The sequence below is a fragment of the Chiloscyllium punctatum genome, chromosome 12, assembly GCF_047496795.1.
Source record: "Chiloscyllium punctatum isolate Juve2018m chromosome 12, sChiPun1.3, whole genome shotgun sequence".
NCBI lineage: Eukaryota > Metazoa > Chordata > Chondrichthyes > Orectolobiformes > Hemiscylliidae > Chiloscyllium > Chiloscyllium punctatum.
In genome coordinates, this window is record NC_092750.1 from 45,013,322 (window position 1) to 45,085,410 (window position 72,089).

Here is a 72,089-nt window from a genome sequence, read left to right on the forward strand (position 1 = left end):
ACATCCTACCTGATCACTAATCCAGCCACCTGTACCCTCTCACTCACCTGGCATTCTATCACCCAACCACCTGATACCCTAACTTATCAGTTACCTTACACACTTACCTTCTCTCCATAGCTGTCAAAGGGGCTTTAGTGTCTTTAAACCATAGGATATGCCAACTACTGCTGAAAATGGGCCTGTTTTCAGCACTCCTCTGCTGCTTGTGTTATTTCCTGCAATAGATTGTGATGCTCAGTTGTGAGGTTCCTGGCTCAGACATGCCTTTGAAAACTCATACAAAAGTAAGTGAGCAACTTTAGTCTGAACTGAATTGGAAATAAAGATTCCACTGCAGTTTGGAAGATTCAGGCCAATGGCTTTAATGTTGTGAATTATTCCAAAGCACTTCACAGAAACACATCAAACACACTGAGTTGCAGCCGTGACTCAATTGGCAGCACACTTACCTCTGAGTTAGAAAGTTACTGTTTCAAACCCTACTTCTGGGTTTGAATGTAAAGCTCAGGATTGACATTCCAGTGTAGTACTGAGGGAATGCTGCACTGTCAGAGAAGCTCCCTTTCAGCTGGGATGTTAAACAGAGGCCCCACTTGCCTTCTTGAGTTGATAAGGCAATATTTATCCCAAAATCAACCCAAAATTAAAGGTCATTATTCTGGTATAAAACGTAAGTCCCTGAAAGGTTTATTAGACATCATGAGGTAAGCTCTGTCAATCAAGTTATGAGAGGAGCTTGCTCGTGCCCGATTTCTAAGAACAGTGTTGCAGTGTCAGTTGTTCTAGTGCTAAGTCTATACAGCGAATAATAATGTGCATTTACTCTTAAATTGAGTCTCATGTCCCATAAAAGGTGATTCTGTATCTCTAGCGTGATGCAACTAGCTATTTAATGTTGTTTACCAAATGTGCACCTAACATCTGGTTTAGATTTTGGCACCCTTTCCCAGTCTCCCTTCCTCTCCCCTCACCCTTTCATGGTCCCCTACCTCTCCTCTCACCCTTTCCCAGTCTCCCTTCCTCTCCCCTCACCCTTTCACAGTTCCCTACCTCTCCTCTCACCCTTTCCCAGTCTCCCTACCTCTCCCTTCACCCTTTCCTGGTCTCCCTACCTCCCGCACCCCCCATCCTTCCCCACTTGTTACAAATAATGCAGACTAATAGCACTAAGAATAATCTACCCATGACATCTCAGATGGTTATGGAGAACATGACCAATCACCATTATAGTTTATTAGTCGTGCTGGCATTTAAAACTAAACCAACTTTTACATTGCTATTTGTGTGTGCTGTGTGCATTTCCTATATTACAACAATGTCTATACCTCAGATATACTTCATTGACTACAAAGCACTTTTGAGATATCCAGTGGTCATGAAGAGTGTCATAAAGTCTACTTTAAAAAAAATAGTTTGACACAGACACATAAGCAAATCTATGAATATGTAACAAAGCAGGGGATACATTTAAAGGAGAGTTTTAAAAGAAGAAAAAGAGCAGTGGAGACATTTTCAGGAGGAAATTTCAGAGCTATAGCCCAGGGGATTGTTGTCAGTGTTAGATTGTTTCAAATTGGGGATACGCAAGAAAATGGAATTAGTGGAGGGCACATGTTTGAAATGGTTGTAGTGTTGACAATGTATAGAAATGGAAACTGGCAGTAAGAAAACACAGGTAAGCATTTTAAAATTAATGCATTTCTGAATTGGCAACCAACATAGGTTAGTAAAGCCACTGACCAAGAAGCCATAGATTTTTACAAGGGACAGGGAAAAATGAAACTCAACCACAGACTTGACATTAATCTTTGAATGGTCACTTGAGACTCATGTTGTTGAAATACTCCCAACAATCATTTAAATTGCAGATGGTGTACAACCAGTGTGATTGAGAACAAAAGAAAGTATTACCTTCCAAATAAATGTGTAAATGTTTTCTTTAGCCTAATTGGTAATTAAATATGTGACTGGGATGTGAATTCATTGAGGATCAGCCTCCAAAAACATATGACTTGATAAAATTCTCTGAAAAACCGTCCTTCAGAGAAGAGTCCAATTGAAAAAGGGGAGGAAGAAAAAATTGAATGCAGAAATAAAAACAGAAAGTGCTGGAGAAATTCTGTGGATCTGACAGCATCTGTGGAAAGAGAAATAGAGTTAATGTTTTGAATTTGATATAATACTTCTTTGGAATGGACCTATTAAACCTCTGGCTTTTAGACTCTCTAGAGAACAAAGAGATAGGATCACCATATCACTGATTTAAAATCAATTTTCATTGCACTTGCACTTCACCACTTTCTCAATTACCAAATATATATTTTTGCAAAACAATACTACGAGCAAGATAGTGCAATATATTTTACAGCTCCATGATTACCAATATTCTCACCCATTGATAAAATCCAGCCCAATTAAAATTAAACAAAATATATGATCATATTTCACTTATTTCTGTGTTTTACATATTATACAGGCAATGGAAACATATCCAATTTTACAGTTTTTTGATCATTCAGTAATTTCAAATATCCATCAGGATTTATTATTGTGGGTAATGCAAGTCCCACTTTGCAAGCATTCTTGAGTGAAATCTGCATAAAAAGTAATGTTTTTTCAATGTATTCCACTTAAATTAGATGTTGTGCTGTTTGAACTGGAAATGGAATAGGGATTATAAAGAACCAGTCTATGCTAAACAGTTTATGTGCAAATTTGACTGACTGAATTGCCTCGAAAAGTCAAACCTGGGGTAATTTTGAAATGTAATTAAAGTCTCAAAATTAATTGAAAAAGTTAGAAACTATTGCATTTAATTTCAAAAGAAAATATTTGCTTCAATTGTTATTTTAGTATGTATTATTGTGAATGAGTTATAAAATAATAAAAGATGCAATAGCATACAGGCAGAAAATATTTGTTCAGAGCTATTACTGTCCAAACAATATTTAAGATAAACACACAGATCACCTCCAGAAATTTAATTTGGCTTCTTAATATTCTTTTGGAAAAATTCCTGTAGAATTGTTCACAAACTGAGTATAATTTTTAAAGTGGAGTTTTTATAAGTAGGAAAGAGACATATTACTGGAAACGTTCTGGCAAGTATTGTACATTCTTTTGACACTGCAGCTTCAAAGTCTGCACTCAAGCTGTTAACTGTTTGTGTTGCCAAGTATTCATTTGTGGAATCTTCCTAGAACTTTATTTTAGGATTACATTATCAACAATTCCTATCACAAAGGAAAATGAGGCCTGTAAACGTCTCCTTCATATTGATACGCATGATTCAAATCTACTTAGAATCCAATTCCTGCTTTTCACAATGATGTAGATTGGCTCTAAGTCAACAAAGTCCATGAGAAGAGAAGGACCCAGACTTGGAACTAGTCAGATGGAGTCTGACAAGCAGACAAGGGCAGCTGGACTCCATTACCAAATGGCTGCCATGACCTAATTGCTTCTGCCTTTCTGAGCTGGATTCATCTTTCATTGCAGTTAAGACCCTCAACTTATTTGGTTCCAAGCCACCTTCAATACCAAGTATTACATATGTGCAACAAAAAATGAAGGCTCTATCATAAAGACTGCTATGCATATCGGAGCATTCTGTAATGTAAACAACAATGTGCATGTTCATTCGAGAGTGCATTATTTAGAGATAGACTCAGACACTGCTGCTGGTTCAGGGGTTTGTGGTTGTGAGTCGGGGAATGGTGTAATCGGATATCATGTTGGGATGGAGTCTGATTGGACATTGGCGGGGTGGCATTTGGCTTAACCTGGGTAAGGGCAGGGGCTAGCCAATTTCATGGCTCTGATCAAATGTGGCTAGTTTTGGTGGGGCCAGACATAGTCATACTTCTTCTAGTATACAAGATGTGTCATAAAAGCACTTAACCTTATGTATCTGCTCATTCTTATGCTGTTTTATCTGTCAAAATTTCTAAGATTGAAAAAAAAATCTGTGCATTACAACTAAAAACTAATTTAAAATGAAGATATGCAGACACCTTAAAAGATTAAAAAAAAAACTCATCCTTTGGGAACTGTTTGCTTGCTCACCATTACACACTGCCCTCACCACTCCTTTCTCAAATTCCCTCATAGAATGAAGAAAGTGCAGTTGGGAGATGGGTTTGAAAATTGAACAATTTTATGATATCCCCACCAGGCCCCAACTAACCCCATTTCTTGGGGGTGAAGGCACTCTGACCTGGGTTTCTCTCCTCTTGCTACATGTGGATCCTCTTAAAAGATATTCATAGAAACAAAATTTTACTGGTGAGTTCAATCAGGTTCAACTATCATTAATAGTTGTCTAATCTGGAGAATGTACTCAATCTAACTTTGTTGCTGACAGATTTGTTTTTTCCCTGTCTATTTTGAATGACCATCACATCTCTATTCCAACACAGATGTGAATTGTATGTTGGATGCTGCTTGAGTCCAGCTATCTGAGTATAAACCGAATTTGAACCATAGCCATGGCTGTGACAGCAGCATGCAAAAAAGAAGCAATCTCTTTAGTTTTAATGGGAACTGATAACAGCTCTGAATATTTTCAGCATAGGATTCTTCGGGAATTAGACTATGAACACTGCCTATCTATATTCATGAAAGATGGTAATTGATATCTGCAGCCTTAAATTCCAAAGTGATACATGTTATAGAGCTAATAACACTTACTTCTATTATAATCTTTCCCATTCATTTTTATAATTCATTCTTGGAATACTGGCATTTGTTGCATATCTCTTAGTGCCATGAGAGAATGTAGGGTGGGCCTTCTTGTACAGGTCCTTCTTGTACAAGAGGACTGCATCCTCTTGTACAGGTTTAATATAACAGAGAGATTTACTGCTGCAAACTACAGCGGTGCAAGACTGGAATCACATTAGATGAAACCAAATACCAAGGCCAACCCTACACCATGGAGTTGGGAAGCTTGAATGAGGAAATCTCTTGTCTCTGTGGAAATTACCCCTGCATGACTTTCTGTTTGGAAGGTCATGGTAGGGGTTAGATCATGCCTCCTGCCCCTTGCGGCAGGTATGGAGGTGGCAAGTTCTGAGGTACAGTAGTTGGATGACCTGCCTTCATTATCTGAAGCTTCAGCCCAATCTTATGAAAAGCATTCAAACCCTCTAGCTCTGTCCCTTCAATCCCCATGTACCATAACTGTGCAGCTGTAATGAACAGCTGTAGCCCATTTTCTTCATTTTTAAAGGGTTGGGGATTTAATTAACTCTGGATCGTGGTACTTAAATGGACTTTATCTGCACTATAAGAAAGTTTATACCTCCTCCATAAATACATGACCACTTCTAACCAGGATGAAAGCATTGGAAGGGCACCCACACACCTTCCAAAGATCATCCCACACAGACCCACCCCACTACACTATCCCTATAATCTAAATTTCTTGTGGCTAATCCACTAAGCCGACACATCCCTGGACAATTGCAGGCGGAATTTCTGTAGCCACATCCCATCTCTCATTTTTGAAGTCTCTGGAGTTGATCCAATGATGTGTGAATCAGTTTCATTCTCAATGGACATAAAATGACACCAACAAGTTTATGACCAATTTTACAGAAATGAACATTTGACTGAAAGCTGTGTTGTGCCCATGAGAGTGAATATTGGGATCTTACATAATGTATGGATATCTCATTTGTTTCACTGTGTGTTTAAATTCCAGGTGCAAATGAAATGAACATGAGCTGCACTTAAAGTTCAGCTGGCTGCACATTACAGGTCTGAACACATTGACACAGGATGACTTAAACAAAACCTGAATAAATACGCTTTTATTCAATTTTGCTTTTGCTCCCACCTGGTTTATTTTTTCAGAAAGAACACCTACACTTCTATTTATACAATAATAAGTTTTCAATATTAACCCATTGCTGTCTATGCACTACCTTTTCTGCCAAACTACCACATAACAAGGAGGCTAATGTGTCAACAACACGTAGCTTATAAGGATAGTCTTGCCTTAAGCCAAAATGCACCATAAGGCTTACATATGAATTAGTAGTTGTAATTATATCTCAAGCAGACAAACATCAGGCAAAGTGTAATTTTAAACAGCTTACACAGAGATTGAAAAGTATTTGTATTACGTATTTTATGTTTTAAATATTTCTTTCTGTTGCTATGTTAAATTGTAATGGAATAAGTCCTTTTTATGTCGGTGAAAGAAATGAAACAACTATGGGGCTCACTTTAACACAGGGACAATCCACTATTGTCTTTTAAGATGTCTCATCTGATGTCAATAAAATCTTCAATATAGTAAAGAGGTGGTTTACCATTGCTCACTACTTGGTTGGAGGAATGTGTTCTAAACTTCTGTATATGTGCTAAAATAATAGAGGTGCAGAACACTTTGAACAGGTTTCTTAGAAACAGCTGTGATTTATGGAGGCCTCTAATTCTCATTTGTTCATTGCTAAAGCAATCCAGACCGTGATGTTCCTGCTGCCACTCTTCAAAGCCAGAAAGATGCTAAAGAATGCCCTTTATTATCTGTGGCCAAGTTTAGCAAAATCTGTTTGAAATTCCACACAGTTAGGGACTATAATATCCATTAGCCTGTCAGGCAGTTCTAAATAATTCATATATCTTTCATTGCAAGCTGAATCTATAACATTTTCCGAGGTTGCCTGTTTGCCTCAAATGTTTTCTAGAATAGAAATGACAAAATTAGGCTAAACTCTCCTTTTTCTTTTCTGCAATTGTCCTCTTTTATACAAAAAGTGCATTGCCCTTGTGATTAAGAGCTGATGTGATTCAATTCTTCTGAGGTGCAATATCGGACACAGAGCATTCCCTAATATATTTCTATAGAAAGCCTGACTATTGGACAAACCTAGATACAAAACAACTATGTAAATGTTGGTTACTGTAATTTTGATTACATGTCATTAAAGTTTAAAAGGTAATTTTTGATTTGTGTTTGAAAAGAAGAAACTTTTCAGCCAGCTTTTCCTGGGCAAATGAAGGAAACAAAATGAACAGATGCTTGGCAAATAACCAAGTAACTTGTTTTTGTTCCCATGACGGCTGAGAGAATAAAGCTTTTTTTGTCTTTAAGCCTCCCTGTGCCAAGTTCTTTTGGATACCTTAGTTAAAATAGACCTTTTAAAATTTACAAACAAATGGGATTTTTATCTTGAGTGCCAGATTGCCTTATATTTTACACTAACTGCATGTGCAAACAAAGTTTTATGTTGTTACTGAATGTTTAAAACTGCCTAGTTATATGCCATTGGTGGCAGCTTGCCCTGTGTTCATTGGGTGCATTGGTGCTCACTGAACAGCAATTTCCATTTTATAATTTCAAATGTTTCAAAAGTTTTTTTTGCTGATGTTAATAATCCCAGAGAAGAAAACTGTTATGATACCAATGTTAGTCCCATTTTTTAAACTACCTTTGATATGTAATCAGACTGTGTAGCATTGCAGAAGGACTGCAGTCTATAGAAGATGGACACAATCCTTTTGGTCACTCGTGCTGCAGCTCACATGGTGCCCATGATGGTAAAGCACATGCCAGAAGCATCATGGAATGGCCAGACTGTCACATCTAACAACAATATAATTGAGATAATGCACATTTTTGGCATTTGGTCTGCACAAATCCATTGAACACCAGTGATAATTGTGTTGAACAGTCAGCCGTGAGAGGGAAATGTACACTGGTATAAGGGTCTCAAAGGGTTAATACTGAGGAGTGCATTAAGCATCACCCACTGCTATAATGTCAACAGACATGGTAGAAGATCAGTTTCATATCTTGAAACAGTATGACATACAAGTTGGGTCCTCTTCAGAGCCTATCATAATAGTGTAACTTGGCCAAAAAGAGGATGGTACAGCAAATCTACCCACAGGTGGATAATAGTGCAGACAGCCTCATACAACATGGTGGTCTGCAGCAAGGATTGCACATGGAACAGGGCACATCCCAATGCAATTTAAAGAGTCATTCAGCTGACTTGCAAGTTAGGTGCTTGTGAGTTAATTTGGCTGTTGCAGAATTTGTGGAAGTAGCTTGTATTTGGAAGTCATTTGGTGAGTTGGTGCATCCAGTCAAGGAGAGCACAGATTTGGTCATTTGTACACACTAAGTGACCCTGGCATTCCAACTTGATTGAGAAAAGGTGCAGAGAGGAGAAACTCTATGCAGAGGGAGGAATAGGACTTTTCAAAAAAAGAACTTAACAGTGAGGATTTCTCAAACCGCTATCTCATACAGGAGCAATATCTGAAGTTACTCAGATTCAACAGAGAGATTTTATTATTTTTTAGTTGTTCATGGGTATCATTATCAAGGTCAACATTTGTTGCCCATTCTTATTATCTTTGATGGGGTAGCAGTGTGGACTGCTATTTTGAAATGCAGCAGACCATATGGTGTGGGTACACCCATGGTGCTGTTAGGGATAGAGTTCAACTTCTTTTTTAGTGAAGAAATGGCTTTGAGGGATATTACAGGTTATGACCTGGCTGACTAGCAGAAGGCAAAGTGTGGAGATAAAGGACTCTTTTTCAGGATGGCAACTGGTGACTATTGTAGTTCCACAGGGGTCAGTGTTGGGACCACAGCTATTTATGTTGTACATTAACTATTTGGGTGAAGGAACTGAGGGCATTGTTGCCAAGTTTGCAGATGACACAAAGATTGGCAGAGGGACAGTTACTTCTAAGGAAGTGGGGAGGCTGCAGATGGAGTTGGACACAGTGGGAGAGTGGACAAAGAAGTGACAGATGGATACAACACAAGAAAGTGTGAAATTATGCACTTTATTAGGAAGAATAGAGACATGGACTAATTTCTACCTGGGTGAAGATGTCAGAAATCTGAACTATAAAGGGACTTAGGAGTCCTAATTCAGGATTCTGTTTAGGTTAACATGCAGATTCAAGTGGCAGTAACAAATACAAATGTAATGTTAGCATTCATTTCAAGCAAGGTAGAATACAAGAGTAGATATATGTTGCTCTGGTCAGACCACATTTGGAATATTGTGAGCAGTTTTGGGCCCTGTATCCAAAGAAGAACATGTGGACCTTGGAGGGGGTCCAGAGGAGGGTTATAAGAATGATCCCAGGAATGAAGAACTTGTTATATGAGGAACAGATGAGGACTCTGGGTTGATACTTCATGGAGTTCAGAAGGATGAGGGGGGATCTGATTGAAACTTACAGCTTAATGTAAGGCCTGAATAGAGTGGATATGGAGAAGGTGTTTTGACTTGTAGGAGAGTCTAGGACCTGAGGGCATTGCATTAGGGTGAAAGGATGATCCTTTAGAACTGAGATGAGGAAGAATTTCTTTAGCACGAGAGTGGTGAATCTGTGGAACTCATTGTTGCAGAAGGCTGTGGAGGCTAAGTCATTAAATGTATTTAGATTACTTACAGTGTGGAAACAGGCCCTTCGGCCCAACAAGTCCACACCAACCCTCCAAAGAGCAACCCACCCTGACCCATTCCCCTACATTTACCTCTTCACCTAACACTATGGGCAATTTAGCATGGCCAATTCACCTAACCTGCACATCTTTGGACTGTGGGAGGAAACCAGAGCACCCAGAGGAAACCCACGCAGACACAGGGAGAATGTGCAAACTCCACACAAACAGTTGTCCGAGGCTGGAATTGAACTCAGGTCTCTGGCACTGTGAGGCAGCAATGCTAACCACTGTGCCACCGTGCCGCCCACATTTAAGCCAGAGATAGATGGCTTCTTGATTTGTAAGGGTCTCAAGGCTTACGGGAGAGAGTAGGAAAATGGGGTTGAGAAACATGTCAGCCACGATTGAATATTGGAGGAGACTCGATGGGCTGAATGGCCTAATTCTGCACATATATCTTACGGTCTTATAGTTTTATGGTGTTCGCATATTTCTACCTGTCCTTGTCCTTGTAGATGGTAGAGGAGGTTGAAGAGGTGCAATGATTTCTTCCTTCTCCTACTCCTCCACTGTTTATAACAAGCTTTAAATGTAAACAATGCTATTGTGTAGCCTACTAAATAGGTTTGGGACTATGTTTGTCTTGGTATCAAAAAAACTTAAACAAACATGCAAAGATTATTGACATTAAAGGTTTTAGGTTGCACAAAGACAGATATGATTTATATTCTAACATCCAAAGCTTAATATGAGAAAATATTGGTAACAAATAAAGAATGGCCAAACAGCAGTTGTGAGCAAAAAGTAAGCTCATGTACTTACCAGCAATTCTGCATAGGTGTTAGTGACACTGACAGTCAGAAAATCTCATTAAACTTCATGAGGACTCCAGTTGTTCACTTTAGATGTGAAGTATTCCATTTTTGTAAGGCAAATTAGGGCAGTACTTATACACTTAATGGTAGGGTCCTGGGGGAGTGTTGACGAGCAAAGAGACCTTAGGATGCAGGTTCAAAGTGCCTTGGGTCACAGGTAGACAGGATAATGAAGAAGGCATTTGATACACTTTGTTTTTACTGGTCATTGCATTGAGTATAGGAATTGGGATGTCATGTTGCACTGTGTAGAACCTTAGTGAGGCCACTTCTAGAATATTGCATTCAATTCTGGTCTCACTGCTTTAGAAAAGATGTTGTTCAACACGAAAGAGTGCAGGAAAGATTTACAAGGATATTGCCATGGTTAGAGGGTTTCAGCTATAGGTATAGACTGAATAGGCTGGGGCTTTTTTCCCTGTAGCATTGGAACTTGGTGGTGGGGGGAGGGGTGACCTTATAGAGGTTTACAAACTCCTGAAGGGCATGGATAGGGTAAATTGCCAAAGTCTTCCTCCCAAAGTAGGGGAGTCCAAAGGTAGAGGGCATAAGTTTAAGATGAGAGAGAAAAGATGTAAAGGGACGTAAGGGGCAAAGTTTTCACACATGTGTGCATGGAGCTGCCAGGAGAAGTGGTAGAGGCTGGTACAATTGCAACATTTAAAAGGCAATTGGATGGGTACATGAATAGGAAGGGTTTAGAGGGATATGGGCCAAGTGCTGGCAAATAGGAACAGATTAATTTAGAATATCTGGTCAGCATGGACAAATTGAACTGAAGGGTCTCCTTCTGTGCCGTACATTTCTATGACTCTATAACTGCTTCAAAAACTGCTCCATTGTGGACTGCCTCACTGACTGCTCATGTTTTGATTCTCCTTCCGCTCCTAAGATTATTCTCCAATAGATTCTTGGAAGCTACACTCCAGCACTTACTCACAGGCATAACTCCAATGTCTTTCATAAACTGTGAGCCAATGCTTCCCTTGGGTTTTGTTTCCTGAACACTAATCAGGCTCATTTGCACCAAAGAATTAATGCTTTGTGAGTTCCTTTCACTCGTTCACAACTATACTTGTGCATTGATGCGAATGTCTTTCTCCAAGCTCCCAGGGCTTTTTCCTGAGCCCTGACTCCAACACTTAGCTGTATTGACTGACTGTAAGAACCTTTTATTGTATTTTTGTTCAAAAGGACATTCACTTAGAGAAAAAAAAGGTCCTCTTTTCTTTCATTCAAATATTCGTTTTGTCTGTTCTCACATTCCTAGACAGTGTTAACCATATGGCTGCAACATGGCTTTCTTTCCTATCCTCGGGCTGTGCAGGCAACAGTTCCTGAGTATCTGAAAGCATAAAATCAGAGAGTAAGGGTTGAGATAAGAGAGAATGCAGTGGGGTGGAATGCAAGAGATACATAGCTTTTAGCAAGATGAGAGTATGTTTAATTGAGGAGAATGTTGACTGTAACACCTCATAAAACAAAGGAAGCAACAACTGTTCTATCCCAGACCTTGAAAAATCAAACAACCGTGTAAAATTGAATGACCATATTTCAATGGTGTCTCACTGTGCTACCACACTGGATGATGTTTTCAGTTCAACTGACGTGTGCCAGCTTCCTGATGAATGGATACCTCAACTCTGCCAAGCCTGAGATTCAGTTCTTCAGTGATTGAAATGATTCAATGTTTCAAAATTCGAATGCAATTGACAATTTCATAACATGAGAAATGCGTAGAGGTCATCATTTGGGAGGTTGCAGAGCTCCCTATTACCACTTTAGGAGACAAAATAAAAAGTTGCTGGTGAATCACTGAAAACAACATTTAATTTCCGGGTCTTGGATTTAATATTCGTTGGAAAACTAAATAAAACCTTTGAGAATCCATTAAAACACTCGGGCTTTCTGCCATACAATCATCCTTCAGATGGCTGTCTTCAACATTGATTTGATGTTTTAGTGTGTGTTGTTATAAGTGTTTCATATTAGTTGAATAATCTTCACATGGTGTTCCTCAATAAATTTTAGTCAAAAAATTAGACATGAGTAAAAAGTGATGGAATATTATAAGCTAAGATCAAAAGACTATTGGACTATGCTTATCATCATTAGTACATTGTGATCCATGAATATGAAGGCTTGAAGGCTTGAGAGCAGTGGGGGCTGCAGTTTATTCTGACTGAGAGCACAAACATAGACTGTGGTGGCGGACATTCGTGAGCACAGGGGACTTTGGTGGATTGGGAATGAATACAGGTCAAACCTCAGTAGGGGATTCCAATAATATTATCAGTTAGGAGCAAATTATTGCAGATGCTGGAATCTGTACTGAAAACAAAGTTGCTGGAAATCACAGCGGGTCAGGAAACATCCACAGAGAGAGAGCAAGCTAACATTTTGAGTCTTTGACTCTTCAGCAGAGCTGGGATACTTCAGAGCTCTGATGAAGAGTCATCTTGACTTGAAACTAGACATCGAGACTAGTTTGCTCTCTCTCCGTGGATGCTGCCTGACCCAATGTGATTTCCAGCATCTCTTGTTTTCAATGTTATCAGCTACCTAGATGTTATGGAGAAAGAATTCATAAAAATGTTCAAACTCTGTTTTGAGATTTTTGATAAATATGACCAGTGAGAAACTGTAGAGACAATTAGCTGCTGAAAATGTATTTGTGATGATTTTGAAGGCCATTGATTTCCCAAATGTCTATGCCACAGGCACCTGCCAGCCATGCTCAGAGGATAATAGATGAGTGAACTGCTGTTGCAAATGTAAAATTATATTCAACCACGAAGATTTGTGAAATAACAAAGGAATGTTACATAATAATCTATGGGGTAATGATGTTGCATGTTTGAAACTGGGTAAGAATCAAGATGCCTCTGCTTATGTTCTGGTTCATTTTGTTCCCATGAATCCTAATCCCTAATGATCTCTGTCTCTATATCACCAATTGAAGCCTTATTATTGGGCAGAGCTTAGCAGACCTTTCCAAAATACTTTGAATACATCAGAAGAGTGGAATTTAAATTATTGGGGTATAGTATAAAATGGCAGAACAAGTAATTTGTAGTTCACTGCTACTCTGAAAGGACTTACTTATTTTTGATATTTAACAGACATTGTCAGTATTGCAGGGTAACTGGTTGGTGAAGGAATATTTGCCAGTCTTTTTGATGGAAAGCAGAGTTTCACATTTATTACTCACTTGTTTAACAATTTTTCTTCTTTCGTCAACAATTTAGATTAATCTACCCTGAGTGTTCTGTTTTCCAAACCTGCTTGGGAATTGTTTCTCTTCTAAGGTTGTTTAGAAATTGAAATCATGATAGGTCTCATTTATTGGCATTACAATTTGCTTCTGTTGTTGGCTTGATGGAAGACTTATTTTGTTTTAGGTTCTCAAGATCTCTCTATATGTGTTTTGTTGCCATCTAACATTAAATTATGATTCTGGACATATCAATTATTTTGGAGTTTGGCACAAAACCCTTTTTTTAAATTAAACCTATGGACTTTGTGAAAAGTGCTGACTTCTGGTTCTGTACCTATACTGGGTCAGTGTTTTATACTAGTTTACAACAACATGTTTACTGCGTAAAACTGAGATGGAAAGGATATTGAATACTTGATGTTCTGTGACGATAGGTTAAGATTTGTCATCAAAGCAAGTTATTATTTTTCCTACCTCAGCAATCTGTTAGAGCAATTAATATCCAATTGCTTTTTAGACTGAGTATTTTTGTTATGTTTGTTGTCACTCTGGGTATACTTAAAAATATTTCCACAAGTTCAATCTGACAAAATTAATTTATTTGAATTTTCATTTTACCTTTTTGTGTTCCCTGAAACACACACACAGAGGAATCTCGATTATCTGAAGGACATGGGCATAAGCAGCTCTGATGAAGAGTCAGAGATTCAAAATGTTAGCTTGCTCTCTGTCTGTGGATGTTGCCTGACCCATTGTGATTAGAGGAATTAATATCCAATTGTATTTTAGACTGAGTTTTTTTTATTAGTATTTGTTGTCACTCTGGGCCTACTTAAAGTTTCCACAAGTTCAGTCTGAGAAAATATATTGGTTATTATTTCTAAAGCAATTTTCAAGCATTAATCACATTGTTTTGGTTCATGGGGGCTAATTGTATTATTTGTTTGCTGTTTTTAATGTTAATTTATTTGAATTTCCATTTCACCTTTTTGTGTGCCCCGAAACACATATACAGATGAACCTTGATTATCTGAAGGTTACAAGCAGGCAGTATTTTGATTGGTTAATCGAATGCTGGATAATTGAGTGCCGAATAACCTTGCGACCTTGGTTAGCCTTGCGATCTTGTTTGGATAACCCAAAATTCGGTTAATCGAATGCCGGATAATCGAGGTTCCTCTGAAAAGATTAACGATTGTTTAATGTAAACATAGCCATATTCTGCAAGTGTCAATCTCGGGGCAGCGAAAATGCTGACTTCAGTTATCTTTTGCTTACATTTCCTGTATGCTTCCTCTACTTATAATACTATGTCAAGGCACTTGGTCAGGACTGGAACTTAGTCAAGTGGAAGCTTTATTGAGAATGTACTGAAGTAAAGATTTGAAGTTGGGTTTCCTTGTTTGTGTTTATGGTGAATTCATTGATATGTTATTGTGCACAGGGCTCTGCTTTCTGCTCCTTAAAGTCTATGCTTCTGAAAAAGGAATCAGATTGTGATACAATTAGGAAGGCTTTTAGTTGATTGCCTGCTGATTATTCTCCAAAGTTAGGAAATTGAATCTAAGAATATAGGAACTTAAATTTTTTGTAATCAAGGTTAAGTAAAGCTTTCATTTAAACTTTGGACTACACAGCTTATCCTTTCCCTGCGTGCAGGATAAACAGTTGTGCAGGTAGTGCTCTTAGCTGCAGCAGCTTAAGCTTACGAGTAGTGGATGACTTGACTGTGGTGTATCTGCATAATTAAGAGCTTTGTGGACAGAATATTTATACATGGGATCACCCATATGGCTTAAGAGTATGCAGGGAGAGGGGTAATAGGATGACTACTTAGAAGAGAGAAGAAGTAGACAGGTAGTCCAGGAACCCTTTGAGAATATCTCATTCTCCAGCCACCATTCATTTCTGAATACTGAAGAAAGTGATTGTTCATCTGGAGAGTAGCCAAGTCCAACACATCATAGCAGCTCAGTTACATGGGGCAGGAGAAATGGTGCAGGTGGGAGGGAATTTGGTCTTGGAACATTGGGATGAGATATGGGGAGATAGCATTTGTTCAGGCTGAATGGTCTGTACCTTAACAGAGTAGGACCAATTCCCTTGTAGTGAGATTTACTTGTGCTTTTGAGGAACATTTAGAATAACTTGGGAGGAAAGTGAGATTCAGGAAGTAATTCTTGAAAGAGATATCAAAACATAAAGAATATTGGGTGACAGATATTGCTGGAGTAAGAAGTCATAGAATCATACAGCACCAGAAACAGGTCGTTTGCTTCAACCAACCCATACCGAACATAATCCCAAACTAAACTAGTCCCACCTGTCTGCTCCTGGCCCATATCCCTCAAACTTTACCTATTCATGTAGTTACCCAAATGTCTTTTAAATGGTGTAATTGTACCCACTTCCATCACTTCTTCAAGATGTTTATTCCACACGTGAACCATTCTTCGTGTAAAAACTTTGCCCCTTATATCTTTTTTAATTCTCTCTCCTCTCACCTTAGCAATGTGCCCCCAGTCTTGAAATTCCCTATCCTAGATTGGGAACTACCATTAACCCTATCGATATCCTCATTATTTTATACACTTCTATCAGGTTGCTTCTCACTCTCCTATGTTCCAGTGAAAAATGTCCCAGCCTACCCAGCATTCCTTTATCACTCAAACCTTCTATACCAGGCACTATCCAAGCAAATCTCTTTTAAACCTCCTCCAGCTTATTAATGTCCTTCCTATAATTGGGTGAGCAGAATGGGACACAGTATTCCAGAAGAGGCCACACCAATGTCCTGTACAACCTCAACATGACTTACCAACTTCTTTACTCAAAGAAAATATTGCGAGAGTCTGCTGATACCAACCATCTGATGATAAATTGAAAACTGTACAATTCTCCCCTCAGACTTTTTATAAACATGCATGCCAATGTGCTATATTAAAATGATGTTTAAAAATAAAGCTAAGTCTAGTTTTAAGTATGTTTTGCCTTCACTTTCAATTTTTTTCCAGTGTGTTTTAGGATTGATGTGTTGTAGGTAACATTCTCTGTAACTAAATCAAAGGACTGTGGATCTAAATCAAAAACAGAAATTGCTGACAAAACTCAGCGGATCTGGTAACATCCATGAGGAGAAAGCAGAGTTAATGTTTTGAGTCTGGTGACTCTTCATCGGAACTGATAGCAGCTTGGAAAAACTGTTGAAGATGAGTTTAGGGTGTTGCTAAGAATGTGGGAGTGTGAAAAGGTAAGCGGATATGTAGAGATGGAATCCAGAGAGAGACAGATATGAGGGGGCAGGCAGACAAAGGAATGATTGATAGCAGGTCAGAACAGAAGAGAAGTTGAGATTCACTGCAGCATTGCAGCAGGCTTGTGACAGAAATGTTGGCTTGGGAATACAGTGAGAATAAGAGCTGAAAGTCGGAGAGAGCAGCCTACCCAATGTCATTACAGGACCAGATGTGGGGTCGGTAAAAAACATGAAAGGATGGAATCAGATCCTATAGTTATTGATCTCAATCTGGACTGCTCGAAGCTGCAGGGTCCCCAAATGGAAAATGAGAGGCTGCTCTTTCATCTCACGCAGAGGCTTGCTGGAACATTGCAGCAAGCCTGGGACAGAAATATTGGTCAGGGAACAAAATGGCATGTTGACATGGCAGGGAACTGGAAGCTCAGATTCATTTTTGCAGACAGAACAGAAGTCTTCTGCAAGTGGTCACTTTGTCTGCATTTTGTCTCCCCAGTACCGAGCAAATCACACTATGAATAGTGAATACATTTGACTAGATTGAGTGAAGTACAGGTAAATCACTGCTTCACCTGGAAGGTGTGTCTGGGGTCTTGGATAGTGAGGAAGGGGAAGGTAAATGGGCAGAGGCTGCACCTTTTGTGATTGCATGGGATGATTCCATGGGGTATGGGGAGGTGCTGGGATTGGAGAAGACATGGACTAGGAAGTCCTTGAGGGAACAGTCCCTGTGGAATGCTGACAATGGAGCAGAGGGGGATATGTGTCTGGGTTCTGGCATCTCATTGGAGGTGACAGAAATAGAGGCTGATAATTCTTTGTGGAGGCTGGAGAAATGGTAATTGAGGACTGGGGACCCTGTCAGCAGAGCCACTCTGAGGTTCTACATGGGGTGATTGGCATTGACACCAAGATTCAGTCCCAGAAGTTGATGCTGCACATGAGCCTCTAAGACCAGCGCAGCCAGTAAGAAAATTTGATGGAATGTTGGTTGTAGATGTAGATTCTCATGCTGAAATATGAAGTTGTGGTGAGGTAGGAAGGAAAGGAGGAGGGGTTGCAGTATTGATTAAGGAGTATATTGAAGTATTGGACCAACCTTCTTTTGATAGGTTTTCTTCCAGCTCTCCATTGGCCAACACTCAAATTATGACCAGGGGAAGAGATGTATGTACAAGGCCGTCTTGAAGCACAGAGGCATTGCTTCCATTGACCTCAAGGAGTAAGCTGCTGACTCCTTGCCATGGTACACCCTGATCCATCAAGGTGCTGCTTCAAGGCTTAGTATCTCAACCATGAGATGGAATGGCAGTGACAGAGGAAAGAAGAGGAACCAAATGGACGCTGTAAGTTCCATATTTTGACACAACAATTCCACAATAGAAAAAAAGATGTTTGAATCCAAAATTGGGTTCCTCAGTAAGCTAAACCCTAATCTAGCATGATAGATGTCATTCTCAATTCCCAGAGAGCACTAACAACTTGACACACTTAATGTGAACTATGAGCATCCTATATCAATGCACAGTTCTTTGCTGATGTAAATAACATGCACATGCATTTTGCCCATTTCAGCTTAATAAACTAGCTGAGAGCTGTTCTCTGGCTAATTTCTCAGGGCAACGTTTTACATGATCGGATTCAAACTGCCAGTTTAAAATTTAAACAAAGCTTGGCAGTTAACTGTCCACCATTATTAATTGATGCACCCTTCATGGCAAAGCCTCTACCAAATAGTGTCCATTTGCCAACCATTCAGTGCTCTCTTCTCAAACAGAATAGATATGGTTTCCCTTTACTTTCATATTTCATGCAAATTACCCTAATGAGTGCAAAATGAAAAGTTTCAACAAATTATCATTTTTAATCATACTTAAAAAAGATATTAATAGATTTTCTGTACCTGCTGCAGTGTTAGAACTAGATGAGATGCAGCAAGGATACTGAATGAATGAGACTGAAAATGAAAGAATCACAGACCAAAATCATTCAATGTTTCTTCGACTCAAGAGTGGTTGCAGATGGCTAAAGAATTGGTTATATTAGATACTTATTTTGAAACAAAGGGTGGAAGGTAAGTCCAGCAATGTTATATCAATCAATTTAATCTGAGCAATGAGAGGCTTTGGAACAAAATTAATGGTAACGCAGGAAAGTATTGATTTGTTAAGGTCTAATAATATTTAGCTAGCATGTTGGAATTTTTTGATGAGGTAATTATTGTATTATTGCACAGATTCCAGATGAGGCAGGCTTGTATTTTTAAAACATTGCATGTTATCACAACATGTGATGGTCCAGTATAAAGCTGTATGTTTGGTCTGCAGTAACACTCTCAACAAAATGGAGTCACGTCTCTGTAATTTACAGCAATATTAGAAGTATAGAACCCAGGCTTTGTGTGTAAGTCTGTAACATCGTAGCCTTGAAATTGTCCAGTGTTGTAAAGGAACTTCAGGTACCTGACTGAAGATGAACCTGACTATCTGTAGTATATGTTATATGGACTATCCTCAATGGTAAGTCACAAATGGCATCATGATGGCAATATTTGGGTGTTAAGAGCTCATCATGATAATTAGTTAGTGATAGTAGGTGGAAGCTAAGGCTAACAAGGTGATTGCATAGAGGTAGTTGGGTAGTATCTGTTTTCCCAACAGTCAACTATCAAACTGTCTGAGTTTAGAGCTGAAGGTACATCTACAACCAAAAATACAGTGCTACAATCAAAGGTAAAGGTTACATGCTTGTAATGAAGCACAATGAATACTCTAAAGCTCTCTGTCCTTAAGAAAAAAAACGTTGACCGGATTTAAATAATAGCTTTTGTATATGATCCTGACAGTACAGATCCAAAACAGTCACAGAAAATAATACAGGTTTAAACTATTAAAAGAGAAGCATTCTATATTAAATATGGTGACTGTATGAAGTGGAATCTATCATTTGCCCTTTTCTAATTAGTGCGACAATAAGAAAAGCCCATATGACGTCCTAAAACCTTCTTTTGGTGTGATACTACATACAGGCTGAAACCTGACACCATAAGTTTGTAGTTCTTAAAAGAGCACCAACATAGAAGAAATAAAAGCAGAGGCCAACAAAGACACAAAATGTACTGCACTATAAAACCAATTTTTAAAGTAGTAATTTAAAGAATGGAAAGCAAACATCTAACTATGGATTGACAGACCTATGATATTCTATCAGAAGTTCAGTTAGTCAAAGAAGAAAATCAATGTTTGTTTACTCGATCAGCAGATAGCTGAGAAGGAACAAGGATCAATCAAATCACTTCTCACTTTTGGCACTGAAGGGTTCAGAAGATGACAACGCTAAACACTTCTGACAATTACTGCAAAGATCCTGACAATGTTTTTTTGGATTTTCAAAAATCAACATCAAATTCAACTCAAGTTCAGGATACACAGGTTTGTGTTCATATTATACTGAGGACAACTAGTGAAGTGATTGTTCAGTTCATGGGCAAGTGTCAAAACAAAGGTAAGGAATATGATTTCACCAAAGCTAAATTATTATTTAATTGGTTATTATATCTATCTATCAAATCTTTCTGAAAGGTACTTCAGGACAAATCTAAGGAATATGCAATTGATGCTGTGATAGAAAAAGGACGCAAGTTTGTAGTAACTGTAGCAGGTCAGGAGTATTTTATTCTGCAAGTGTTTTATTCTGGAACAATTATTACAGTCATTATCATATTCTGTGTTAGATGTGGTTTGTCTAACACACCACGTTGATGCACAGTATGTCATACATATGTAAATAACATTCAACAAGACAATATTGTGCAAAAATATATAGGAGAAAGTCAATGTCCAATTCAATCCTTGGCTGCAGCATGTGAAGAAACTCCAGCTAAGGAACAGTGCCAAAGAACATTCCAAAGTTTCATCCATTGCACTCAAGCATGTTAACAAATCCACGAGGTAACCATTATGTTCCTACTTACAGACTCCAGTCAGATAGTACATGGGACATGGCATGGACACCATGAGAAAGGTTGAAGCCTTTACACCCTTTACCCCAGAATGATTGGGCAACATTTACTATAAATGGGGATAAAGAACAAAGAACAATACAGCAACAGACCGTTTGGCCCTCCAAGTCTGTGCTGAAACATTTTACCCTTCCATACTAAAACTGTCTTCACTTACAGGATCCATATCCCTCTATTGCCTTATTCATGTATTTATCCAAGTGTTTCTTGAATCCTACTATTGTGTCTGTTTTCACCACCTCCTCTAGCAGCGCATTCATTACCCTTTGTGTGAAAAGGTTGCCTCACACATCACTTTAAAACTTCCTCCCCTCCACCTTAAACCTGTGCCCCCCTACTAATTGACCCCTCCACCCTGGTAAAAAAGCTTCATACGTTCTACTCTATTCATGCCATTTACAATCTTATAAACTTCTATCAGGTCACCCCTCAGTCTCCTGCATTCCAGTGAAAACAAACCCAATCTATCCAACCTTTCTACATAGCTAAGATCCCCCATACTAGGCAACATCGTGCTAAACCTTTTCTGTGCCCTGTCCAAAGCATCCACATCCTGTGGATGTGTGGTGACCAGAACTATATGCAATATTCCAGTGTGGCCTAACTAAAGTTCTATAAAGCTGCAGCATAACTTGTCCATCCTTATACTCAATGCCCCTTGCAATGAAGGCAAGCATTCCATCAACCTTTTTTTACAGCCTTATCTACCTGTGCTGATACCTTCAGAAATCTGTGGACCTGTACACCCAGATTCCTCTGTCTATCAATACTTCTAAAGGGTTCTGTCGTTCACTGTATAATTTCCACCTGTATTGACCTTCTAAAATGCATCACCTCACAATTGTCCAGATTAAAGTCCACCTACCATTCCTCCAACTGATCCATCCTGCTGTATCCTCTGACAATCCTCACTATCCACAACATCACCAATCTTTGTATTGTCCACAAAATTATTAATTAGACCAGCCACATTTTTCTCCAAATCATTTATGTAGACCACTGATATACACTGATGTGAGTACAAATATCATCCCTTTATACATCAAGCACAAGATCTACTCAGGAAATTAGCACAGCATGGTATAGTCCACACAAATAAGCTATTGCTACAATGGGTCCAACATCCGATGCATTGGCATTACCTGTTTTAAAATGACAATATGAATCCTCAGTGTGGATACCTGAAACAATTTACACCATTGAAACAGATGGACCAGCTATTCCCACTATAAGCAAACATTGATTAACATATTACCATATGTCAATAAGATCATCATCAATGGGTGGCCTGAATACATCCAATAGGTGCTTTTTGAGGCTCTTGTGGTGTAGCAGTAGTGTCCCTACCTCTGAGCTAGAAAGCCATGCTCAAGACCACCTACCTCAGTGGTGTCATAATACATTTGAACAGGTTGATTAAACATATCTCCAATTTCCTCAAACTACACTCACTCCTTGTTATCTACTGATCTGCTGATTCATGGACTCTTGAGATTAGCCCCACATCCTATCTTTTTTACCATTGACTCATCTGGTTTGATTGCTTGGTCCTTTGCAATGGATAGGAAGGTTACATAGGAGTCGTTGCTGTATTTTTTTTGTTATCCATAGGAATTCCATTTGAGTGGGAGCAGCGGCCGAGGAAAAACGAACCCGGGAGACTACAGCTAAGGTAAGACAGTTTGTTTCAAAATAACTTACCTGTAGCGGGCAGCGGTTTTTTTTCTCTCTCTTCACAAAAAGAGCGGGAGCAGCAGAGGAAGTGACGGTAAACAGAGGGGCAGCCGGGAAGGAGAACGGTGAGTATAAATACTCCCCCTTTAATCACCAACGGTCATTTGAGTGGGAGCAGCGGCCGAGGAAAAACGAACCCGGGAGACTACAGCTAAGGTAAGACAGTTTGTTTCAAAATTACTTACCTGTAGCGGGCAGCGGAAGTGAGGTTGGAGCGCATAGCTGGGCGGGAAGGTAAGTGATTAGTATTTGAGTGGGTGTGTTCTAGACCCCAGGTCCTACTTCCGTAGGGCCTCCCTCCCACCCTCCTCCTCTAACCTAACTTTAAAGTCCACAGGTTATTGACTCAGTGTTCTTGTTTTTGGAGACAGTGTACAGTCATAGCAGTGCAGGCGGTGGAATGTTCCTCCTGCAGGATGTTTGAGGTAGGGGTGACCACCGATACTCCTGCCGACTTTGTGTGCAGGAAATGCAGTCAGATCCTGATCCTCACCGAACGAGTTAGGGAACTGGAACTGGAGCTGGATGAGCTGAGGATTATTCGAGAGGCTGAGAGGGTGATCGATAGAAGCTACAGGGACATAGTTACGCCAGAGAACAGAGGTAGCTGGGTAACAGTTAGAGGTGGGAAGGGGAAGAAACAGGCAGTGCAGGGTTCCCCTGTGGTCGTTCCCCTAAAAAATAAGTATGCAGCTTTGGAAACTGTTGGGGGGGACAGCCTTGCAGGTGTAAGCTGCAGTGAAGGGGTCTGTGGCTCTGAGATTCAGAAGGGAAAGGGGGAGAAGAGGAGAGCGCTAGTTATAGGGGACTCTCTAGTTAGAGGGACGGACAGGCGGTTCTGTGGACATGGGCGAGACTCTCGGATTGTTTGTTGCCTCCCAGGTGCTAGGGTCCGAGACGTCTCGGACCGTGTCTTCAGAATCCTTAAGGGGGAGGGTGTGCAGCCAGAAGTCGTGGTACACATTGGCACCAACGACATAGGTAGGAAGAGGGGTGGGGAGGTCATTCAAGAGCTCAAGGAGTTAGGCTGGAAGCTAAAAGCTAGGACAGACAGAGTCGTCATCTCTGGGTTGTTGCCGGTGCCACGTGACAGAGAGGCAAAGAATAGGGAGAGAGTGCAGTTGAACACGTGGCTGCAAGGATGGTGTAGGAGGGAGGGCTTCAGATATTTGGACAATTGGACTGCATTCTGGGGAAGGTGGGACCTGTATAAACAGGACGGGTTGCACCTGAACCAGAAGGGCACCAATATCCTGGGGGGTAGGTTTGCTAGCACTCTTCGGGGGGGTTTAAACTAATTTGGCAGGGGGATGGGATCCGGACTTGTAGTCCAGCAAGTAAGCTAGCTGTGTGTCAGGATGTCCAAGACTGTAGGGAGGCTGTGGAGAAGGTAGCACTGACAGGGACTACTTGCGGACACAGAGATGGGCTCAAGTGCGTATACTTCAATGCAAGGAGTATCAGAAATAAGGTGGGTGAACTTAAGGCGTGGATCGGTACCTGGGACTACGATGTTGTGGCCATCACGGAAACATGGATAGATGAGGGACAGGAATGGCTGTTGGAGGTTCCTGGTTACAGATGTTTCAGTAAGATTAGGGAGGGTGGTAAAAAAGGAGGGGGGGTGGCATTGCTAATTAGAAATGGTATAACGGCTGCAGAAAGGAAGTTTGAGGGGGATCTGCCTCTGGAGGTAGTATGGGCTGAAGTCAGAAATAGGAAAGGTGCAGTCACCTCACCTTGTTGGGTGTTTATTATAGGCCCCCCAATAGCAGCAGAGATGTGGAGAAACAGATTGGGAAACAGATTTTGGAAAGGTGCAGAAGCCACAGGGTCGTAGTCATGGGCGACTTCAACTTCCCAAATATTGATTGGAAGCTCTTTAGATCAAGTAGATTGGATGGGGCGGTGTTTGTGCAGTGTGTCCAGGAAGCTTTTCTAACGCAGTATGTAGATTGTCCAACCAGAGGGGAGGCCATATTGGATTTGGTACTCGGTAACGAACCGGGACAAGTGGTGGGCTTGTTAGTGGGTGAACATTTTGGTGATGGCGACCACAATTCTGTGACTTTCACACAACAAGGAAGTTTTTACAATTGGGGGAAGGGAAATTACGATGCTGTAAGACAGGATTTGAGGAGCATACGTTGGGAGCATAGGCTGTCAGGGAAGGATGTGGTGGAAATGTGGGAGTTTTTCAAGGAGCAGATACGACGTGTCCTTGATATGTATGTACCGATCAGGCAGGAAAGAAATAGTCGTGTGAGGGAGCCTTGGTTGACGAGGGAGGTTGAATGTCTAGTAAAGAAGAAGAAGGAAGCTTACATAAGGTTGAGGAAACAAGGTTCAGACAGAGCAGTGGAGGGATACAGGATAGCCAGAAGGGACCTGAAGAAAGGGATTAGGAGAGCTAAGAGAGGGCATGAAAAATCCCTGGCGGATAGGATCAAGGATAACCCCAAGGCATTCTATGCGTATGTGAGAAACCTGAGAATGACGAGAACGAGGGTAGGTCCGATCAAGGACAGTGGTGGGAGACTGTGTATTGAGTCGGAAGAGATAGGAGAGGTCTTGAACAAGTACTTCTCTTCAGTATTTACGAACGAGAGGGACCGTATTGTTGAAGAGGAGAGTGTGAAACGGACTGATAAGCTAGAACAGATACCTGTTAGGAAGGAAGATGTGTTGGACATTTTGAACAACTTGAGGATAGACAAGTCCCCCGGGCCTGACGGGATATATCCTAGGATTATGTGGGAAGCAAGAGAGGAAATTGCAGTACCGTTGGCAATGATCTTCTCGTCTTCACTGGCAACTGGGGTGGTACCAGGGGACTGGAGAGTAGCGAATGTTGTGCCCCTGTTCAAAAAAGGGAATAGGGATAACCCCGGGAATTACAGGCCAGTTAGTCTTACTTCTGTGGTAGGCAAAGTAATGGAAAGGGTACTGAGGGATAGGATTTACGAGTATCTGGAAAGACACTGCTTGATTAGGGACAGCCAGCACGGATTTGTGAAGGGTAGGTCTTGCCTTACAAGTCTTATTGAATTCTTCGAGGAGGTGACCAAGCATGTGGATGAGGGTAGAGCAGTGGATGTAGTGTACATGGATTTTAGTAAGGCATTTGATAAGGTTCCCCATGGTAGGCTTATGCGGAAAGTCAGGAGGCATGGGATAGAGGGAAATTTGGCCAATTGGATAGAAAACTGGCTAACCGGTCGAAGTCAGAGAGTGGTGGTAGATGGTAAATATTCAGCATGGAGTCCAGTTACAAGTGGAGTTCCGCAGGGATCAGTTCTGGGTCCTCTGCTGTTTGTAATTTTTATTAATGACTTAGAGGAGGGAGTCGAAGGGTGGGTCAGTAAATTTGCAGATGATACAAAGATAGGTGGAGTTGTGGACAGTGAGGAGGGCTGTTGTCGGCTGCAGAGGGACTTAGATATGATGCAGAGCTGGGCTGAGGAGTGGCAGATGGAGTTCAACCCTGCCAAGTGTGAGGTTGTCCATTTTGGAAGAACAAATAAGAATGCGGAATACAGGGTTAATGGTAGGGTTCTTAGTCAGGTGGAGGAACAGAGGGATCTTGGGGTCTATGCACATAGATCTTTGAAGGTTGCCACTCAGGTGGATAGAGTTTGTAAGAAGGCCTATGGAGTATTATCGTTCATTAGCAGAGGGATTGAATTCAAGAGTCGTGAAGTGATGTTGCAGCTGTACAGGACTTTGGTTAGGCCACAGTTGGAGTACTGTGTGCAGTTCTGGTCGCCTCACTTTAGGAAAGATGTGGAAGCTTTGGAGAGGGTGCAGAGAAGATTTACCAGGATGTTGCCTGGAATGGAGAGTAGGTCATACGAGGATAGGTTGAGAGTTCTCGGCCTTTTCTCGTTGGAACGGCGAAGGATGAGGGGTGACTTGATAGAGGTTTATAAGATGATCAGAGGAATAGATAGAGTAGACAGTCAGAAACTTTTTCCCCGGGTACAACAGAGTGTTACAAGGGGACATAAATTTAAGGTGAAGGGTGGAAGGTATAGGGGAGATGTCAGGGGTGGGTTCTTTACCCAGAGAGTGGTGGGGGCATGGAATGCGCTGCCCGTGGGAGTGGTAGAGTCAGAATCATTGGTGACCTTTAAGCGGCATTTGGACAGGTACATGGATGGGTGCTTAATCTAGGATAGAAGTTCGGCACAACATCGTTGGCCGAAGGGCCTGTTCTGTGCTGTATTGTTCTATGTTCTATGTTCTATGTTCTAATTCCAGGCCCCTATCCCCAATGGATAATGAGAAATATGTCAATTTCATCAATCTCAACAATCAAGAAAATTTCCTTCTAGACAAGATTCCCTATGAGCTATAATGCATGGCTGCATATTTTCCATATCCAAGTACATAATTATATTCTGGTGACTGACTCTGTCATTAAATTCTCTTTTGAGTGACAGAGATACTACTAGTGCAGTGGCTGTTGATGTATTGATCGGCTTATCTGGTCTGTTCATTGTTGCCAGACACAATTTGAGGTACAACCTATAACACACTTTAATGATGTGCAGAAAATAAATGTTCAATTACCACTTCTCACAGAATGCACTGCACATACTGTTAAATTCATTTTCATCAACTGTAAAGCGACTTGCCAAGAATTAACAGATAGCTCTGTTAAATTTATCATAATCCTTTATTCAACAGTTTACTCTCATTGGCAGATTTTATGTTTCGGAGACAGATCTGCAAAGTTCTCTCCAACCTTCTGACCACTCAACCACATGTGCATGATGTATTATTGGAAAGAAAGGTGAAAATGGTTCAAGAGTGAGATAGACAAGCTGCAGCTGTTTAATCCAAATTGTGCCAAATTAAAAATTTATAAGATTAGATTGGATTCCCTACAGTATGGGAAAAGGTCCTTCGGCTAAAACGTCCACACCGACCCATTCCATTACCCATATTTACCTCTGATTAATGCACCTAACACTATGGGCAATTTAACATGGCTGATTCACCTGACCTGCAGATTTTTGGATTGTGGGAGGAAACCGGAACACCTTTAGGCAACCCACGCAGACACAGGGAGAATGTGCAAACTTCACACAGACAATTGCCCAAGGTGGGAATCGAACCTGGGTCCCTGGTGCTGTGAGGGAGCAGTGCGAACCACTGAGCCATCATGCCACTTAAGGTAAAAGCTTTTATCCGAACATGGGTTCATGGAAAATATTACATGGCTTTGTCTAGCCTGGGTGTGAGAATTGGGGTCACACTCTGAGAATTCGGGCTGGACCATTTAGGATGGAGATGAGAAGACCATTTCTTCACCCAGAGTGGTGGGCCTCTGGAATTCATTACCACAGGAAGTATTTGATGCCAAAACATTCACAAGGTGGCTAGATATAGCACTTAGTGCAAAAAAGGATCAAAGGTTATGGGGAGAAAGCAGGTTTAGGCTATTAAGTTGGACAATCAGCCATGATTGTAATGAATGGTGAAGCAAACTTGAAGGGCTGAATGGCCTCCTCTTCTATGTTTCTATGTGATGTTGTAATAAGCAGAGATTAAATCCTGTGGAGAAACAAACCACATATTTGAACTGCATATACTAAACACCCATGACACAAGACAAAAACTCAGACACTGAAAATGTTGTGCCAAACAACTGCGCATCCACAAAAATGATATAGATTCACCAGCATAAACGAATAGCACATTGCAGAGTGCAGCTAAACCACTAAATTGTGGTAACAAAAAAGGACCAATTCTGGTCATCATACATCCATCAATACATTTTCTAAATGTATGGAGTTGATATATCTGTGCCCTGGAGCCACTCCTTGGTGTAATGGGGTGCGTGCAATCAGTCGGTTATGTGTATGTAATGAACAGTAACAGACTTGTGTATTTGTCTATGATATTGTAGCCTTGTAAATACTTAGTTCTCAATGAAACTACAGATAGCTAGCTCAAACAGAATTCAAAATGAATTCACAAACAGAATAAACCACAAATGATATTAGGATGATGAGGGTAAGGCTGTTAATGTGGTGTACATGGACTTCCGAAAGGCTTTTGATAAATTCATGCACAACAGATTTGTGATTAATGTCAAAGCTCATGGAATTAAAGGAACAATAGCAACATGGATATGAAAATGGTTGAATGACAGGGAACAAAGAGTAGTTAATGAATGTTTTGCCGACTGGAAAAACATTGAAAGTGAAATTCTCTGAGGGTTGGTGTTAAGTTTTTTGTTCTTCCTAATTAATGACCAAGAATTTTGTGTATAGGGTACAACTGCAAAATTACTGATGATACAAAAATTGGAAGTAGTATGAACCATGAGGAGGATCGTGCAGAATTTCAAAAGGCCATTGCCAGATTGGTGGAATAGGTGGATAAATGCCTAATGAACTTGAATGCAGAGAAGTGCGAAGTGGTAAATTTTCATCGGAAGAACATTCAGTGCCAACGTAACATAATGAGTACAATTTTAGAAGGGGTATAGGAGCAGAGAACGATGGGTATATATGTGTAGAAATCATTAAAGGCGATAGAACAGATTGAGTATGTGGTTAATAAAGTATTCTGGCATCTTGTGTATTATCTATGTGGACGTAAAGACAAAAATTAGGAGATTTTGATTGTTAAGTAGGGAATGTTTTCCTTATTCAAGAGAAGCTGAAAATGTGTTGCTGGAAAAGCGCAGCAGGTCAGGCAGCATCCTAGGAACAGGAGAATCGACGTTTCGGGCATAAGCCCTGAAGAAGGGCTTATGCCCGAAATGTCGATTCTCCTGTTCCTTGGATGCTGCCTGACCTGCTGCACTTTTCCAGCAACACATTTTCAGCTCTGATCCCCAGCATCTGCAGTCCTCACTTTCTCCCCTTATTCAAGAGAAGGTTGGGAGGCCATTTGATAGATGTAATCAAAATCATAAGGAGTCTCAAGAGATGAAAAAAGGTAAAACTATTCCCATTGGCAGAAGAATCAAGAATCAGAGGGCACAGATTTATAGTAATTAGCAGAAGAAGCAATGGTGACATGAGAACAAAGCTTTAGCCCACAGTGACTACTTAGCATCCAGGATACACTGTTTGACAGTGTGGTGCAGGCAGAATTAAACAAAAGAAAATATTTGCAGACCGAGGGGAAACGGCAGTTGAGTGGCACAAGGTAAATTGTACCTTCAGGGAGCTAGCACAGATAATGACAGGCTGAATGATCTTCTTTTGTGCCGTCACCATTCTACGATTCTGTCAAAGAGTACCTTGGTTATTATAATTAACATCATCCTAACTCAACTTTTTAAGATGGTGGCAAGATTCCTTATTCAGCTGTGAGCTTATTTGCTTTAAATTACTTGTCAAGAACCACTAACAAAATATTGACATTGTACCAATTCAAGAGCATACTGACAGTTCTCCTCTGATGAGGAGAGGGTTGCTGAATCAGTCAAAGCTCTGTAGATCTGGAAGCTATTGAATTGAGCTGCTGTCTGCTGACTTCTTTTGAAGAGGTTGAAATTGAGTGATGGGTCTTGTTTGTTCTGTTGATTACTGGCATACTGTCTCCTCTTTACTCCTGCCAAATGTGGTATGTGATCTTCTTAGAGCTCACCTGTTGGGGTTAGATAGCAAAACAATCTGCAGCAACACCTCTGACCCTGTTGCTCCTTGATGAGTGAGATTCCAGCAGCTCTTGAAGTTGTTTGTTTTCTGGGATTCATGAGACTTCTAAATCTTTTCAGTTTGGAGGAGGACCCCCTTCCCACCCCAGCTCATCGAGAGAATTAAATAGTGCACATTTAGAAAGTTGCATTCAGTAAATTCCAGAATAGTGATAGAAATCCCGATCAGACTTTCCTAGTTCTGACAGAATAGTCATTAAAGGCCTGAAGCTTCTGACTGTATAATTAGTTTTCTTTTTCAATGGCATCATTTTAAATTGTCCCTAACATTAGCTTAACTAATATTGGGTCTGTGAGGTGGAAATGCTCAAAATATTTTCCTTTATTCAAGTCGATTTAATCTCTATCAAAGAGGATACTGAGTTAATTTTGGACTCTCAATTGTGTGTTATTGACAGCACGGCATTCTATATCAAACTAGTAAGCAATCAAAATGTTGTTATTGATTTACCCCTCTGAAACTACAAAACATTAATCAATGAAGAAAATAACTGGAGCCATTTTAGTTCTTCCAATCAGAAGCACATGCTGTTGTTTCCAATTATTTCTTAAATATTTTCAAATTTTTCTCCTCCAGCACTTTATTGGGAATTCCATAGGACGTATTGATCACTCTGTACATGAAGCGTTTCCTGATACCTGTTATTAGTTTGAGCCTGCATTTTCTTGTTTTACTCTTGCAATTTGGTTTCAGCTCTGCAATCTTCTATTGGATACCATCTAGACTTACACTGACAAATAGCAGGTAATATTCACATTATACAAGACCCGGCTAATGAACAACCTGAAAAGATGAAAACAGAGTGACCTGAGGGTATGGGACAGAAATGTAGGTTTGAGTGAAGACTAGGACACTGAGTTTGCAAGAAATTGGATTCTTTCTGAAATAGTGACCATATGGGAGGATGAAATCAGTGACAAAGTAATGATACTTATTCCTACTTGTGGTTCTCTTAAACCTTGTTGTCCATTGGAGAATGATTAATGAATTAGGGTTTATCACTTACTAATGGTGCAGCTTCTTTTCATACATTCCAAATTGTTGTATTGGCATGTCTCTTTCTTCCTATTGTATGTGGGTCTGAAAGGATCTGAAAGAGTTAATGCTGAACAGTGTCATTAAAAGGCACCCATAATAATGATGTCAAATGGATTTATGGGCAGAATAATTTAGGATTTTGAATGAGTAAGACCCAACATCTGAATGTTTTTAATGTTTCTGTGACAATGTCTCTCATTTCAATGTAATGTGTAACTAGTTTTGCTACCAAGTAATAAACTATATTTTGTTAAATACAAGAGTCTTAGTCACACCAGGAAGCAGTTTTTTTTCTTGTAAAGGTAAAGTTGCCATTGTCCTACCAGACCGTAAGGCTGCCCTCTCATTACAGAGAGAGAAGACTGGTATTGGTTTAACTTGAGGGTCACCACACCTCAGGTAAGGGGAAGAGGTTGAGAAGGTCAGTCCTTCACCGTAACTGCAAATGATGTATATTAATGCCACGCTGTTGTCATCATGCATTGAAAACTGGATATCTGTTCTCCTGTACCACATTAGATCAGGCAGATTCTGTAGTTTTCTACACTTAAAGTGAATGGTGGCAGCAACATGTAGACTGAGGACCAGCTTATTCTGTGTAATGAGTTGGCATGCCCATATAATAGTTCCCAATCTCACCATTTCACTGCCCGTCCAATTCCATTCATCTATGACTAAGTTTAGTTGAAAAACACATATGTTATATTGGATACTTTGAGGCTCTCTGATTACTAGTTTATGTGGAATCCTTGTCTTCAGCCTGTTTTGCCTGCTACTTTTGGGTTAAGAAGGAAAAATATGAACGTTTTTTTTTAAAAATTGACATATTGAATGCTGATTCCTGTTGCTTCATTTTGCCAACATTTTCATGCAGAGATCCACCACTTGGAATAACCTGATTCCTGTCATGGTAACACTGAGTAATACAATTCTTACTGGAGGAGGAATAATGAGTGCTTAGTCAGAAATGCCACCCAATATTGAGAATTTCGAATTCTTTGCAACTTTTAAAAAAATGGCATGGAGCCCCAGTCTATTTTCCTGTAAGCACACCATCTCCTTGGGTCAAATAATTTTCCTGAAAACTGAAGATTCTGTGGTACCATTCATAGCTCTGACTAAAGTATCAACAATCTTTCCTGCTATCAGCTTGAATCTGCACACAACAGAAAGTAGTTGCACATTGACTTTGAAAAAATAGCAGTTGAGTTGAATGAGCTCCCTGCCAGGTTTTCTTTTGTTTCAATAAAAGACCAAATCTAGGTCAGTTTCATGCACTTTGATGTGAAAATACTTTGTTATGGAAAAGGAATTGGAGTCACTTTGACATGAACAAGATTTAATCCTAATGTTTGATTTAGATAATATTAACAAATAAGCTCTTAACTTGCAATGTAAATAGTCTCATTATCACCGCATTTTAATATAATTTTGAGGGGCTGTGCATGAAGGATATGTTCAAACTTTCAAACAATATGCAAGTCAGTTGAATGACTTTATAAGATTACTTTTGGGTTTTAATCAAAATAAAACCAACCTCATGCTATCAGACAATTTGATTTTTCTGTAAAATTCCTGATGCACTTAAAAAGTAAACAATAATTCAATAAATAACAAATTCTAACTTGTAAGTGAGATTTGAGTGTATTTCAAACAAAAAAGTAGCATTTGCATTTATACATGTTTTCTTACAATCTTTCCCTGCAACCTTTTACTTACCCTTCTTTCCCTGAAGACACATTGAACTTTAGCTTCAAATACAGTGAATATTTAGAAGTTGTTTTTCTATACACCCTCTTTTGTTACTGTTGGGTAGGAAGATTTTCATCACCCCTCTCAGTTTGTAGAATGAACATGTTAGGTAGTGACAAATTATTCTGGAATATTTTTAGAGATCTATCACAGATTGTGAAAGTTAGTTACTTACTCTGTTACACAGTTGGGCAAGCATTTCACTATATTCATTGTACTGTACCTCTGAAAGCCCCAGTGGAGTTATAAATCATAGCATCATGAGATAGTTGATCTGCAGTTAGGGTTATCAAGATACATGGCCTTCAGCCATCAGATCAATTGGTATATGATATAAACAGCATGGCAACTTTCTGAGATGTGAGTATTCATATGCATTATAAGACAATGGATAATATACAGGAATTAATGGGGGACGTTCTACATGATTGTAAAGAGTTGTTATGTGGGCTGTATGTGCCATATGTGTTGCATAAATGTAAACAATCTTTGCCAATGTATCCTCTGAAAATCTTTTGTAATTTGAAAAACCTCTATTTGACATAGCAGACATCACGCGACAGAATTTAAGCCAAAACAGTGAAGGGCAATAATTATTCCAGAGAACCTTTGCAGCTGAAGAAATTGGCCTCCAGTCACTAACAATTATCAATGTTTTGAAATTTTAAAGGAGCATTCTGCTGTAAAATGTTTTGCCAAAACTTGTTTTCTTTGAGGATGGAGAAGAGCCATACTTCATTTTTATAACACTGACATCATACACACAATTGCTGTAATTATGTATTTATGGAGATTTACATTGTAAAGAAAAAAGGTTTGCCAATGATTTTTTCATGGAAGACAGTTCCCATTGAGTCATTGTTAAAGATTTGGGTACTTAAATTTGTCCCAGGGCGACCACAGCCAAGTTTGACTAAAAGCTACAGTCTAAGTTAACATGGTGTACCAGCCAAGAATGAGTTCAGTGAAGCACTGCACACAGAAAAAAAATCATAAACAGCTGCTGGCAATTCAGAAACAGCAATAGAATATATTCCATTGAGGGAAGTTCTAATTTTGAACCACTAATCAAGCAACCCATAAGGTAGTTTACTCAACACTTATATCTATCTCAACATACATTTTGAATTCAGAGAGACACAACTGTGCTTGAAGAACTTACTGAAACAGAAATATTAATTAACTCAATTTTGGTGTAGAGTACACATTGCCTTCATGTCCACCGAAGGTCTACATGAAGATATGCACATTAGATTTGAATAAATATAATAATAACTGTTTAAGAATCACCAGTGTTGTATTAACCAATATGTATCACATAGCTTACAATGGATGTCATTTGGCTCTCAGTTTTGTTTCAGATGTAAACAATCTGTTCTATTGTGTTCCTCATACACTTATGTTTTCCTCTGTCCCATTAAATTCACAGGTTAGATTGGATGACCATCCTTTATACAATATCATATTTATTTGTGTATTTTTTTGCAAGCATTTACTGTGGAAGGATGGATTTGCTTTTCGCTCTGTGGTTGTTTTCCTTTTTCTATTTGGGAAAGGGGTGTCAAAGGTTATCTGGTCAGAATGTGGGGGTGAGTCCACAATCAGATTAGCCACGATCTTAATAAATGATTGAGCAGGTTACAGGGGCTAACCAGCTTATTTCTAGATGTCATTCACACGTTTACATGAGTGGAAGTAACTCCAATCTGTATATTTTGAGAGCTTGTATAGGATAGATGAAGTTATTAAGTGCCATAGATACAGTTAAGTAGCAATTAACAAGAAATAAGCAAGGAACTGTTCAGTTGTGATTGTAAGACACAAGCATAGTTTGTCTTTAATCCATTTTGAGCCGCACTTAATACCAGTTAATGTGTTTAAAAATATTCTTTCTACAATTACTTTTGTAGAAACACTTTAAGAGGTCATAATTAGTTTTCAAGATGGCAAATGCAGCAAAATTATATAAGGAAAGTATAGTATTGCAATAGAATTTATAGGCACAATAATGATGTTCATCTCACTCTGATGGTGGCTTTTTACTTTCCAAGTCCATTTGACTTGTACAGTTGGTAATATTGAAGAGTGTTGTGCTGGAAAAGTATAGCCAGTCAGGCAGCCTCTGAGGAGCAGGAGAGTTGATGTTTGTGCAGCTTCACAAGTTTGAGCAAAGTTGCTCAAAATGGTGACCCAAAAATGTAGCCATTGAAGACAAAGTTGAGGCTATAAGTATCATGACATGTGTGAGGATGTGCTACCTGAATCACAGATGTGTCAGAAATTGGTCATTGCTGAGTTTTAGGGAAGAGAATTAGTATCTGAAGACTTTGGATGATAGATATAGCCTCCTGCTGACAGCATTCTCCAGGTCCTCCCTCTTCAAGCAGTTTGTCCTTCTCTGCTGGGTCGCTTAAAATGATTTCTGTCATACTTGATCCCAAGAGGAAAGCCTACAAATGCACCCATATCAAGGTGATACTAATTTCTGCAGAAGCCTTAAAGCCAGAAAAATTAATTTGCCACTGACTATAGATGGTCACAATTTAAAACAAAATATGTAGAATTGTCAGGACAACCAGAAGAAATCAATCAGTAACTTCAGTAGTTAACAGTCCTTATAAAGAGTGCTGCTGGGGGCATTTCCTGCTGTACGAGGTTAAGAGAGGGCAGCAGTTGGAGTGTCGAATTCTAGAATGGCTATACTGGTGTCAAATCTTGCTGATTGATTTTATGATCAGCCCACTTTTCCAGTGGACACTTGCAAATACCCTTGTCAAAATTGTGTTCAATGCACTTCATACTTGTCTTGTGTGCACATCACCGATGCCATTTTAGATTCCTATAGCAGCAAAGAAAATAGGCACTACTGAACCCAATTTCTTATGCTGTGTCTTACCTAATTAAGTAACAATTATAACCATTACTTTGAACATTTCTGTTAGTCAAACTATTCAAAGCACAACAAGTTGAGATGAGCATTCACAATCACAATAAACTACACTAAAATAAGAGAATGGGAGTGCAGAGTTTGACACGAATGAAGGTGATGACATTTTTCTACCTAATTATTTTATTTGGTTTTAAGAAATTAGATAAAGGAACGACATGCGGTTTGTGAGAAATTTTCTTGAGACGGGGTGGTGGGGGGGGTCGGTGGTTGTGGGGCTGGGAGTGGGGGTAAGGTAGGTGGGAAGGTGATTGGTGGATATAGTAGGGAGTAATTGTGATAGGTTAGTGAGGAGGTGGAGTGGATAAGTGGGAAGGAAGATGGGTAGGCAGGACAGTTCAAGAGGGTGGTGCCAAGTTGGAGAGTAGAATCTAGGATGGGGGCAGGGAATGTTTAGAAACAAGTGAAGTCAATATTGACGCCATGTCATTGACGGGTTCCAAGGTGGAAGATTAGGTGTTCTTCCTCCAGTCGGTGGGTGACTTTGATTTGGCCATGGAGGAGACCAAGGAGCTGCATGTCCTTGAGGGAGTGGAAGGGGCGGTTGAAGTGGTCGGCCACAGGGCGGTGGGGTTGTTTGGGGCGTGTGTCCCAGTGATGTTCCCTGAAACGCTCTGCGAGTTGACCTCATGAACGTTAAATCACAATTAAATTCTTTTTCTGAGGCAGTAGTGGATAACAACCACAAAATCACTTTGCTGGAGGAGTTATAGAATGTAAGCATTATGTCAAGAAAGTGGAATAAATGTGATTAATTTTAAAAGGTGCTGCAAATGCATGTCAAAATTATAGCCCTTTAAATCCTGAATTCACTAATCATAATAGTTCAAGATATCACAGTTTATGAAACTGACTAAAATGCAAGCATAATAATGTAAAATACTAAAAAATATATTTAGTAAAAGTAGCAATGGGTTTTAAAGCATTCTATACAATAGGCATGGTGCTAATTCTATTCTATTCTATATTTCTATTCAGCAGTGGAGTAAAAATATTTTTGCAACTTTACTTTGAGTTGGAAAATTAAATTGAAAGCATACCATATCCAAGATCATTGCCAATATTAACTATCTTATACTTCCATTGTTTTAATGATAGTGGGACTTTAATTGAACTGAGTTACATTTTATGTCCGATTTATATTTGGGCAATTTATTACAAATCTTTATGAACATTTTTACAGACATACTTTTATTTCTGGTATGTTTTATTTACAGAAATATCAGCCATCACAGAAAGGAACAGCCACATTAAAAAGGAATGCAGGTTAATGTTGTTTAGAAATAGAGTGTTTAAATGAATTGATTGGCTTCTTTGGATGAATAAACATCTTTATTGCTCTCATATTTAAACACCAGAATCTAATTACATGATTTCAAAGATTGGGCTATTTTCCAAACAAATTCAATCCATCCAAAATAGTTGTTTGATCACAGATTTCTTCCATTCAATGTAAGCATTATTACTAAACATGAATCTTACATAGCATAACAATCAAATTTCTGTAACCAAGCTTCCAATGACTGATTATAGAATGTATGACTTTCCAAAAACCCTTAATGTAGGTACACTGCATTTTTACAGAGTGTTTGTGAAAAATTTTAAATTTTATTGGACCTGAATTTATTGTCCAAGTTGAGAAAGAATTCTGTCCATTAAATATGCAGTAATAAATTCAGCTAAAGGCAGAGGCATCATGGCTGTCAATATTTTAATTTGGTGTATTATTTCAAATTAATTGGGAAGATTTGTGCATGATCATAATGAATGAAGACAATGATTGGTTAATTAAGTTGATCATTATATTCTTCAATATCCACTTATTATTCTGCAGAAGGTGGAGTCTACATTATTTCAGATCAAACAATTAATCTTTTAAAGTAAGCATAATTTTCTTGAGTCCTTACTTTAGTGTCTTATACTTTAATTTTATGAACTGTTGTCATACTGAGATTCCAAGCTGGTCAAGGTAACCTCTGTAACAGTCAGGGTCCAAATAAATATAGACATGTTTTATGGTTGAGTCCAAATACCTTAGCTAAACTGCCCAAGATAGTCCAAGCAAACGGGAGGGTGTATTTTAAGCCTTGCTCACAGAATATTGACCATCTCTCCTATGAATGTCACCAACCATAGGCACTGGTAGTTAATCTGATTGTGAGGCTTTAACCTTGAGATAAAAGTGAACATACAATGACATGTGAGAGGACAGAGACTGTATGAGATATATATATATAAAAAATAAACACATAATTAAAAATGAACTATCACGAAGGGTGAAATTTACGTTTATTATTTGAAACAAGACATTTCTTTTTAAAAAAACCCAGGAATTACTGGGCAGTTTTCACTTTGCTACAAGTTTAAAGAGTTGACTTTTTTTTACTTTAATGGAAAATAATATCAGTTTAGGTGCATTGAGGATAGCCAGACCATTATAATTTATTTGATATTCCCATCAAAGTCTGAAGATTTCACAATTTCAAGTAAATCAATAGTGCCTTGATTTGGTACACTTTGGAAACCAAAGTAGCACTTTGTTTTACGCCACACAAATGAACAAAATTTACAAATGTGCAAGTTGATTTATCATAATGTAATGCAATATTTCTGGAAGAAGTTTCATAATTTGTTTTATTATTTCACAGAATGTGAACATTGCTGCAAGGATGAGCACTAGGCCCATCTCTCATTGCTGCTACGAGATGGTGATGACCTACCTCTAGTGCAATCCATGTGGTCTCAGACAACCAAAGTGAAGGGTTAGGAAGAAACATTGCACACTGGTGACACTGAACAACGCAAGCAATATATTTCCAAGTCTGGATGGCAAGGAGGGGAATTTGCAGATGGCTGTGTTCCCATGCATCAGCTTTCCTCGTCTTTTGAGATGGAAATGGTCATGTGTTTGGAAAATGCTGTCCAAGGTTCTTTGCTGAATGATGCCATTTCTCATTGTAGCTGACAAGTTAGAAGGAGGTCGAAATGAAAGATTTGAGATTTGAAGAATTCTTTTAACATGCAGATTTTGTCAGCTAAAGTTTTTGATGCTAACATAGCTCATGAAGTTGCTTGCATTTTACTGTTGCATTTTGCAGTTTTATATTTTTTATGTATTTGAGAGCTCTATGAAGCTCTGTATCAATTCGCTTTCAGTGTGTTTTAATGTTGTTTACACTTGGACTCTTGAAATGGATTCTCATTCAAAGAACAATTACAAATATTAATTGAAGTGACACTGTTTACTGTTAAAATTGCACTGGGAACACATTATATGATTGAAACATTTTGATTTTTTAATCTCAAATATCATTTTTCTTCTTCACAATATTTATAAAGTATTAGGATTCTCATCAGATAGACCAACAGATTAGAAATGGGTGTTATATTACTGATTGCTAATACAATTGTATCCTATTAAAATAATTGGATGGAATTTTACAGTGTTGATGCTAATAGGAGCAATTGCCATTCTTGATATGGCAACATGAAGTAGAACTTTTACTTCACCATTTGTGAGCATTTTAATAACCATGTAATCTTTCATTTGCTATGTCAAAATACTAAAGTTAACATTAAAAATATAAATATCAAAAACTTTTCAATGGTCTTTGCTTGTTTGAAATGCTTAATTTTAATGTAACATTGAATATTTTAATTTATAATGGTGTACATGATTCTTTAAATGCTTAATCAATTGCTTGTCAATACTGTACTTAATTTTTGTAAAACAGTAGTCAATGTTTTGGTATCAGCTGTGAAAAAAGGTCTGACAACTATTTTACTATATAGGAAAGCAATCAGATGGTTGATATGGTAAAATAGGTATGCTGCAAAATTTGGTTGCATATCACAAGTTATGACACTGTAGTGCTACTTCAGAGTAAAGATGATGTCCATGCAGCACATACACACACCTGATATGGGCTGTCCCAGAATTCACTTTGGTGATCTTGTTAGCATGGACAATACGAGGGTGTCAGATATATGCAAAGTAGAGAGATTGCAACAGCAATCAGTGGGTAACATGGCATTATTGCCTGGAGTACAGTTTTCAACATTTACCTTGCAGAGCTGAACATAATTTCAGCAGCAAGGAGGATTCCTCACCAACATTATCAAACAAACATTTAATGTTTAAAAAATGGAGAATAGGAATAAGATATTTTTCAGATTGTCAGAGAATGGGAAGTAGTGCTCTATCAGAATCTATGCTAGGTCTATTTATTCATAAATGATTTGGATAAAAGAATTGGAAACTCCTTCATTATGGAGAATTATATCAAATATAGGGTGTCATAATCAGATACATGCAGGGCAGAATTTAATTCCCTCCTTTCAAGCTGTGTCCAGAAGTGAGTGGTGGCTGTGAGTTTGGGCATGAGGGTTAATTGGAGACCCTGTTGCCTTCCCACCTTCCCCTGTTTCAGTTCATCATAGGGAGGCTTTAGGATGACTTGCCCAGAAGGGATCAATTAGGAGCTTCTTCATCCCTCGGCTGCGGGCGTTCAGCCAGTCCTGGGTGGGGTACTTATCATTTATTGAGGTCACCCAGTAGACTATGGTCTTGGATGGCTTGTTCTCATCCATTGTGTGATGGATCAAGGGAATTGGAATCAAGAAGTGGAAATGTCTATCAGAAGATTTCCCACACCCCCAGCCTCTTAGTTGACCCTAACCCAAATGTACTTCATCCAGTGACTACAACAACCCCCAAGTGACGCATACTCATCTCTATCTGGAGTGCTATCGATGATTCTCTGTGTAGGCTGCAGTGCAATACAGGCAGTGATCCCAGCTCGTGATAGTACAACTAGCAGTTTATAGCTGCCAGCCTGTGGCAGGGTATCTCTTTCACAGTAGGAAGTATAGCAATTCAATGTCTCTGCTGTTCCCACTGTCATTTAGGAATTGAGGTTCCTAGGGATTGAGTCAAATGGTATATAAACAAATGTTACTGCTGCATAATTGGCACTCAGCCACACGCATTAATTTTTGCTCACTGAGTTGGCAGATAACTGTCGAAGTTAATTTAATATACTAAAGCCTGAAGACAGGTAACCTCTCTTTCACTCTGCCTCCACCTTAACTGATATCCTGAGTAGATATGAACAGAATCTGAGATTACAGATACATAAATCACTAATAGCAATGCTGTTATTGTAGCATTGCAAATAAATAAGGTCACAAAAAATGTGAATAAAATGCTCACAAAAATTGCTAGAAAAACTCCACTGGCCTGGCAGCATCTGTGAAGAGAAAACTGAGTCAATGCTTCTTCAGAAACTGACAGACCTGCTGAGATTTTCCAGCAATTTCTGCTTTTGTTTTTGTTTCTGATTTCCAGAATCCACAGTTCTTTCCCTTTTTTAAAACAAAGTGCTGGGTTTGATCATTAGAAAAATAGAATAAAAAGCAAAGCAACAATTTGAAGCCAATTTGATTAATCATGCAATATTGTGTGCAGTTTTGGAATCCATACCACACAAAAGAATAATGAAATATTGGAGTTAGTTCAGAAAAGATGCCACAGCCATTGGGAACAGAGGCTGCATCTATTTTCTATTATGGAAATGAATTTAATCAGAGACCTGAGAAAGATCCTGTTCAAAAGATGATGTTCAATAGGATGGAAACTATTTCCACTTATGGGTGAGCACAGAACAAGGAGCCCTACATACATGATTGCCACTGCAAGGTCAAATAAAAAATATCGCTGGAATTTCTTTCCACAGTGTTTGAAAAAATTGTAGCTGTAATGTGGCTGTCACATGGTCAAGGCAGATATCATGAAGGTCTTGAAGGATACATGACAGAGAATGAAAGAGTGGGAAATAGGGACACGGCACAAAGACATCATTTTGTGGAGGAGGTTCATGTGATCTAGAAACATTGGCGTTGCCCAGCTGGGTGAAATGACCTTTGTCTGTGCTACATTCTATACATGCAATTCATCCTCAATAATGAAGGGGTGCTGAGGCAAACTGTAGTGCTTCTGCTGCTGCCAAAATCAGATGAGATCAAGTTACTTATGCAGACACTGGAAACCAAGTCTGGAAGCACCCTAACGTGCAGGCTCAGCTACTCACTGGATGAGTTTGCTGCACTATGAAGGAAGCAGCTGACGTTAGAATATTTATAGCCTTTGATAATATGCTTTAACTAATCGAGGAGATTATTGTGTCCAGAAAGTAAAAGCAGAATTTGCAGTGCAAAACAGTAGAATAAATTTCAAGAAGAGCTCAACAGTAACTTAAATTGAGGCTGAGTTGAAATATAATGTAAAATTGCAAGCTAAATTTTGAAAGGTCTACCTGCATTATAGTCTTCCATATGTTGAAAGGAACCCGAGCACTGGATTCCACAGAGTCTTGCCATTTCTATCAAAGATTTATGGTCAGTCCTAGTTAAGCATAGCTGATCTGCAACAGTTGTTGCATCAGTACATTGCAAAGGAAGGGAACTCTGGACAGAATTTGCTGTTGCACTTATGGCAAAACTGGTATTGTTGCTGGAATAACTACATGAAAACAATAGAAATATTGGTTTCTTCATGTGGACATTAAGTATGGAAATCCAGAAGTTACAGTCTGCACTAACTTGTGTTTGCACAGGTCAGCACAGGCACAGTGATTGACAGAGTGCAGATGGGATGTAGGTTACAGGGTGAGTCTGGGAGAAGAAGGAGTCAGCAGAAATGCTGAGTAGGTGGCTGTTAGCACGCTCCTCATTCTTTCTGATGCCGTATCCCTTGATTTGACATTGAGTGCCTTTGAGCGATGGACCCCTGAGATGTCTGCAAGCAAATGCCAACAGTAGTAGGATGAAGCCCTTAATTCTGAATGAGAAGGCTGTCCATGAACTTAACTCTCCTGTCCAATTAAATGTCTCCCCACCTCCAGCTCAATGCCCATGAGATATTCAATTATGCTCTGAGTTTATAGGTTTAACATTTGTTCATGATATTTTAGCTTCCACTATAATCCTTCATCGATATATTGATCAGTATTTTATTCCCTGTAAAGTGATTGCTTATTCCCTCCAAGCTATGTGGCTTCACTCTGATGTTCCACACCCAACGATCAATGTATCGACATGGACTACAGCATTGACTTACAGTTCTGGAAGTCATTACCATGCATAGACTTCGGAAGTCTATGTGGAAGGAAAAAATTTACAGGGACCAGTGATTACAAAGTGAATTATGATCAGTGTTTCTTTTTAATTCTGGTTTGCTGTCTCTGATGATTCTGCAATCAGATTGGCAGTCCAGCCCTGTGATGATGTAACTGTTACCAGACACCCCAGATGCCTTATAAAAGACACCAGATTGAAAGCCACGATGGGAACAGAGTAAACTAACCCCATTGAGCCTAATAAATCTTTGTGAATAGCTTTCTTTAGTCAGTTACAAGTACCATCACTTTACCACTGACCATAATATCCAGATCAATATATGCTTCCTTTGATGGAAAACTACAGACAGAGTAGAATACACTGAAATTTCATTAATCCTCATTAAAGTACAGAATGATATGGTCAACTATGCCTACACTGTGAAAGGGCTGTCTAATTAATTGCCCTTGCCAGTTCTTCTCACAGAATCCTGCAATTTGTTTTTTTACTTTTTCAATTCCTTTTTGAAAATTACTATCAATTCTGCTTCTACTACCCAGTCAGGTAATACATTTTCACTGCAATAATTGTTTGGACAGCCTGTTCAAACTCCCATTCATAGAAACAACTCTAGAATCAGGAACATTTCACTGCTAGGTCACTGATTTTTTTTGCCTGTGCTTTTTTTTTGTGTATCTGAAATGTTTCCTTAGGCTATGGTTTCGGTTGCAACCCTGAGTGCTAATCCAGAAATCACAAATGCAGGAAATTCATGATAAAAATTCTTTTGAATTCATTCATGGGATGTAGGAATCACTGGCCTAGTCAGTCTACAATTAGTGTAAATTGCCTATCCCTAGTTGCTCTTTAGAAAATGGTGGTAAGCTGCCTGCTTGAACTGCTATAGTCTACATGCTGTAGGTAGACTCACAAAGACATTAGGGAGGGAATTCCAAGGTTTTGACACAACAGTACTGAAGGAATGGTGATATATTTCCAAGTCAGGATAGTGAGTGGCCCGGAGGGGAATTTGCAGGTGCTAGTGTTGGTCAGTGCTGATTTATTATTCTGAACATCGCTTTTCACGATAAAATGTCAACGAATTAATCTGATAGAGGAAGATCTAACACTAGGATCCACTTGACAGTAAAATTATTACTAAAACAGCAACTGCAATTTTCTTCAATCAAATGGCAGAGCTTCTAAAAATAAAAAATAACATCTAGATTTTTAAAGCTGTCATGTATTGCCTCTTGGTGAAGCAAGATGCTGATTTTCCATATTACTATAATGGACTTCCTCATTTCTGTTGGAATGTTTCAGAAAGCACTGATGGGGGTAAAATGCATTGCCAATGATGAAATAGTGAACCATGAGTCAATCCAGATGTCTTTAGTGACTTGTTTTAGAAAATCATTTACAGCCATCTTACAATGGTACATAATGTGGACATGACTAAGGAAAAGGAAGAAAATTACAGAAGATCTGGGCACAGAGGAATTAATAAAAGCAAAACTAAACCATTTTGAAAGTCTTGAGCGTACTATCCATGCCTCCAAGATGAGAGATTCTGAGTTCAATCCCACCTCAGGACTTAATAATTAAGTAGCATAGTGCAAAAAAAAGATTCAGTCTCAACCTACAAATCTGCCCAAAAAAACACCAATGGAGGTAGCTTGAATGGCTAATTTTCTGGTCAGCCAAATGATGGAAATAACGTTGGAGTCTCTAAAATATAATTCATTGCTGCAGACTACAAATGAAACAATGCATGTGACAACAACAACAATAGGGACATTCTGTATCTTATTTAACCAGTTCAATTCTATAATTTATGTAATTTATATTTCAGTATTTTGTATAATTCATGGCTTCTTTCTTTACCCACTTCAATTCCAAATGAAACACTTGCACTTATGTAAATTTTAAATAACTACTTTGTGAGTATGTTCCACTTGTTAACTCTTATTACCATCGAAGTGAGATAATTTATTAATATTTAATATCATAATGGCTCACAATTGAGAAGCTCACAATTCACTTCTTAACCTCATCAGGTCTAATGAAATACAACACAAATACCAAGTCTTCATAATCACAATCACTTATCCCAGGTTCCATCCTAATGCAGTCATGATGGACCCTTTCTATGCTTTTAGGTAATTCCTATAATGTGTTTTTCAAAATTGTGCAATGTTATGCAATTTCTGTCCAGTTAAGGTTTATATGAGCTTTATCAGTATTCCCTTGCTTTTGCAGTCTATGTCTTTAACTATAAAGCCAAGGATTATTTTTTGTCTTTATTGCGGGTTTACTAATTTCTACTGCTGCATTTTATAGACTGCATACTAATGTTCATTGTTTACTTTTTGACATCCAAGTACCTCTCTTAATTGTGTGGCAATATTCTCCTTTACCTTGCACTTCAAAAAATGTGTTCTGAAAATTAATGTAAATTGTTTACACTGTAACCCTCTCTTGAATATTTTTTCAGTAGCAGGAAGTGGTTACTTCAGCAACTTTATAAATTGTGCTTTTCGTGATTATACAGGTCACGATGATGTTGGCTGAATGTGACCATTTCACAATACTAACGTTAGGTGAGATCAATTCAACACAGCCTGTTTTTAATGAGCTATTTTAATGCAAATTATTTAAGCATGTCTTGATAAAACTAAAGCAAACTTTTTAACAATTACTATGATGAATGACTCTTAAATATTGGTGATGTTCATGAATCCTATACAGAAAATGGAACAAATTACCAAAAGTGGTTAGTGAAGTAAAGAAAATACAATCCCACCATAGGTTTAACATTTAGAGTCATAGAGACGTACAGCATGGAAACAGACCCTTCGGTCCAACCTGTCCATGCCAACCAGATATCCCAACCCAATCTAGTCCCACCTGCCAGCACCTGGCCCATATCCCTCCAAACCCTTCCTATTCATATACCCATCCAGATGCCTTTTAAATGTTGCAATTGTACCAACCTCCACCACTTCCTCTGGCAGCTCCTTCCATACACGTATCACCTTCTGAGTGAAAAGGTTGCCCCTTAGGTCTCTTTTATATCTTTCCCCTCTCACCCTAAACTATGCCCTCTAGTTCTGGACTCCTTCACCCCAGGGAAAAGACTTTGTCTATTTATCCTATCCATAGCCCTCACGATTTTATAAACCTCTACAAGGTCACCCCTCAGCCCCCAATGCTACAGGGAAAACAGCCCTAGCCCTAGCCTATTCAACTCTCCCTATAGCTCAAATCCTGGCAACATCCTTGTAAATATTTTCTGAACCCTTTCAAGTTTCACAACATCTTTCCGATAGGAAGGAAACCAGAATTGCATGCAATATTGCAACAGTGGCCTAACCAATATCCTGCACAGCCGCAACACAACCTCCCAAATCCTGTATTCAATACTCTGACCATTAAAGAAAAGAATATCAAACACTTTCTTCACTATCCTATCTATGACTTCACTTTCAAGGAGCTATCAACCTGCACTCCAAGATCTCTTTGTTCAGCAACATTCCCTAGGACCTTACCATTAAGTGTATAGGTCCTGTTAAGATTTGTTTTCCAAAATGCAACGCCTCACATTTATCTAAATTAAACTCCATCTGTCACTTCCCAGCCCATTGGCCCATCTGGTCCAGATCCTGTTGTAATCCGAGGTAACCTTCTTCGCTGTCCACTACACCTCCAATTTTGGTGTCATCTGCAAACTTACCAACTATGCCTCTTATTCTCACATCCAAATCATTTATATACATGATGAAAAGTAGAGGGCCCAGCACTGATCCTTGTGGCACTCCACTGGTCACAGGCCTCCAGTCTGAAAAACAACCCTCCACCACCACCCTGTCTTCTACCTTTGAGCCATTTCTGTATCCAAATGGTGAGTTCTCCCTGTATTCCATGAGATCTAACCGTGCTCACCAGTCTCCCATGGGGATCCTTGTCGAATGCCTTACTGAAGTCCATATAGATCACATCTACCACTCTGCCCTCATCAATCCTCTTTGTTCTTTCTTCAAGAAACTCAATCAAGTGTGCGAGACATGATTTCCCAAGTATAAAGCCATATCCCTACTCAGTCCTTGTCTTTCCAAATACCTCAGGATTCCCTCCAACAATTTGCCCACCACCGACATCAAGCTCACTGGTCTATAGTTCCCTGGCTTGTCCTTACTACCCTTCTTAAACAGTGGCACCATGTTAGCCAACCTCCAGTTTTCTGGCACCTCACCTGTGACTATCGATGATTAAGTTTTAAAGGGGTTTTCAATATTTTATTACTTTATATTAATCAATGTAATTTATATTAGCTCAGTAGAAAGTCCAAAAGTGGCTGATCAGCTCATAAACTGGAGCTGAATGGAACATTGATGTTGAAGAAAGTTTTAACTTGAAAATCTTGTGAAGTGGAACAAATTACACACCTTGGTACCTGAGACTACAAAAGACATTAACACATTGAGAAATTGATTATATTAGTTTGATACTACAATACATGTAGTAGTATAATACATAAGACAGTATCTTGTCCTATGTTAAAAATAAGGTTACTCTTTCACCAATTACAGAGAAAAGGAACAGATCAGCATATGATGACTGCACAGATTTTCTTGTGGATAAACTTTTTTTCCCTCCCTCCTGGAGCAAACAGGACTGTAGAAGATTTGTTTTCAATTATTCATTCAATTTCAGTCCCTGAAGTCCAGGAACCAAGTGATAGTGACAGGAGAGGAAAGGAAAGATTTCAAAATGATAAAATATTCATTTTCTTTGTGCAATAAAATTAGTTCTTGAAATGAACATATTAAAACAATTACCAATTAAATTAAATTTGAGGGATTATTCCGAATAGTGCATATGCACCGTATAAAGTAAATGAAAATGCTTCAGTAAAGTGTTTAGTTCTGCACGTTATTGATTGTATGAATGAGGATACTTGCTGTCCCCCCATGTTAAAATAAACCTGATCCCAGATTCCTTTTTCAGTGTCTCCTCTTTTCCTCCCTGCCCACCTACTTGCTGAGTGATATATTTCTAAACATACGTGTATGAATGTGCAATCATGGCTGAGTCAGGCACTTTAGAGTGTTTGGGGATTTTGTCTCACAGATGAAACCAGGATATTTTCTTTTACAGTGCTTGGAGATGGAATGGGTCCACCATCTGACCATGACATGTTATTCATTTATTTCTGATCAAGTCACACACTTAATCTATCTAAATAAATGACTTCTTTCATTTTAAGCTATAATGTATTCATGTTACAAAACAAAAAAAAAGGCTTGCTGGTATTTAGCACTTCAGGAGTCCAAAGTAGTTCACAGCCAATGAAATTCTTATAAAGTGTCATCAGTGTTACAGGAAATTCAGCAAATAATTTTAGCACAGCAAATCCCATGAACCATAATGTATTCAGGACTGAATAATCTGTTTACATGATGTTGATTGAGATGTAAGTATTATCCCAGATATCAGGGATAACTCATTTGTTCATTTTTGAAATAGAGCAGACAGGGTCTCAGTTTAACTTCTCAGATGGAAAACAAAGCCATGGATTTTATAACACTCAATACTGCACTGAAACTACAGTCTGACCGTTGTTGCAGTGGGATTTTAGCCTTCAACCGCTAATTGAGAAGCAAAAGTTTTATCAAATAAGCCATGGCTGAGAAATTTGAATTTTGTTTTGGTATTTACTACTTAATTTGCAACCATGCTATACATCTGTATGACTAATATGCATTCTCCTCTCATATATCCTTGCTAATTGATATTGATTATTTTTTGTATGATGTTGATTCTCTATTCTCCAATTTTGCAAGTTTTTAGTTTGATTTGTCCTGAATAAGTGGCAAAATTACCCACCAAAAGCTACCAACAGATTCATACCAGGTTCTGACAGCAACTTTTCTGACCAAAGCAAAATACTATAGATATTGGAGGTCTGTAATAATAGAAACAAGCATGCTGAAAAAATTCTCAACAGGTCAGGAAGCATCTAATGTTGGATTGTTACTAAGATCCATAGCTTTTATTATGTCAGTGCATTCTGCTATTTCTTGACATCATGCGACATCACCAAAAGATTATAAGACCATAAGAAATGGGAGTGGAAGTAAAGCCATTCGGCCCATCGAGTCCACTCTGCCATTTAATCATGGCTGATGGGCATTTCAACTCCACTTACCTGCACTCTCCTTGTAGCCCTTAATTCCTTGCGAAATCAAGAATTTATCAATCTCTGCCTTGAAGACATTAATCATGCCAGCCGCTACTGCGTTCCATGGCAATGAATTCCATAGCACCACCGCCCCCACCCCCCCCCCCACCCCCCCCCCCCCCCGCCCCCCCCCACCTCCCCCACCCCACTCTCTGGCTGAAGAAATATCTCCTCATCTCCATTCTAAATTGACTCCCTCTAATTCTAAGGCTGTTCCCATGGGTCCTAGTCTCCCCGCCTAATGGAAACAACTTCCCTGCGTCCACCTTTTCTAAGCCATGCATTATCTTGTACATTTCTATTAGATTTCCCCTCAATCTTCTAAACTCTACAGAACACAATCCCAGATTCTCAGTCATTCATTATATATTAGGCATACCATTCCAGGGATTATCCATGTGAATCTCCGCTGAGGACGTACTCCAGTGCCAGTATGTCCTTTCTGAGGTGTGGAACCCAACATTGGACGTAGTATTCTAAATGGTGCTGAACTAGAACTTTATAAAATCTCAGAAGCACCTCGCTGCTTTTCTATTCCAACCCTCTTGAGATAAATGACAACATTACATTCTCTTTCCTTGTCATGGACTCAGCCTGCAAATTAACCTTTAGAGAATCCTGGACTAGCGCTCCCAAGTCCCTTTGTTCTTTGGCTTTATGAATTTTCTTACCATTTAGAAAATAGTCCATGCTTGTATTCTTTTTTCCAAAGTGCAAGACCTCGCATTGGCTCACGTTGAATTTCATCAGCCATTTTCTGGACCACTCTCCTAAACTGTCTAAAACTTTCTGCAGCCTCCCCACCTCCTCAGTACTACCTGCCTGTCCATCTAACTTCCTATCTTCGGCAAACTTCACCAGACTGCCCCAGTCCCTTCATCCAGATCATTAATATATAATGTGAACAGCTACGGCCCCAAAACTGAACACTGTGGGACACCACTTGTCACTAGCTGCCATTCTGAAAAAGAACCTTTTATCCCAACTCTCTGCTTTCTGTCAGACAGCCAATCCTCAATCCGTGCCAGTAGCTCACCTCGAATACCATGGGCCCTCACCTTACTCAGTAGCCTCCTATGAGGCACCTTATCAAAGGCCTTTTGGAAATCTAGGTAGATAACATCCACTGGGTTTCCCTGGTCTAACCTAGTTGTTACCTCTTTAAAGAATTCTAACAGATTTATCAGGCATGACCTCCTCTTTCTAAATCCATGATGACTTGTTCTCATCCAACTCTGTACTTCCAAGAATTTGGAAATCTCATCATTAATGACGGATTCTAGAATTTTACCAACAAACGAGGTTCGGCTAATCAGCCTATAATTTTCCATCTTTTGTCTAGATCCTTCCTTGAACAACGGGTTTACAATTGTGATTTTCCAATCATCTGGGACTTTTCCTGACTCCAGTGACTTTTGAAAGATCGCAACCAACGCCTCCGCTATTTCCTCAGCCACCTCCCTCAGAACTCTAGGATGTAGCCCATTGGGGCCAGGAGATTTATCAATTTTTAGACCGTTTAGCTTTTCTACCACTTTCTCTTTTGTAATGGCTACCGTACTCAACTCTGCCCCTTGACTCTCCCTAATTGTTGGGATATTACTCATGTCTTCCACTGTGAAGACTGACATAAAGTAGTTATTAAATTCTTCAGCTATTTCATTGTCTCCCAGCACTAGCCTTTGTGCATCAATTTCAAGCAGCCCAATGTCTACTTTTGCCTCTCGTTTGTTTCTTATGTGTTGAAAGAAACTTTTACTATCATTTCTAATATTACTGGCTGTCTTACCTTCACATTTCATCCTCTTCTTCCTTATTTCTCTCTTTGTTATTGTCTGTTTGTTTTTGTAGTCTTCCCAATCTTCTGATCTCTCAATGCTCTTGGCCACTTTATAGGCTCCCTCTTTTCCTTTGATACAAAGGAAGTCAGGAAATGTCAGCCATGGTTGTTTAATTTCCCCACCCCCCCACCCCAGATAATCTTTCTTTTCTTTGGGATGAACCTCTGTACTCTGTCCACAATTATGCCCAGAAACTCTTGCCATTGGTACTCTACTGTCTTCCCCAAGAGGCTATGCCTCCGGTCAATTTTTGTTAGTTCCTCTCTCATGCCCCTGTAATTACTTTTATTTAACTGTAATACCATTACATCCAATTTTGCCTTCTCTCTTTCAAACTGAATATTGAACCCTACTATATATGATTGCTGTCTCCTAAGTGTTCACTTACTTTAAGATATTTAATAAAGACTGGCCCATTACATAGCACAAAATCCAGAATAGCCTGCTCCCTTGTGGGGTCCATCACAAGCTGTTCCAAAAAGCAATCCTGTAAGCATTCCATTAATTCCCTTTCTTTGGATCCAGCGGCAACATTATTCACCCAGTCCACCTGCATATTGAAGTTCCCCATGATCACCGTGACCTTGCCTTTCTGACATGCCCTATCTATTTCCTGATACATCTTACACCTCCGGTCCTGGCCACTGCTGGGAGGTCAGTACATAACTCCCATTATGGTTTTTTTGCCTTTGTGGTTCCTCCACTCCACCCACACAGACACAACATCATCTGACCCTATGTCATTCAGTGCCATAGACTTAATTTTATTCTTAACTAACAAGGCAACCCCACCCCCTCTGCCCACCTCCCTGTCTTTTCAATAAGTTGTAAATCCTTGGATGTTTAACTGCCAGTCCTCAACCCCTTGCAATCACATCTCTGTAATGCCTACCACATCATAATCATTCACGATGATTTGTGTCATTAATTCATCTACTTTGTTATGAATACTATGAGCAATCAGGTAAAGCGCCTTAATGCTAATTTTCTTATCCTCATGATTTCCAACATCTCTAGTGATATGTCCTAAGTTATCCTTCCTTTTTGCTTCGTTCCTAGTCTACCTTGAACTTAAACCCTGCACACACTCTACCCTGCTCCTTATCTTTCTACTTGACTCCATACTCCCTATTGCTTTGCCTTTCCCTTCCCTTGTGATGCTGAGAAACTTAAGAGTACTAGATGGATCATACAATGGCACCTTAGTTGAAGATCAAGGGGCAAAAGGAGGAGAAGAAATAAATGCAGTAACTATTGCTGATAAAGTGCTATGGAAATTAATGGGGCAAAAGACTGATAGGTTTCCTGTACCTGTTGCACCCTAGGATACTAAAAGAAGTAATTACAGATATAATGGATACACTGGTAGTAATCTTGCTCACATCCACAAGGCTTAGGAGCTGGAGTAAGCCATTCAGCCCCTTGAACCTGCTCTTCTATCCAGTAATATCAAATTGAACTTGTTGTGATCTCAGCTCTACTTTCCTGCCTGCACACCATTATCCACACCATTAGTGGGCAGCACGGTGGCACAGTGGTTAGCACTGCTGTCTCACAGTGCCAGAGACCCGGGTTCAATTCCCGCCTCAGGCGACTGACTGTGTGGAGTTTGCACATTCTCCCCGTGTCTGCGTGGGTTTCCTCCGGGTGCTCCGGTTTCCTCCCACAGTCCAAAGATGTGCAGGTCAGGTGAAATGGCCATGCTAAATTGTCCGTAGAGTTAGGTAAGGGGTAAATGTAGGGTTATGGCTGGGTTGCGCTTCGGCGGGTCGGTGTGGACTTGTTGGGCCGAAGGGCCTGTTTCCACACTGTAAAGTAATCTAATCTAATCCCTGTTTTCCTTATTTATCAAACATATTTTAACTCAGCCTTGAATAAATCTGAAGTCCCAGCCTCCACTACCTTCTTGGGAAGAAAATTCCATACTTAAGCATCCTCTGAGAGGGAAATAAATCTCCTGATCCTTTCCTTAAAAAGGATGACCTCTACTTTAAGTTGTGACCCCTGGTTTTAGTCTGTCCCACACGAGAATATATCCTCCAGGTAAATGCACTATCCTACTGAGATCTTCCTATGCTTTTCAAGAAGATCAACTCTCATTTCCCTAAACTCCAATGCATGTGGTTCCATAAAGTACTGAAGGGTCTGAAAGGCTTAATGCTGAAGAGTGCCTTAAATACCATCCACGATGTTGATGCAAAATGGACTTGGCGCAGGAACAGCTTGTAATCTCCAATGAGTAAATCTTATCATCTGGGTCTTCCTCATAGTCACTGTAATGATGTCCATCACACCAGTGTAACTTGTACATTGTTGCTATCATACAATAAACTAGATCTTGTTTAAGATAAGAGCCTCTTCTCACTAGATTATCAAGTAGTTTTCCTCTGCCACAGTTGTGGATTGTGATTGGCTGGTTGATCACAGAGTTTGACTGTCGATCTCACTGCCCACTTTCGTTCCTTTGTCATTCTTGTTGGTTGTTATAGAAACATATAAGAGCCATTCGGCCCTGCAGCCTGCTCCTCCATTTGACATGATCATGGCTAATCATTCAACTCAATATTTTGTTCCAATTTTCTCCCAATATCTTTAATCCATTAAGCCCTAAGAAATACATCCATCTCATTCTTGAAATCATCCCATGTTTTGACCTCAACAGCTTTCTGTGATAGAGAACTCCACAGGTTTGCTACTCTTTGGGTGAAGAAACATCTCTATCTCAGCCCTAAATGGCCTTACCCATAGCCTTAGGCTGTGATTCTGATTCTGGACTTTCCTGTCATGGAAAGTAACCTTCTTGCAGTTACCCTGTTAGAATTTTACAGGTTTCTTTTGAGATAACGTTCATTCTTCTAAACGCTGGTGAATACAGTCCTTAATGATCCTAAGTCTCTCCCAGTATGTCAGTCCTGTTATCCCAGGAATCAGTCTGGTAACCCTGCTTTACACTCCCTCCATAGCCAAAACTCCTCAGATAAGGAGACCAAACCTGCACACAACATTCCAGATGTGGTCTTATTAATGCCCTGTACAGTTACAGCAAAACATCCCTGCTCCTGTTCTTGAATCCTGTCACTGTGAAGGGAATATACCATTTGCCTTCTTCACCACAGGTTGCGCCTTCAGATCCATTACTAAAACATCTGTAAAGGCAGGAAGTATTTGTTTAAACTACCCAATGCAGGACTAATCCAAGAAAATAAACATAAGATTTTCCTTATAGATAGTGGGATTCATTTGGTAAAACCATTAAGGAAATGGGAATTATTTAATAAGGGTGTGATTCACTAGATTCACCTACAGAAAATGTATCTCTTTACAGTATACCCTTTCTGAGCTTATGAATGAATCTTTAACTAATGTGATTCTGAGTACAGCTTGCTGAACAAATAGTAATGACAGATTTAAGTCTGATATCAGATGTTGAGGTGACTCGGAAGAAAGATTTCAAACAAAGGATATCACCTGCTTGCCTTCCTTGATGTAATCTCAGGACCAATCACAGACTGTGCCAAGGTAGAAACAATCCTCAAATAGTGCAATAGAGGAAGGGAGTGTGTTGGTTAACCAATACAACCACTGAGGCCATTAGGCGATGGTGGTAGCAGTGCTAAGGCTGCGGCTGAAGTGAGGAGCAGCTCTTACTTGAACAGGTTTGCGTTGCCTCAGTTGAATGGTCAAGAGCTCCAGACACCAAAAACAATGAAGTGATCTTGGAGTGATTTATCAATGACAACCCATGCCACCTGGAGTATCTGGTGCTGGAGAGGAAGGACATTGGCTGGTAAACCATGCGGTCCTGGCACTCCTCATGGCACCAGTGATATTTCAGGAAGAATGAGACACAGGTGGAGGCAGGAGGCATTGAAGGGGAGGCTGTAGTCTCAGCCTTGATGTAAAATTGGACCATCAAAAAACATTGAACCAGCATTTGAGATGTCACTGCAGCTGAGGTAGTGGGCCATCCAATTTCCTTCAACTACCTCCAATTCTCGGCATCTGTTCAGTAAATCCATTCTGTAATGACAGATAGTTAGTGAACCATGGAGAATATACTAATGATGAATGAGGAGCTGAGAATGAAAGTTGCTGATGAGGTCGGGTAAAGGCATCATTACAAATCCATCTGATTTCTGAATAAAGCAAAGGATTCTCTCAAATAAAATCAACAGGTTGAAGATAAAATTGAAAGCACTTTATCTCAGATTTACAAACAGATTAAGAGTAAAACTCTGCTGACACAGATTGAAGATGTGGTGCAAACAGTTCCTTGGAAACTACCACTGAAAAAGGATAACTTATTTCCAAATATTCAGGATACAGTCAAGAAGAGAGTCCCTGGTCCAGAATCCAAGATACAGCAATGGAGTGACACTTGTTTTAGCAGAACAGATGTCTTCACCGAGGAAATAAAAGAGATAAAAGGTCCTCCAGTTTAAAGGGACTTATAAAGTTTAGACAACTAAAAACACAATCAAAGTCAACTTGCTTCAACCCGGAGACCTAACATTCTGCTAACGCCAAAGAGAGTGCACTCTGAGAGAGTAATGAAATCTCTAAGCCTTTTGAATTATGAAGTCAAACACTTCGGGGGACATAAAATTATTATGTGCACAAATGTATAAATATTCACAATAGGTACAAAAGCTTTGGAGAAGATATTGTATAAGTTTCTAAGGATTGGAAAGGAGTAATGCTGATGAATGCCTTAAGTACTACCCACGATGATTGAGTTTAGAAGAATGAAAGGAGATCTTCTGAAAAATATAGAAGATTCTGAGGGTATTTGACAGAGTAGAAGTCGAGAAGGTGTTTACATTAGTAGGGGAATCTCAAATTGGGGACTTAATTACAGCATGAGGAAATATTCATTTAAAACTGAGTTGAGAAAGAATTTCTTCTCCCGAAGACTAATACATGAGTAGAATTCTCTACCCTGGAGAGTTGTAGAGGGTAGAGGGTACTTCACTGAAATTACTTAAAGAGGAGATAGATTTTTGAACTATCTCTAAGGTGTTAAGGGCTTTCATGAACTGGCATGAAAGAAGAGGTAGGACCTCGGGCAGATCAGTCTGTATCTTGTTGAATTGCAGAACAAGCTCGAAGGGCTGCTCCTATTCCTCATGTTCTTATGTTCTAGTCACAACAAAAAAAAACTCATCAACCTTTACCCTTTGTTTCCAGACACTCTGCAAGTTTTGAATTCAACTTACCATTTATCCTTACATCCCAAGGGATTTGTGGCTGTCTTCTTCTCTCTTTGAATATTTCTGCCATGTAGGTCCTTCTCAAAAGTTCGCTAACATCCATGCAGACCACGTAAAATGGTCTGTAACTACTTGGCTATCCATTTCTTCTTTGTAAACAATGACACAATGTTAGTAGGACACTAAGTATTCTTTCACCTTCACTGCAGGTTAGCTTTCTGCTTTCTCGTTGACCCTAGTCTTTCTTAAGGTGTCCTCTTGTTCTTTTTTTTAACATTTTTTATTTTTCCTTGCATTTATTTACTATTTTTTCATGCTTTCTCTTTCCATATCAAATTTCCTTTCCAATTTAACACAACTTTATATTCTTCTTTGGCCCTTTGCAGTATTGAGCTCTCTGCATTTTACCTTTATTTGTCATATCTGACTCTGATTTGACACCCTGAGGTTGGGAATGTGGGCAGTTTGTAGATTGAGGTGGTTCCACCTTACCTTTGTGGGAACATAGTTGATCTGCATTCTCTCTATCCCCTCCTTAAATATCTTCTTTTTCTCTTTTACTAATTTTCTTAAAATAATATTTCCAGTTCACGTTTACAAATTCACATTAACGTTGTAGAATTGCTTTGTCTCCAATTTAAGACATTCATTCTTGGTTTATCAATGGCCTTTTCTACAAATGCTACATCTAATCGAGTTTTTTTTAGATTACTTACAGTGTGGAAACAGGCCCTTCGGCCTAACAAGTCCACACCGCCCCGCCGAAGCGTAACCCACCCATACCCCCTACATCTACATCTATATCTACCCCTTACCTTACACTACGGGCAATTTAGCATGACCAATTCACCTGACCTGCACATCTTTGGACTGTGGGAGGAAACCGGAGCACCCGGAGGAAACCCACGCAGACACGGGGAGAATGTGCAAACTCCACACAGTCAGTCGCCTGAGGCGGGAATTGAACCCGGGTCTCTGGTGCTGTGAGGCAGCAGTGCTAACCACTGTGCCACCATTTTAAAAGAGTTATGATGTTTGTTCTGAAAATGCTCTTTCATTGATACCCGTTAATTACATCAGCCAAGATTAATTCTTGAAAATAAAGTCATTTTCTGTTTTTGGGATTTCTATACACAACTTAAACATGTCCTTAGACCATAGCTTTTTTCACTGATGTTATCCAGTTAACATTGAGATGGTTGAAATCCTCTACCATATACTTTTGATGCTTCTCAGCAGTTGGATTCCATATTTGTTCTACTAGCTCTTTCTAACTGTTGGCTGGTTTAAAAGAGTTTTCCAGCAGCTGTTTTAAATAAATGTCTTCTAGCGGCTCTGTGTTTGGCTGGTTTAAAGGTTCTTCTTCCTCAGCAGTGTGATTTCCCATTTGCTTTGTTCCTTGGTTCAACACATTGGCCTCATTTGATGATTTTCCATGTCTTTTATCCCTCGTCACAGCTGTGGTATTACAACCCTTTGTGGCTTTCTTGCTCTCTCTGTCCAGTATGAAAACATTTCAACTAAGACTGCCATTCCTCTGTTCTTTAAATCTTCTTTCAGTAATTGCTATGATTTCATACTTCGAAGTATCTATATGTGACCTCAGCTCATCTGCATTATCCATTCAAAGCCTTATATTAAAATATCATCAATCTTGGAATAATCCATCAGCCTTTCTTTCCTCTGCTTTTAATATTTACATACTCATCTTCCATCTTCCACTCACTAGCCTTGTCTCCTGCACTTCCAAATTTATCCCCAAAACACATTCCATCTGCTAACGTAATTTATGACCTCCTCAAAAGTGAAAGCTAATTTTCCCTACATTACCTTGCTTCTGGTCCTGTTGAGCTGCACTTCCTTCAGTTTATTGGGCCTACCTCTCCCATTCTCTGGCCTCATGCTGCAAAAATTGCAAGTTCTCCCTCTGGCGCATTGCTGTTGCATCAACTTCAGCTCCTATTTCTGTCGTAATCCAGATTTTATTATCTTTGAGATCCTCCTTCTAACTTTCTTTCCTACCTCCCTACAGTCTGTCTGTGTAACATCTTATTCTGCTTTCTACATAGGTCACTGATCATACCCTCTGGTTATTTACTCTCTTCCCTCAGAAACTATGACAACTGTTCAGTGCTCGACCCTGTCACCAGGGAGGTTATCTACCAGTCGAGAATATGCTGCTGGAAAAGCAGGAGAATCAACATTTCAGGCAATAGCTGATGAAGAGCTTATGCCTGAAATGTCGATTCTCCTGCTCTCAGATGCTGCCTGACCTGTTGCGCTTTTCCAGCACCACACTCTCGACTCTGATCTCCAGCATCTGCAGTCCTCACTTTCTTCAGGTTATGAACCATCCAGGAATCATTTTTGCAGCTATAATCTTACTTGTCAGTGCAGATTAAAGGATTAACTATATCTATATTTTAACAGTAGTTATTGGGCATGTGCATGAGGAGTTATGTTATGATGATGCCAGATCACATGAGTTGGACACCCAAAGGAAGAAAGTCCCACTGAATCCTGCCCTAACTTGCTTATCTATACTGTTATATGCAATAAATATTAACAGTTTGTACTTGTTCACTGGAATCAAAACATTAAATCTGCTTTCTCTCCGCACATTCGGCCACACCTGCTAAGTTTCTCCAAAACTTTCTGACTTTGTCACAGTGAGTTCTTGTTGGAAAAATTAATGCACTTGTGAAATTGCTGTGCTACTTTGTTCTCACTGATTCACTCACTTGTATACTCTTAAACTGCAGGGTGACCTCCTCCTGAATGGAGCTATCAATGACTTGAAGGTATGTTGATGTGAAGTCTTGAAGTGAAGTCTTGGTCTTGAAGGTATATTAATGTGAAGTCAACTGTTGTTCAAGTTCCAAATAGTAGATCTCAAGATAATTCGGTTGAAGACGTTTCCTGTGTGTGTGATTTTCCAGGATGTAAGAATTATTCCTAGAATTCCCATTTGGGATAGCATGTATGATTGACATGACTAGAAAGTCCTGCCTTATCACACATTTGTTTATTAGATATTAACTGGATGAATTAGGTTAAGCTACTGCCCTAACTATAGTTGTATAGATCTACTATTTTTAGATCAGAGTTGTGCTGGAAAATCACAGCCGGTCAAGATGCGTCTATTCCTGATGAAGGTCTTTTGCCCGAAACCTCGATTTTCTTGCTCCTTGGAAGCTGCCTGACCTGCTGTGCTTTTTCAGTGCTACTCTGATCTAAACTCTGGTTTCCAGCATCTGCAATCCTCATTTTTGTCTTGTATGATACTACTACCCAGTATTGCCACTACCAGGTCAGAATTACTGCTAGCTAACTTCTGCACTGGTCAGATAGTAGTATTAAATAGTCAATTGTGAAAGAATATTCCAAACCTCCAAAATACCTAAGATAGCCACTTTAAGGCTTGTTAAAGATTTTAGATGATGTGCACATGAAATGGTAAATATTCTGTTATTTTGGACTTATACATGTAACTTACGCATTACTAATAATATTTCTCTCATTTTCAGACTTTGTTTTCAAATCTAATAATTATTTGATCAATACTACTATGACTGAGATAGGAAAGGTTAAATAATTCCTTTTCTTGTCCCACTCCTTAATGATCACAACAAAATTTAAATTTAAAAAGAAGGTGATATTGTCAATTATATAAATCAAAAATTCAAACTATATATAGCTCAGTACCAGAAATAAGTCATCCAGGTTCCTTAATTAAGAAATAATTAGTTTATTGCAATCAAAATACTCAAGCAAAGCCTGTGCAAATATATACAACTACCCCTCTTCACAATTCACAACCCCCAAATTTGATAAGAAAATATATAAACTCTGCTCTCACAAAATCACTTTGTTAAATAACAGTCAGATTCTGAAAAAGGAATCTGCTGATTTGCTTCTGAAGTCACTTTCCACAGCTGTTGGCAGTGAGGTTTCTTGCTGGATCTGTGATGGCTTTCTGAGTTTACTTTGCCTTGATATTGCAGTAGCATATTCTAAATTCACCCTTTAGGAACCCTCCATTTGTAGTGATGAGGTCTTCTAGTTGGTTTACAACGCATAAGCTTTAATAAGAGGGGTTTCAGAGGAAACAAATGAGGAGGGCAAAAGCTGTTGGTCCTGAGGCAAATTATCTCAGACTGTGTCCAGATCAAATAGGTATTTTCATTCATAAATTTTGTCATGCAACCTCTTTCTGAAAGATTTGCAAACTTTGAATCTCCACTCAGGCAACTTGTTCTTTACAAATGCAACATGATTGCTGCTGTAATCAATGACTTTTGTTTCACAAAGTTTTCTTTCCAAAAGTGTCCAGTCAAAGATTCTAAATTAATATTTCAGGTAACACATCTACATAACAGTACTATCCATATGAAGGCTGAATATAACTTTCAGGAAACTGCAGAAGACACATCTCAAAACAATTTACACATAGAATCACAGACTTGTTCTTTGATAGAGCTGTCCAGTTAGTCTCATTTTCTCTGCCTTTTCCCCATTGTCCTGCAAATAGTTCTGATTCAAGCTCTTACTGTAATTACCTTTTGAAAGTTTTAGATCTGCTTTCACTTCTCAGGCATTGAATTCCAGATAATGGCTGCAGAGAAATAATCCTTGTCTCTGAAACAAAAATGAAAATTGCTGGAGAAACTCAGCAGGTCTGGCAGAATCTGTGGAGCTAGAGCAGAGTTAATGTTTCAAGTCCGGTGACTCTTCTTCAGTGCCCTTGTCTCCAGTTCTTTTGTTGATTATCTTTAATCTTTATCTTCTGATTACTGATTTTTGATGCAGTTTCTGCTTATTAACACTACTGAACTTCTTCATGATTTTGAACACCTTTATTAAAACCTTTCGCCATCTTCTCTGCTGTAAGGAGCACAATCCCAGTTTGCTCTAGTTGCTCCAGATAACTGCAGTCCCTCATGACTGATATTACTCTAATAAATTTCTTCTGTATCCTCTCCAAAGACCTAATATCCTCCCTAAATGCTTGTGGTTATAATTGTGCTTATCACTGACCGACACAGCTATTTGTTCCCACTGCCTTTCAGGCATACTTTTGCAATGCCGTTTGGCCAAATACGGTAACAAAATATTTTGTCTCCTTTCCACCTTCTTCATCAATGCTTCCCCTGTAATGTCTGAAGATCATCTCATTTCTATTTTATAGTAATGATCTCTAATGCACAGATGAAATGTATGACTTTGACCTGCATGGTCCTTAATGATAACCTAAACCTGCTCTAACCATGGCAAGAAACACCCCCCTGTCATTACCTCACATGTTTGAAGCCCTACTGCTATACGTAAAGGGTAGCTAGTCATTCATTCCTTGCAAGCCAGGGGCTTCACATGTGCTTTTAGAGTGGATATCTTCACCTAAACATTTCACCCTTCCACCCTTCTTTGGTCACCCTGCCTGCCTAAGCCAGAAAGACTTGGCTGGTCTCTTTGATTGAGGCTCAGTCCACTCCAGTTTCCTTCCCTCAGTCATCCTTCATGACTTATGCAAATTGGAACGAACCCTAATCCTGACCTTAAACATATTGCCAAGCCATTTCTATCATGGCATGGCATAAATGAATGCTCTCCAAGAAGCACAAAGCAACCATTACTTACTCCAAAGTCTAAGAAGGTGAGTGCTTCACTCACTGCATATCCCGACTATGCTGTCTTAAATTAGAAGGTATCTATTATTCATGCATGCAGAATTTAAATGGCAAGGGGAACTTAATTTTGGACATCTGGCCTTTTAATGAGAATGCATGAAAGATCAATGCATAAAAAAGGTTTCTTGATGCTTGGGAAGGTGCCTGTGCACTTCAAGCTTTGAGAACTTAATTGCAAATTTTCATGCAGACATTGAGAAGCTGAATTTTGGCCTCGAACCCATTTTAGTTCCATCTCCAACTTGATCCCACTCCTGCAAGCAGCACAACGTCTGCCCGACAATGGAACTTCCATTTCAGAAGCGTAGATAACTGCAGGTTACATGGTGATAGCAAGTTATCAACTTGATCTCTCTGTGTATTAATACTCTTGATACACAGCACAGTTACTGTTGGTGTATGCAAATAGCAGACAGCGCAAAATTGGTGCTTTGCCTGCATTACATTAAGAGACATGGATTAGTCATATTTTGTGATCCCATTTTGGAAGTGATCCAGTGTAACTTTTAGGTTTCTTCTGTGATCGATACGGATGGAATTCAATGGCTGTGGCAGTAATTTGCAGCTGGGGAACAAGTAATGATCTTACACAATGTTTTTCAGCTGTGCTTTTTGGAATGCACATTTTTGTGGCAATTTCAATAATAACAGCTTTTCCAAAATGTCATTACTTATTTTGCCAAAATGTGTTGGGAAATGTAACCTTTAAACATGAAATTCAATTAGTTAACAATCTCATTATACTATGACCATTTTCACAGGACCATATGAATGTTGTCTGATGAAAATATAATCTCATGAGGGTTTCTCCCAGGTGCCTATATATGGTTTCCATTATGTTCTTTCTCATGGGAATCATTGCCCTACTTCACATGCTTTTTCCATTCTTCTTCCCGGAATGTTCCAGTCTAGCACTACAACTTCTCACAGCTTATGATGTTTTATGAATGTTGGAGATGTGACTTCTCCAGTTGTGCAAATATTGTTTTGATTCTTGGCTCTCGGGCAAACCTATACACGGGTGTATTGCATGTATCAGTTTTTCAAAAGTTGTATGAGAAATGTTCTGTTTTAACCTCACAAGACTTTTACTTTATGATAAAAATTTCCTCATTTAAGCAACTAGGTTCTTCCAGTCTGGTCTAAGCTGTTTCCACGGAATGAACTGCTTCCATGGTTGCAACCCTGTATTGTCCTCTCCTCATGAATTATGTGTCCCTCAGGTCAGGGTATTGAGTGCCTCCATTGCAATCTTGTGGTTGTTCTACTTAGCTGACACTACTCTGAGAGAGATAAGAAAACAGCAGATGCTGGAATCCAAAGTAGACAAACAGAAGGCTGGAAGAACTCAGCAAGCCAGGCATCATCAGGAGGAAAAGTCAATGTTTTGGGTATTAACCCTTCTTCAGCACTCTACTCTGCATCTGTTGTATCAGTATCTCCACCTTATTCTGAGTGATTCTTGCCTGACTCACAGGAGTTCCAAATAATTCTTTTAATGCACACAAATACACAGATTTTTAGGGCAGAGTTTTCTGGGATAGGCCAGGGATTTCAGAAAGGCACATGGGAAAACTTAATTGGGCAGGAGGCAAAATTCAGTTTCCCAACAGAAGACTAAAATGTTGGTAACAAGTTCTCAGAACCTTTCTGGACGAGTTCATTTCAGGAACACTTTTACATTCATTAGCATTTTCAGAATATTCATTAAGTCCAAAGCCAGCTGAAATTACACTCACAGGCACAATTTTGTTGGCAAAAACAGGAAACAGATGCTGGATTAGACGAAGCTGCAGTGAATACAAAATTATTCAGCAACTTTGATCCTTCATGATCACCCCGTTTGTTTGTACATCCCTTAAAGGGTAAGGGATGAAACCAAATTAGGTTAACAAGTTCATGAGAAGTCTCTGTCGTATTCAATCTGCTTATTAAATGCTTGCAGATAAGAGATAAAGGACTTAGTCAACATGCCTTATCAAGAAGACAGTTACACTGCCTGAGATCAGCAAGCTTAACTGAGGCAAGCAAGCAGATCTTAACTCAAAAATGGTTCTATTGTATGGATCATGGAACATTTGAGATATATATATATATTTATAAATTGAGAGGGGGACTTAAGTAAATGTAGGGGCCTTAGACAATGAGGCTGGGGCAATTATAATGGAGATGAGGAAATGGCAGAGGAGTTAACTAAATACTTTGCACTGGTTTTCACAGTAGAGGGCATTATTAACAATCCAAAAATGCTAAATTATCAAGGGGGGCTTAAGTGGGGCAGGAAATAAATAACTACAGAACATGATTATCCAAATGAGATGGAGTATTTTGTTCGGATAACTGATTGTTTGGATAACTGATTATTCGGATAATGGATAATGTTTTTACAGGACTTGAGATCTTGTTCGGATAATCAACATTCAGATAATTGGGGTTGTTCTGTAAACTATTGGCAGACAATTGATACTAAGACCTGGAAACAATCATTATCTCGAAAGAGGTAGTATTGGGCAAGCAAATGGAGCTAAGGGTAGGCAAGTCTCTTGGCCCTGATGGAATGCATCCCAGGTTATTAAATGAGATGGCAGGAGAAATAACAAATGCACTTGTGATGATTTTCCAAAGTTCACTGGACTCTGGAGCAGTCCCAGCAGATTGGCAAACAGGAAATGTGATACTACTGTTTAAAAAAAGGAGATAGACAGAAGATGGGAAATTTTAGACCGGTTAGTTTAACTTCTGTAATGGGTAAAATGCTTGAGTCTATTATCAAGGAAGACATATTCAGGCATCTACATAGAAATTGCCCCATTGAGCAGACACAGCATGTATTTATGAAGGGCAAGTCATGTTTAACTAATCTTTTGGAGCACTGTGAAGACATTACAAGCACAGTGGACAATGGGGACCTTGTAGATGTGGTGTACCCAGATTTCCAAAAAGCATTCAACAAGATGTTGCCCAACAGGCTGCTGCATAAGATAAAGATACAAAGCATTACAAGCAATATATTAGCATAGATAGACGATTGGTTAACTAACAGGAAGCAAAAAGTGAGAATAAATGAGTGCTTTTCTGGTTGGCAATCAGTGACTAGTAGTGTGCCTCAGGGGTCAGTGTTGGGACCACAATTATTCATAATTTACATTGATGATTTGGAGTTGGGAACCACATGTAGTGCGTCAATGTTTGTGGGTGACACTAAGATGAGTGGTAGAGCAAAATGCGCAGAGGACTGTTAAACTTTGCTAACGGACATAGATAGTTTATGTGAATGGACAAAGGTCTGGCCGATGGAATACAATGTTAATAAATACGAAGTTATCGATTTTAGTAGGAATAACAGTAAAATGGACTATTACTCAAATGGTACAAAAAATTTGCAGCATGTTGCTGAGCAGAGAGACCTGGATGTACTTATGCCTGAGTAACAGAAGGTTGGTCTACAGGTGCAACTGGTAATTAAGAAGGTAAATGGAATTTTGACCTCGAAGGGCCATATGGCCTAAGGCAACTAATGGGGTTAAAGGTCAATTCATCCCTTGGACTTGATGAGATGCACCCTCGGATTTTAAAGGAATGTTGATAGTGGATGCATTGGTATTAATCTTCCAAGTATCCTAAGATTCTGGAAAATTAGATGATTGGAAAACTGCCAATGCAACACCTTTATTTCAAAAGGGAGGGAGACACAAAAAAAACCCACTAGTAACTATAGGCCAGCTGAGCAGGAACATGCAAGGACGCAGACATCTGACAGTTAAGGACATAGAGACGAAACCAGGCTGTAGTGCTGAATAACCAGGCATAATGAAGGCCACCAAGAGTTAGATTGACCTAATTGCTGATGTATATATTTCAATCAAAACACCTTATAAATTCTGGCAGATACATGCCTAACCTACCAATAATTCCTTCTAAGACCAACTGCCAATTTCCACTATTCGTGTAGTAATTCTTCTCTAAATGTCATCAGTTAAATTAAATCCTTCCTTAAATAAACTGGCCAGTACTGTACATAGAACTCCATATGCGATCTGGCCTGTGCCATATATAACAGAAACATTGCCTCCCTACTTTTGCATTTCATTTCTCCTGCAATAAATGATAATATTCTATTAACTTTCCTAATTACTGGCTGGACCTGCACATTAACCATTTGCAATGTATGTACAAGATCCCTCTGTAAATCAGATTTCTGTAATCTTTCATCATTCAGATAATATGCTTCTTTTCTACTCTTCCTGCTAAAATGAACAATTTCATATTTTACCACTTTATACTCTATTGGTCATATTTTTGTTCACTCACTGAACTTATTCTTATAATTTTGTAACCTCTGATGTCATTTACAAACTAGTTTCTTCCCTATATCTGTGTCATTGCTAGATTTGGCAACAATACATTCCATCCGTTCATCTGACACCCGAAGAGGATAGTTGGGGTCTTAAGCATCATTGAGCAGTGTATTGAGACAGTGTGTACTGAAGCTATTACAGTCATTTGCAGTTCAGTAAAAAGCAATGCCAAAGACATCTTTCCATGAAGAAGAGTTATTATCTATATGTTTCACCAAGCAGATCTACAACCAAGTAACTTAGGAAGTAGCGTGATATTGAACTTCCTCACCACTGATTCCTTTCAAACCTCAACTGAGGAGATATGCGGCATCCCCCATTCAGCAGCCCATGATTGCATTCGTGAGTTCACTGACGTCTTTTACACAAACACAATACAGAATTCTCAGCCTTTGGCCTGTTCTTACACTCACTTAACTTATACGGTTGGTCTAGTTCGGTTGCTCTAGCATTGGCAATAGTCTTAGATAATAACGTGAGGTATTTAGATTCCCTCTTGTAGGAGATGGTTTTTGTCTGTCAGTTGTATAGTGCAATTTTACTTATCAGCTATAAATTAAACCAGCTATAGAATGCTGTCCAGGTCTTGTTACATGTCAACACAGTATGCTTCATTGTCTGAGAAGCTGCAATTGGACTAAATGTTATCAATATCTCTGTATTGGTGAGGAAAGCTAATTATTGAACAGCTGAAACTAGTTGGTCTTACTGTGTGGTACTTTACCTCTGGCACCAAGGTGAGCAGCTTCAATGACCACAACCATCTTCCTTTGTTCAGGGTATAACTCCAACCAGTAGAGAACTTAACCTGTAATTCCCATTGATTTCATTTTTACTCAGTCTCCTTGATGTCACACTGTGCCAAATGCTGCCTTGAGTTCAAGAGCAGACACTCTAACCTCACTACTGAAGTTGAGCTCTTGTGTCCATATTTCCATCTCAGCTGTAAGATCACAAGACATAGAAGCAGAAGTAAGCTATCAGCCTATCAAATTTGCCTTGCCATTCAAAGAGGTCATGGCGTATCTGATAATTCTCATCTCCGCTTTCCTACCTTTTCCCCATAACTACTAAAATTCTTGCTGATTGAAAATCTTTCAATCTCAGCTATGCATATTCTCCAGCTTTTTTATAGCTTCCTGTGGTAATGAATACCGCAGATGCACTACCCTTTGATAAAATACATATATCATCATCTCTGTCTTAACTGGGTGACATCATACTCTGAGTTTATGTGGACAAAATTAAAAATCACACAACACCAGGTAATAATCCCACAGTTTTATTTGGAAGCACCAGCTTTCAGAGCGCTGCTCCTTCATCAGAGAGCTTTGGAAGAGGGTCATAAAACAGAATTTATAGCAAAAACATCACAGTGTCTTGCAACTGAAATGATATAATGAACAAACCTAGATTGCCGTTAAGTCTTTCATCTTTTAGAATGGGTTGCAGGTTTTAGGTCATTAATATGTAAATTCCAGAACTCCTTTTAAGTCAAGATTTTATAAAAAGAGTTAACATTTCAGCTCAGGCAATGCATTAAAGGTGTGGGGTTAGAGTCTGTCTATATCCCAATCTTGAGTTAGACTGGTTCTATTTCCAAAGCAGGAGTTTCTAAAATATTATATGGATTGACTGTCAGCATTGACTGCTTGCAGAATGTGCACCTTTGAGCAAAATAGCATCTAGGTAACATTCTCCTCCTTGATGTGGCACAATGTCTGTAGCTCAGATTTCAGCTTCTCAACTTCAATCTGAAGTTCCTCAAGCTGTGAACACTAACAACAGATATGTTCAACCTGAATCTCTTTGGTAATATTCAACAGCTCCTGCATGCTACAGCAACACTTCACTCATTTTACCATGACTGGCATATCTAATTTAATTTATTAAATAGGCATTCTAAATTTTTAAAAATTCATTTACTAGATGTGGGCACCACTGGCTAGGGCAATATTTATTGCTGAGAGGGCATTTAGGTGTCAACAATATCATTACCAGTCTGGACAAGTACAGACAAAGTAAGGATGACAGTTTCATTCCCTAAAGGACATTAGTGAACCAGATGAGCTTTTTTCTGACAATTGACAATTGTTTCATGATCATCGTTAGATGATTCTTAATTTTTTTAAATTGAATTCAAATTTCATCATCTACCAAGGCAGGATTTGAACCCAGGACCCCAGAATACTACCTGGGTCTCTGGATTAATAGGCCAGCAAAGATAACCACTTGGCCATTGCCTCCTCCTGCTCTTTAATTTTGTTTTTTGTAATTTTGTAATTTTGTAATTTGTCTTGTAATTTTGTTTTAAATGTCACTATCAATTTGATAATTAACAAAACTATTTTTCTTAGAATCCCTACAGTGCAGTTAGAGGCCATTGAGCTCAGTGGGTCGGCACAGACCCTCTGAAGAGTATCCCACCTAATGTTGCTAAAGGTCAAGTGATGTTGATGTTGAGCCATGAAGTCACTGTTTGTGGTGGAATACAATTCTACTGCTGCTCATACAGCCCTAACCTGAGTCTGTCTGAGTCGTGGGAGTGGCTATTCCAAGGGATGGTGATGAAAGAGACTGGGACATTGACTTTACGGTATCAGTGAATATGACTGTGTAGGTTAATTAGCATGGGGCCAACTCTCCAAATTTTGTCACAAACTCCCATATGTTCGTGAAGAAGATATTGCAGGGTTCACTAGGTAAAGTGTGCCTCAACTGTGTTTGGTGTTTAGGATGATGCCAGATAATGCATTCTGTTTTATCCATAGGCACTGTCTAATCAACCTATTCAGAGATGTTATTATACACCTCTGGAGCAGGTGGGACTCAAACCCAGATCTCCTGGCTCAGAGGTAGGGACAATGTGCTATAAGAGCTCTCCTTTGTTTTTATCAATTTTCAACTTCTCTGTTTTGCCTACAGCTGAATAGTTTGCTAGACCATTTCAAGGAGAAATTAAGAGACAATCATATTGCTCTAACTCTGGACTTACATTCAGCCCAGACTGTATAAGATGGTGGATTTCCTTCCCTAAAGGACATTAATGAATGAGATGCATGTTTACATTAATGAAGTTTCATGGTCATTATTATTGAGACTTTTTATTCCAGATTAATTTAATTACTTGGATTGTGATGTCCCAGCTGTTATTGTGGAGTTGAAACTCATGTCTCATCTATTATTCTGAACAGATGTTATTCCTATTAAGATGGCCAATCCAGCTGTTTAGGTCTTCTGACCACAGGGGGTTAGAAATGAGAGGTCAGGAAAGATTCTGGTGCTGTGACATTGCCAGGACTTTACTTGAGTAGAGTAAAGGTCTCAGCAAGAATTGGAAACAAAGAAATTTACAGAATTACCATAGAACTCAAGGCATCTGTGTTATTTTGGTACCAGGGACTTGGGCCTGTTGCAGTAAAACTTTAATGATATAATTCTGCAACAGTACATTATTGTCTGAACTGTTAATGCTACAGACATCGAACCAAGTAACTTCTTTTTAATAACTATAAAATCAAAATAACAAACTATGACGATCATTTAAAAATTACAGTTATAATCTAGTCATATTATTTGACCCTAAGTGTGGAATTCAAAGTCATTCTAGAAGGAATATCCTGATCACCAGTTGAAAGAAATTTATGACAAACAAGCTTTACAGTGAGAGATGGACATCTGCTTAAATGCATGTGTGGGGAACGTGTGCGAGAAACAGCCTAAACTTTAGATTTTTATTGGGCTTTGCAACTTTGGGCTCAGTTCCATATTTACTCCCATTTAAAAATTCCAGTTTCTTGATATAATTTCCCTCTTGAATATAGGGTCATATCATGTTGAAACATTGTCCGTGCAATGCGTGTGTGCCACTGGCAATTTCTGCATGCTAGCATTGCCCACCCCTAGTTTTCTTTTGGAGTTTGGTGGTGAGCCACCTTTTGGAATACAACTGAATGACTTGCTGGGCTATTTCTGGGAGGTGTTAAGTGTTAGCCACATCACTGTGACTCTGAAGTCATAGCAGGGTGAAACTAAGGAAAGATCACAGATCTCCTTCCACAAAGGACAAACAGGAACTGGAGGAGTTTTCAGGATAATTCAGTAGCTCCACGGTCACAATTACTGATGTTATTTCTTTAAAAATACCTGATATGATTAATCCATTGAATCTAAATTCAAATTTAAATTAAATTTCAGTGATCTTTGATCCTTTAAATTGTGTTGAAAAAACTGGTCCTCTCCAGTCACAGTTTGGTATAACAAACAAGTAAGGAGAAAATTCAACTGTCGCCAAATGGCTCCACAGAATGTGATTGATGATGTAGAGGTCATCTAGGTGTTGGTGGCAGCCCAGTGCTACCAGTATTTCTCACTCTTTAGCACTGATCTTATCTGCAGTTGAAATTTATGACTGAATTAACAAGCACTTCAGCTGAAAGGCAGCGGAAGAACCACCTCCCTCTAAGGTTTATAACACTTGAGTGTTTCACTGCGGAGCTCTAAATTCCAACCTTATACCTACCAAGGTGCTTATTTTCCCATTAAACTAATGCTGACATGAACAAGTTGGGTTCTTAAGGGAGCACTTCCCTGCTGCATAGAGACAAATTGCTACTCTGTAATGACAATAATGAGTTTGGTAATAAGTATGTAGGTTGAACAAGATATTGTTTATGGAGCATGAATGCCTTTCTGTGGGAAAAAAAGATGTCCTGGTTGCTTAACTGGCTATGTTTGATACTTTGAAAAAAGTAAATAATATATAGGTGCAAAATTATTTGAATCTTAACATCAGACATTTCTTCAATGTTTCTGTCCTTCAACTGGGGAGAGTATTAGTCATTCTTCTGATATAGAACAAAGTATACAATCTCATGGATGATTAAAGAAATGGTTGGGAACAATCCTTTCTGTTCAACATTTTTTTGATTATCATGATACAACATTAATGGGCATTCTGATTGATTATTCCACCCTGCAGAAAAAAAAGGAAGCATGATAGCAGGAAACAGGAAATAACTACACACAAAAAAAGAGCACAGACCCTTACTGAGTTTCTTCCATCTTCTATTCCCTGTAACACCTCCGATAACCAACATCCCTCTGCTTGGCTCATACATGAATGGTGTTTCCAATACTACTTGTTTCTGCTTTGTTATCATTATCACATATAGTTATGGAAGTTGGGGGAGTTGGTAAGGCAGACCTTGGAACATGTAATCCCTGACTTTATTAGTTACGACTAATTTACAAGATACATTGATATATTTACTATTATGCAAGGAAACAGTTAAGCTTTGAGTACAATTGATATTTTCAGTTATTGTTTAATCTCTGGGTAGATGTACGTATATGTAATGACTTATAAGGGAGATTACTGGAATAAGATTTTAGCTCACTGAAAATGTTTTCAGTGTTAAAGTCAGGCTGAAGTTTTGCTTGTTAAGTGACTTATGATGTTGATTTCTTGACTAGTTTTGCTCCAAATTCATTTTACAATGAGCATACACATTTTCTGTCATCTTTACCAGTACTGCAGCAAGAATTAACTTTCGGCTTCCTGATTGAGACAGGGGAAAATAAGGCAGGGTTGTCACTCATGACAATGACCCTGTGACCCATGCTAGAAATATACACTTGTGCCTGCCAGATGAGGACATAGTTCTTGTCATTTGGATAGGAGT

The 72,089-nt window shown here is 39.1% G+C and overlaps 1 long non-coding RNA gene across 1 annotated transcript; it reads left to right on the plus strand.

Annotated features, from left to right (window-relative positions):
• Positions 1 to 20,057: 20,057 nt before the first annotated feature.
• On the plus strand, positions 20,058 to 39,480 carry LOC140483828 (uncharacterized). The gene is made up of 3 exons (XR_011962051.1): positions 20,058 to 20,209; positions 22,411 to 22,689; positions 38,601 to 39,480. It is a non-coding gene; the product is annotated as an uncharacterized lncRNA (long non-coding RNA).
• Positions 39,481 to 72,089: the final 32,609 nt, after the last annotated feature.